Source organism: Pelmatolapia mariae, linkage group LG7 (assembly GCF_036321145.2).
Source record: "Pelmatolapia mariae isolate MD_Pm_ZW linkage group LG7, Pm_UMD_F_2, whole genome shotgun sequence".
In the NCBI taxonomy this organism is placed as follows: Eukaryota; Metazoa; Chordata; class Actinopteri; order Cichliformes; family Cichlidae; genus Pelmatolapia; species Pelmatolapia mariae.
The window spans coordinates 40,264,038-40,322,758 of NC_086233.1; the positions used below are offsets into that span (position 1 = coordinate 40,264,038).

Here is a 58,721-nt window from a genome sequence, read left to right on the forward strand (position 1 = left end):
TTACAGTTTTGAGGCTCTAAAAAAATATTAGTAGAAAGTGAAATTGTTATATTACATTTCAGCAACAATAAGACATCGATAAAATGCCTGGAACACAGCACACATTAGATCTGCTATTGCACAGATTTTTACATGTTAAGAATTTGACTCACTGGCCACTTTATTAGATACATGTGTTCAACTGCTAATGAACCCAAATATCCAATCAATGAATTACACGGCAGTTACTCAGTGTAAACCAGATGACCTGCTTAAGTTCAAGCATCAGGATGAAGAAGAAAGAGGATTTAAGGCACTTTTTTGACATTTAATGGTTTTTGTTGCCAGACAACTGAGCATTTCAGAAACTGCTGTTCTGCTGGGATTTTCCCCACAGTAGGGTTTATAGAGATGGGTCCAAAAAAGAGAAAATATAGTGTATTCATAGATGCAGAACACCTCTGAATACACATCACGTCAAACCTTGTAGGAGCTGAGAACCACACCATGTGCCCCTTCTGTCAGCTAAGAAACTCACACAGGCTCACCAAAACTAGACACAAGAAGAGTAGAAAAAAAAATTGGCTGGTCTAATGAGCCTTGATTTTTTTTTAATCAATTTTAAATCATGCTTTTTATTTGTTTTTGTTTTTTAATATCTCTGTAAAGCACTTTGAATCACCTTGTTGTTGAATTGTACTATATAAATAAACTTGCCTTGCCTTGATTTCTGCTGAATTTGGATGGCAGGTCAGAATTTGGTGTAAACAACATGAAATCATGAAACCATCCTGCCTTGTGTTGGTGTGGTGTGGGGGATATTTTCTTCGCATAATTTGGGCTCTTTAGTACCAACGAAGCATTGTTTAAATAACTACTTGAGTACTGTGTACCACACCATGATTCAAATCATTTTCCAACTGATTTCCACAAATATCAGAAGTCTAGTGGAACATCTGATGCTGATTTGAATTAAAAAATATTTTTATAACATCAGAAAACATTGATTTCACTCTTTTATTTTGAAAAAAAAAAAAAAAGAGCAAACAGAACAAACTAAAGTAATTTTTGTTGTCCCTGCATGAACACAAATAAGAGAAGTAGCATGCCCAGCATCCCAATCAGTCACAGAACAAAGAGCAGACCACCCTGCACCTTAAAAACACAACCCAAAAACAGTAACAGTAATCAGGGACATGATGAATTCTGAAAACACTATAACGGTATGACTTTCAGTGATGTCAAAAAAAAATTGGGTAACAGACTTAAAGGTTCATTTTTTTTCTTATTTCTTAGGTATGTCAAAGTGTTACACTGGCAGCATAGTCATATATATATGAAACCTGTAAGGCCTGAGTAACACAGTAAGTTATTCAGAGCTCTTTTAGCTCAGTTTAAACAAACTGTTTGCTACTTTTTCTCAGAACTATATGACTTCCGGTGATAAGCAGGGCTTCACATTCGCTCCCTCGCTGGCTTTTTAAGGCTGAATGAGACTGACATGTTCAAGCTGCTAACTCTGAGATCAGTCTGAAAGCTTGGCAGCTTATTTCAAAACACAGTGAAGTTTGTTTTGTTTTTTCTGAAATCCAAGTCATCATCAGTCTGGTCTTCTCAGTTACTGCTAAAACACTCGCTGAGCAGGAAGTGAGGTTGGAGGAGGCGCTTAATGGGACCACGTGGGGCCCCAGCCAGGCAGTATGCTTCATCTGCATTCACGCCGAGGGAGCGTAGCGTCCGCAGAGCATCCCCGCAGCTTTCCCTGCCTCCCCGCGATGTCACCAGGGCAATGCTGATGGGGCTGTCAAATGGACCAAACCTCCCCCGCATCTTGCCGATTTGAGCCGAGAAGCTCTGCAGGGCAAGAATATGAATTATCCTTTTAAAATCTCACCAAATACACAACAAAAGGTACAGGGGACGCATGAGTGGTTGCCACTGTTTGTACCTGAGCAGCTTGTTTGCTTGCCAGTGCTGGTCCAGCTTCCGACTGGACCACGGCGTCCCCGCAGAATAAAACTCTGAGCTGCTCTGTTGGACAGGAAGCTGTGTGCTCATCCAGCAGCACAGAGAGAACACCTGGACCAATCACAGCACACACATACTCCTTATCTACTGTCTGATAAATCAGAAAAATATGAGCTTGGAACAGAACAACGGTGTCCTAAAAACATAAAGTTGGCAAAATTGCAAGAAAAAGCTGAAGGTAAAGGCTGGAAAAATTTCAAGATGAAATTGAAATATTTCTTCATTGCTTCTGGCAGGCTGAATAGATATGCATAAAACAGCAAAATAACAGTTCAAAGAGACTCAAAGAGACTCACTTGTGGAAGTAGAGTGTATTATTAGCATGCAGCCGTGGAGCTTAAAGCACTGACTCCAAACCTATTTAGCTGAAAAGGGGTAAGTGAAAAAAAATGTACTGACCTTTCTGTGAACCCTGCAATGCCTCGTTTCTGTTCGTTGTCAGAAAGAGGTGCACGTTATTGTTCAGCAGATTCTCCATAAAATCCTCCTCGTTGGAAAAACAGAACCTGCTGACCTTGAGACCTGCAGGATAATGCCAAGAGAAAGTATGAGCAAAACTCCAGACTCAGACTGAGATCTCTCTCCTGAAGGTTGAAGTGCGTTTACCATGATGTCTGATGCTCTCCGTGATGCGGGAGCTCTGCTGCTGCTGCTGGCTCTCAGTGGTGATCAGAATGACATCAAACAAGAGCGACTCGGCAGGATTTTCCTTCAGCAGACGTTCATTCACTTTCTGTAGTGCCTGTAGCGCCAACATAAGCATAAACTGATCTGAAAGTCAACTTTAAAGTACCACTTTATTCATATTCTATATTTTTATTATTCTATATAAATTACATCTTTTAATACTTTTGAATGGTGAGTCTCAGCTCCAATCACATGAATTTTTACTGAAGACAAAGTACATAAAAGTCCTCATAAGTAAAGTTGTGGTCGGAACTTTACATTCACTCATCACAGGCATGAATGCAATGGGAATTTAGGGGTTTAATGATTTCTTTGAAATGTTCTTTTGCCAGGGTGGAATGATTGCATGGCACACATTTTCATCACTTAAAAATTAAAAACAAAAAAACAAACAAGAATTTGGTGCACAGGTTTGAATTTTGGGGGGATTTTCTGTAATCCACAAAGGATCAAAAGTATTATATAGTTTTCATGTGATAAGGCCAGTTTAAATAACTGTATGTATGTACAAGTCACTTTTCTATGTCATCACTGTGCCAGGGTCTGTGCGAAGGTCCAAATTGTGACTCTTAGAATATAGAAAATTGGTTAGGGTGTTTAGGAACAACCCACAAACCAATAAGGCTCAAGCCTGCCATGGACTGCATTATTGAAACACCACCGTCACTGTCCACAGTAGCTGCATGTATGTGTATAGCTGAACAAAACAGTTCAACAACAATATTAAAAGTTTAAAATTATCTGATACACCAATCAGGCATAAGATTATGAACTCTGACAGATGAAGTAAATAACACTGATTATCCATTCATCATGGCATTTGTTACTCTTGGGATAAATTAGGGCTCACTACTAGTGCAGTCATCTTTGTAGTTTTTGATCTAAGAATGTTGACACACTTAAAATACATGACATCAAATAAATGGATCTAGTTCTTAAAATGTATAATCAATTTGCACCTATTCCTATAATAATTTGTAATTCCTATAATAACTAATTAGAAAAAAAAACATAAATGAATGTGGGTTGCTGGATTCCGACCTGCAGCAGAGGAAAAGCTATGCCCCCAACGTACAAGCCATCGGGGTCCTGAGCTCCTCCTGATTCAAACACTGCATGGGACGTCACTGCAACAACCACTGGGCAGTCAGCCTCTTTCTGCAGAGGAGAGACAGAATGTTTACCTTTATCTTTTTTTATTCACATTTAAATAAGCTAGGGTGGCTTGTGTTTTTCACACTGGAAGTAAAACTCATGAATTATGAGGTAACGGATAGTGTAAATTCCATGGAAACAAAAGCACCTCGAAACTGTTTCACTATATTGCTTTTCAACAACTAAATAAACATAGAACTAACTGATAAAAAGCAACATGAAGTTACCAGAAGATAGACACAAGAATGTGAGACAATATGATTATGACTTTTTCCATTAAAAAAAAAAAATATATATATATATCAATATTTATATGCAGATAAATGTATGTAGGGAAGCACCATGCTAACGTTTCCTCACTGTCACTGCAGAATTAGTTTCTTTTTTCTTTTTGTTTTTATATGGTTATTAATTTGATCTGTGATTTAAGCCTTCTTAACCTTTATTACAAGACGTACAAATTTTGAACATTAAGTAAAATAAATAATAACAACAACAATAATGACAGAGTGCATATGTTCCATTTTTATAAGGTGGTCCGGCATTCGTTTATTCATTCACTCACAAACTACAAAAAATAAATAACAATGAAAAAAATGATTTGAATCTCAAGTTTCAAATTCGACTCTAACGAAGTACATTTATGTGGTGCATTTATGTGTAACGTAAGGCTTCGTTATGTGGTTCTGAATCTCTCTGAACTATTAGAAACAGCAAGATGCAGGCGGACAACTTTCTTAGCAACACCTTTACAACAACACCAACACTTCCCGTGCACAGCCCCATTGACACTTCACCAGCCACTCAGAAGCCAGGAAATCCTAGAACACCTTTGTATATCAAATGACATATACATTTACCTCAACACTTTATTGCAAAGGTCAGAGATTGCACTAAAATACGTGTTCATTTGACCGGACTCTGGTGGAAAACGCTTTTAGAAGAAACAGATATAATACAGTACAATGAGATATTTCTAGTGTTGCAGTTGGGTGGGAGGTGAATTTGTGGCATTACATGTCTGGACATGCAAATGTTAAATATACTTCCTCGAGTGAGTCTTACCTCTTTCACGTCGGTCTTCTGATCTGTGGAGACCATCTCGGTTGTTTTGTGTTTTTTAAGTTGAGTACCCCAACCTGCTCGCCGTCACTACAGCAAAAACTCAAATTAATATAGTTTAAATTCCCCCAGAAACGAAGAACAGAGTTTTGGTTCCGCCTCGACGTAGGTTTAACGAGGACAGCGTGATGGCGTCACTTCCTTCTTAGGGTGCCGCTTGCTCACCCCGCCCACAGAAGTGATTATTGTGTCCGATGGAGCAACGCGGTTCGGTTAAACACCCTCACAGGCCCCCACATCTGGATTAATTGTGAGGACGGAGGAGAGAGACAGGCGTAGAGCGTGTCTCAGTGGATTCTGGTCCGATTTACATCGGCTCAGGAGCGGGTTTGACCCGGTTTCCAGTGGGCTTGGATCGCCGGGAAAAACAGAAAGAAGGGAAAGTTTGCTTCATCTTTGCTCTCATGGTGAGACACTTCTTCGCCCTTTGCTTCTTTTCTTCGCACTTCACTGTTAGGATTCTCTTTATATCTTCTCTGGAGTGTCCAGGTGTGCCCAACCTGTGCTCCGCGGACCGACCGGTGCGCTTTCTGTAGACTGCAGCTAATTGGCTGTCACACATTAAGGTGGGAGGGTAATGGGAAGTCTTAAAAAACTCTTAATTAGACAGCGAGTTAGTAATTTAATCTACTACATGGGTACTAAACTACCGGGCAGCTATCTTTTCTTGTTAAATTATTGTTGTAGTCATTTGCACAAAGCACTTGTTTTCAACTTTCAAATGTGCAAATCTGTCATATTCCTTTGTTATACAGATAGTAAAATGAATATTTGGTTTTGGTTTTGGACTGCACCTGTTTGGGGCTGTTTGTTTTTTTTAATCCTTGTATATGATGTAAAAAATCATTAACAGAGAAAATAATCAACAGTCCAATTAATAATTACATGATTGTTATTTAGACCCTCCAATGTAGTAAAGGAGTTATTTAATTTTCCTTGAAACTTGTCTTAAATGGTATAAAAATGTCATTTTAAGACTGGAATGAAACTTGATGATGATATAAAAATACTTTATTAGATAGAAGTAATTTGTAGCTTTTTAACCCTTGAACTTATTCTTTGCGACAGTAATAAAGAAACTCCCTTTTAACAGGAAGAAATTTCCATCAGAACTAGGCTCAGGGAGGAGTAGCCAACTGCTGCGACTAGCTGTGGCATGAATAGAAGGAGAAGAGAGATAAAACACACTATGGTAGACAGAAGATGCAATTTAATGACTCGGAGCAGTGGTATATAAACACCAGGGGAGTGAAAAAAGTTAGTGGAAAAGAAATGGAGCTCTATCAGCAAGCTCAGCCTTTAGAAGGAGAACTAAAGAATGGTTGAGGGTGACCTGATCCAGTTCTAACTATAAGCTCTATCAAAAAAAGAAGTTTTAAGACTAATTTTAAAAGTGGAGAGTGTGTCTGGCTCCTGACCCCAAACTGGGAAACTCCACGTGAGAGTTTCCTTTCATCGCTTCAAAGATCTCTTTTAGCGTTGGGATGGGAATGTTGTTAAGGTTGACTTCAGTCAGGCTGAAAGGACCACACAATTTTAGAAGAGGAGAAGACTCTGTTAATGGGCACTTACAGTACTTGCCAGATCAAACTGCTGCAGACTGAGGAGGAGCACATTTTATTCTTCTACAAAAATAAAACAATTTACATGTTAGGTATTGTGTAGTTTGTTGTACCCTTTGTTTTTTAATGGGCTCTAAAATATATTTACCTTCATGATCAGTTATTAAATTAATCAAATGCTCTAAATAATTTGAAAAATGAATGAAATCTCTAAACTTGATGTTAAATACTTATTTTCTTAAATCTAATTTTTAATTAGGAAAATTAGTTGAAAATGATCAAGTTAACTTTTCGAGATATGACTTCATCACCATTACTACTGTTTGAAAGATGGAGTCAAAATCTTCCTCATGGTTTTGAAAATCTATAGATTATTTTAGAAATCGAGTGTTCTATCGATTATTCCATCAGTTGATTGAATAATCGGATAAGAAATAATTTTGTCTTATTAGTGAGCAATAATGAATAGCAAATGAATTTGCAATTGTATTATCATGACAACTTAAAGTGTCATCACTTTGCCAAGTTCTGGGAGGACAGCCAATCTGTTACTCTCAGAATGCAGGAAATTGGTTTGGATGTTCAGGGACCAGCCCGGAAATACCAGGCCTCATGCCTGCCATGTACTGGAAACTGCTGGAACACCAGTGTCACTGTCCACAGTGAAGTGAGTTTAATGGAGGGCCAAAAAATTCAAAAGCTTGACAAAACAAAACACCACCCATCCAAGCAATCTCGACAACCAGACAATATCGTGCGCTGTCCAGTTCATTAGCACACGATGGCCAACTCGGTTGCCTATGAAGCATAGAATGAACTGAGGACTAGATTACACCGTGTCACGACGCCTCCGTTTAGATTTCATGATTCATACCCTTTAACTTTAATCTCAGGCCACAAGTGAGTGCATATAATGTAGGATAATGGAAAAATAAATACCCGATTTGTTTTCATCATCAAAACATTTCTATACATTTTCGATATATGTGTAAAATATTATTAACAAGATAATATGTAATCTATTTGCATGGTAATGGGGAAATCCTTTTCCAACAGGAGCTTAAAAAAAGTTTGCATTGTTATTGCTGAACATAAGACTTGGTGCTGATAAGCACATTAAAGAAATCAATTCGCATTAGGGGAAGCTGGACGTAGATTTCTTTTACAGAGTTGGATGGTGGTTATTAACAAACAGTACTTACACTGTAAGTGCTGCATGAGATGAATTTAACAGGAAGATTTGGAAGGAAATCATTTTCTCTGGATTTGATTATATCTCTGTTGGCAGAATTCAAAAATGAGTATTTTACTTGTAATGAATTCATTTTACATTACTGTTACATTTCAACAAAATAATCTAATTTATAAGATAATGAAATAACATCCATTTGCTTCTGCTTATCCTTGCCCGGGTCACGGGGCAATAAGATGATAAAAATAACACATAAAGAGGGCTCATTGTATTTTCTGTTGACTTCCAAAAGAGTAGCTGTCTACTTGAGCCTTCATGCATACTTTTGATCCTGTGTAGATTACAGAAACTCAAAAATAAATGTAAATTTGTGTCATTAAAGATGAATGCTGCATTATCATTCCATTACGCAAAAAGGACATTTCAGAGAAATCATCAAAAGCCACGAATTACATGACTTTCATGCCTGTTATGAGCGCATGAAATCTTCTGGTCACAACTTTACTTTTTCCTGTGAAAATCTATAAAAAAGGTGCAGAGTACATAGTTAGCAAAATGTCCCCTAGAGACAAAATAACCACATCCATGGGAAACACTAGGTTGCAGTGAATAGGAATTATGGGTTGATCCATTAATTTTTCTACTGCTTATCCAGGTCAGGTCACATTGATTAGAAGTACTGAAAAATGTGATGTCATAATAAATAAATCTAGGCTTTATCACTCCAAACAGATTTCCTTTATAATCTCATCTTTTGGATAGTATTAAAGGTGTTAAATTTATCTCTGTGTTACCTGCAAAAGGTCAGAAAAAGTCTGTTTCTGCTCCTGCTTTCTGTTAGGTGCTAATCTGTGCGGTAATAATTAGAGGCTCCCAGACAGCAGTCAGTGCCTTTGTCTGTCAGTCATTGTGCAGTCAGTACTGTCTGTTCAGACAGTAACCAACAGAAGCAGGCAGACCAGTCGGACTGCTCGGTGATCTTCAGGCTGAACACACCTTCAGCCATTGCTGTAGTTTAGAGCAGGGCTCTAACGTCTGCTGAGGACGTTCATGTGTTGTGATCACACACAGGAGATTCTGGTTTCAGTTTAGATTTCTGTGAGGGTAGTGATTCACATCATGGGCTGAGCTTTGACATTATTGCAGGTGATTTAGAATATTATTATATTATATTTTAATATTACATGTAGAATAATATACTTTAAAATTTTTGTTATTAAGTTTAAAACTTTTTATTAGATGTTTGCATTTTAAAAGAGAAAGAATCCGCTGAAGCAAAGCTATGTGGGATTTAACTGTGTTATTCCTTGGTGGCAGAGTGGTGTGGTGGTTACCACTGTTGCCTCACAGTAAAGCCTAGATTATTCTTCTGTTGCTGATACAGACACGTACAGCTGGAGACCAACAGCTGAGTAGCTCATTCCTGTTATACTTCTTTGATGTCTGCTTGAGTTCCTCACACAGTCCAAAGAAATGCAAGTTAGGTTAACTGGAGATTCTGATTGGAACATTCTGAATGTGGATGGCTGATATTTTGTTGGCCCATTAGTGACTTGTCCAGGGTGTAACCTGCCTCTGATCCTATGACAGCAATGATAGACTCCAGCTGCTCTGGGACGCTGAAATGGAAAAGAGGCTGATGTGTGTTTGTACCTTACCACTTCAAAAACGGAGTCAATTTTAGTTTGATTTTGGCTACATTGAGATTTTCAAGTAGTGATTTACAACCAGTCAGACTTAGGACCACATTTTCTTATGTCTTTGATTCACTGGATTATTTAATAGTTTTTACCAATCACACCACTCAGTGGAAAATAGCAAAGAATAGCCCTTTATTGTCGTCTATATGTGCAGTGAAATTGTGGGTGCTCCACACCAGCTGGCCAGGAATAATATATGAATAGTAAGACAGCAGGAATAAATAACAAACATGAAAAATGTAGTGCATTGTCTACCAACTGGAAAGTTGGTGGTTCACTTCCTGGCTCTTCCAGTCTGCATGTTGAATCCTTGGCAAGATACTGAACCCCGAGTTACCCCCAGTGCATCCTTGTGTGATAATGTTAGTCAGAGTGCTTAGATATCGATAAAAGTGCTTATATGAATATGTGTGTGAAGAGAGTGCAGTTAGTGCTCAGAGTAGGAAAACTCTGAAGGATTACCTCTGCTACTTTCTGTTTGGAGCTTGCATGTTTTTCTGTGGTAGGGTGGGTTCTCTCTGCCTTCCTCCCACTCTCCAAAGACATGCACGTGAAGTGAAATGGTGAGTCTAAATTGTGAATGTCAGTGTGCAGATGTCTGTCTCTGTGTGGTTGCCCTGGAACAGCTGGAATAAGCTCCGGTCTTCTCTTTTTATACTCTGAATTAAAAAGTGGAAGAGGTTGGATGGATGGATGTTCTTGGGCTTCCTTCTTATAGAAACAACAAAGTCCCAGTTAATTGTGTTTTCTTCTTGCATAGCAGACATATTTTGATGGACACATAATTTTCACTACAGGTAAATATCAAATTTGATTTCTCTTTAAAAGCATATCGACAATCTTCTTTGGCTTCAAAAGTAACAAATGGACCCAGATCATAATTAGCGGCTTAAAAGATTAGTTAAACATTTACAGAAACATGTCTATGGCTTAGATAAGACAGTCAGTGTTGAGCCAGGCAAAATGATTAGTCAGTTTATCGATTAGTAGGTAGTAAACTTGAAATCTTCATGTTTAAATGATGTTGATGATGTTTTATGACATGTAATAGGTATAGAAGTTAAATGATTAATCAAGAAAATGATGGGCTGATTAAAAGCTGAGTTCTGGATCAGTACGGTTCTTACACTGTCCAGACACAACGTTAGAATACTGAGTTGGTTGGTCATAATGTTGGTGTACATTTGTATAATTAATATGAGTCACATGGAATTAAATCCCAATTTTTAATCTGAGTGAGCTGGTGAGCTGGCATAAACCAAGAGTCCAAGTTTTACAAGAGATGGCACAAAACCTGCAGCCAGTTCTGTTTTTAAAGAGCAGATGATGAAACAGTTCTTCCTCCTCCCAAAACAAACATTTAACTTTGTGACTTCATGTCGGTAGCATGAAGTGGACTCTCCCTTTATAAACATGCAGGAGACTGTGATGACTTAAGCGCTGTAGGAGCTTCACACACAGGTCAGTTATCAGAGTTAATAGTAGAGCGGAAGCGAACATGTTCAATTTATTTTAAATTTGCATCTTTATGTTTTCCTTGTACTTGGTTTAATTTAATTTGCAGCCCTGATGTGCTCTCCGTCCTCATTGCTAAAAAACCCAGAGTTTAGAGTTGCATGGGTTTTCCATGCCAGGCATGACTAAAGAGTTCTTTGCTGTTTAGATTTAAAAAATAAATACAAATGTGATTGTTTTTATTATTTATTATTTTTAAATTAAACAATCCACTTTGATTTTGTTTGATTCAACAAGTGTGAGCATGCTGAAACAGATATGTTGAATATTGTAAACCTCCTAGATACCAAAAACTGCTGTTCCTAATTATAAATAGGCTGCAACTAATGATTACTTTAGTAGTCGTCTAATCTGCTAATTTTCTTCGATTAGTCTATTAGTCAACGACTAGCCCTTATCTCTGCTTGTTCTAAGCTGCAGTACCTCGCTCGTTGTCATGACTTCAGCAGTTTGAGAGGTGCACAAGCCTCTTTTCAGGACAAACTCATCTATACACCTTTGCTTAATGCTAGTAAAAAAAGAACAAAACAGAATTAGAAAAAACTGTTATTAATCACAGATAGGCTAACATAAACATTACTGTACAAACATGACCCATTCAGAGTCGACATCACAGCTGGTTTTAAATGGCATTTTAAATGCTCGTGCACTGCAGTACTGCTGTCATGGAGGGAAGGCTCTGCTTTGCTAAATCACTGATTATGGTGACAAATGGTGATAAACAGCTGTCTCCATCCATCCATCTATTGATGTCACTTCCGGACCACCGTCTTTCAAACCACTCTCCGTGTATCTTGGCGACTTGTAATGTTTTTTCTCGATTTACTAAATCTTAAGTGGTTTTTGAAATTTGTAATTCCTGCTTGACACCCTTTTCAACTCTAATGGTACAACCGCTGCTAACCAACACGCCCTGAAGCCTCCTGACTTGGTTCGTCTGCTACCAAACCTAGCCTGGGTAGCCTGGTTTTTAGCCTGTCTGTCAGCTGTTTGCTGCCCTCAAGCCATGGCTGTCTGTCATTGCCTACCGGCATGCTCACAGTTACAAGAGGATATCCAGCGACTGAAATAGGATCTTAGGTAGAGGGAGGAGCTTATCATGGAGTTTTCAAGGAAAGCACCTGGTTTCCCAACACGTCTTCTGCAGTGGGAAATTGGCAGCTACTCTGCAGTGCTCGGTCCCAGCAGCTCACTGTGTTGACACACACACCTGGTCCAGTTCGGCCAACCCTGGAGAGGAGCCAGCCATCTCAGCAGATCTCCTGGCTCTGGCTGATGAGATGTGGCTTATCCTCAGGACGACGCCAAAATCCCAAGTTTGCTCTATGTCCTGCAACTCAGAGCCATGGGTTTTAGTAAAGGGTAACAAGGGTATCTGGTGACACCCAATGGGTATCTAGACACCCATTCCATCTATACCCAGAGGCTATTCAACTGGTGAACAAATTTTACACACTGGAAAATGTGGATGCACCATGCTTCCAAGTGCAGGACGGCCTGAGTGGCCATATGGTCCAGAGTGGGATAATGCTTCTGCCTCCCAGCTACCGGAGATGTCCCTCAGACCGGCGACACTGGGGACTGTTTGGACTCAGAAGATGGGATTGCTGCCCGATGGGGATGCTGCTCTTTCACTGACTGGCTGTCACAGGTGTGTCCCCACCTGGGCTTCCTCGCCACCACTCCTCCTGGCTGCCTGGCTCGAGCACAGACCCTAAGTCATCTCCTTCGTCCAGAAGCCGGGCATCTGCGTTTAACTCTGCCAGTTACTGCTGCTGCTACTACTGCCCCCAAAGCTGCCCATGTCTCCTGGATTTGTGAAGCACCTCACAAACCCACAGACATCGGCTATCTGAATAGGAATCCTATTCAGATATCCACACCATATCAACCTGTTCCTTTTGATGTGGAAAAGTAGTGGCTCTACTCTGAGCCCTGAATGATCAAACTCCTCACCTTATATCTAACGGGGAGCCCAGACATCCTGGGAAGGAAGCTTATTTTCCAATTGTGACCATAGGTGAGGGTGGGGATGTAGATTGACTGGTAGCTTCACTTTCATAGTCAGTTCTCTCTTTTGCCACTGTGGACCAGTAAAAAATACACAGATAAGTGGTGCAGCATTTGCAAATTGGTTCTTTTTTGTTCTAGTCTTTGCAGCTGGGGGGCTAGTCATGTTCAGGTAGACACTCAGCTCTGTGGTGCCCACCATGTTGAAGCGTTTGGACAGGATCCGGTTCAGGGGACGGCGGGATGAGTTCCTGGATCTGGCTGAGTCGCCCAACACATCCGACACAGAATGCAGTGAGGAGGTTGTGATTAAACCTCGCGCCTCTGTCAGAGAGACAGAGGAGGTGAGGGAGGCAGAGGTGGAGCCGCAGGGTGATGCTCAGGTGCAGAACCACACAGAGAAAATCAGTATTTTTACTTTTTTTTTATGTTATGGTATGTTGCTTATTATGTTTTCTTCTGCTCTCTCTAAGGCTGGTCCAGGATCTTTTTCTGCAGCTCTGGATGACAGGACAGATTTAAATGAGGTTAAAGGTCACTTAGAAATTGCCTTGTTGGAGAAGCACTATTTGCGTGAGTATTCTGTGAATTTTATCTTCATATGTCAAGTTTTATTTTGAAAAAATAACCAATGAACTTTAGCTCAGCAAGGTCAGATTTACGTAGACAAAGCAGACCAGGTGCCAGGATTTTTGTCAGGTCTCTTTCCTCTCGCTCAAATCAGTTAAAAAAAGTTTGTCAGAATCGCATTCAAACAAGTGTAGTTCAAGTCTTCCATCCATCAGCTTTGTAGAAACTGATGAGTCGACATCACAGCTCTTCAGTTGTCAGTTCATTGTAAGCGTCAAACATCCCCCAGTACAGTCCCGATAGCGCTCTGTAATCAGTCAATATTTGGCCTTTTATGTAACACACACACAGCTATTAATAACCCTGCTGACCTCATTTGACACGCATGCAGAGAGATTTTGGTGAATAAGCCATTTGTGCCCGCATCCTCAAAAAAATACTAATCGTATTAATAGGAATAAAATAAAGTTTCTGTCACCTACGTTGTCATGCTTCAGTTTCACTATTATAAGTTTAGCACTTTTAACTTCCAGTGTTTGTCTGTTTCAGAGGAGGAGCTGAGAAAACTTAAAGAGGAGTCCAATGTGGATTCGCTGAAACAGGAGTTAGAAAAGGAGCGCTGCAGACGCATCGAGCTGGAACAGAAAATCAATGATGCCCTGAGATCCAGGCTAGTTGTATATATATATATTTTCCTATTTTCATATATTAAAGGGAGCCCGTTATATGCACTTTGAGTCCACTAAAGGTGATTTTAGTGTTTCATAATCAGTTTTTTCTTGTACTGCGTCCCTCACGTCGTCTTCTGTCTAAAACAAGCCATTATAATATTTCCCATTTAAAACCATCTAACTTTTAAGACATTTTCCCCTGATTGGATGTCAGTGTTTAAACAGCACTTGGGTGGGGCTACTGTCCTCACAGCCAGAGCTGTGATGAACATGTCAGATAGGTCTGGTCTTTTTGGTACAATACAAACCCACATGTAGAAGAAGAAAACGGTCTGAACCCTGAGCTTTCGGCTCATGTACCAAAAATCATTATTTGAAACTTTGACCATATTTCTATTTATAAAGTATGTAAAATTTGAGACTAATTAAATTTGCTGAGCTGGACTCAAAGCGGCTTGCTCCTCTGCTTTATGCTGGACTGACACGACACAGTTTCTACCTCTTGCAGACTTGAAGACTCACCATCTCAGACACCTAAAGCTCCGTCTGCTCCTTCAGCTGCTGGCAGTGGTATGGCTGATCTATGCTCTTTCACTTTTTGTAGATGTTCCATCTTTTCACCTTTGTTTGATGTGAAAAGAAACAGAATTAATTGAATGGTCCTTTATTATTATCACAATTGCCTTGTTTCTCCCCTCAGACAAACAGAAGGAGACTCTGGTTGACACCTTATTGAAATGGCTTTATGATCGATTTGGTGTTTATATCGAAGACTTCCGCTTCCAACCAGAGGAGATGACAGTGGAGACAGAGGAACCACTGAGTGCCAAAAGGTCAGAAAACATTCTGAAACTGTCTGTGACAGACTTCTGGATGTTAGCAGAACTGTAATGGTAGAAAACTGAAAACTGACATTATTTGAACTGACATTTTTATTATCATATTAACTTTAAAAATTACATCTTTAAACACTCACACAGACACACACACACACTGCAGTGCTGAGCTTCTCAAGAACTTATCACCTAATCCACACAGTTTTTCCAGCCATGCAAACACATCTGAAACCTTTTATATTTGTAATTGTAAAACTGCAACCGTAACAATAAAGTTACTGAAAAGTATGAAAATCGGATCATGTCTGCTGTGGAGTTATTATAGCCACATAGGTTTTCATTGTGTTCTTTATCATGTTATCTTTTTTATAATCCACAGGTTGACTGAAAACATGAGACGGCTCAGTAAGTTTGCTTGTTTGTTTTTTTTACCAAATGTAATATGCAACATTGTCTGAAGACAGTGAGCTGCACTACTGGGTATAGTGTGCAATAGTACTACAGTAACAGGTCATGTATTTCCTATAAACAGAAGCAAGAGCAAGTGAAACAATGGAGGGCCAAGAATAGATCTTTGTGGGATACGGTAAAATAGTTAATTAGACCATATGCAATAAGTAGACAATATTGTACGTCCCACAGAACATCATTACGTTAAATATAAAAATGTAACTGAATAGATTAGATTCAAGGGGTTAAAACTATTGCATTAACTGATTAGGCAGCAGTGTAGTCATTGTTAGAGTCATTTAATTTTCAGTAGCTCAAGGATAATGGAACATTTGCATAGATATACCCTGTTGTTATTTCATAACTATGTAAGAAGTTAAAACATTTAAATTCAAGGGAATTCTCAATATGTGCTCCACAGAGCAAATAAGGAAACAGAAGGGGACATTTAGTATGTGATAGTCATTAATGAGTTTGGGTTTGAGACAGACTGCATCTCCTTGTTAGCCACGCATCCCATTCACATCTCCAGGACATCAGATATACTAAACCCAAGCCAAATGCATAAACATTCAAATAAGTTTATGCATTTATAGAGCTGATGTTTTCTTTGTCATGATTAAGTCAGCTGATGTCAGTTTGTCTACGCTCGTATTTCCAGAACGAGGATTTAGACCCGTTACCAATTTCATGAGGAACCTTTCTGCCTTATCCAGCTGGTACTCCATTTATACATCAGCCATTGCCTTCATTGTGAGTTCATACACACACACACACACACACACAGTTCAGGTGGTCAACAGTCAATTCTTTTAAACATGGATTGGATCCACCAGTCACAACAGATATAACAGAAGTAGACAGGCTGATTCAAAACTAAATGTGTTTACACCTATGTGATCTCCACAGGTCTACATGTATGTGGCGTGGAATGGATGGGTCATCCCCATGTTCCTGTTCCTCGCCATTCTCCGCCTGTCCTTGAATTACCTCATTGCCAAGTTAGTGTAACCTTTGCTCTCTCTAAGTTAGTCACACAGCTTTTATCAGAACCAGACAAAAGGCAACAGTTTTAAACCAGGTCAAGGTTCAGTACCAAGTCAGTATAGGTAAGGTTTATCAGGAATACTTGTTCCCTTGTCTGTGATGTTTTGTTTTTTTTAACTTGTTGGACAAATATGTTCTTTACTTTTAGAGTTATTAGGAAAATAGCTTCAGTAGATTCTTCAATTTAAGACGCATGTAGTCGTGCCATGGCAAATCTAGTGCAAATTCAGTAGTTAGCATCTTTTTTACATACTTTTTTTTCTTATCTTATCAGTGTATTCATATGTCAGGGTCATGAATTATGTGTTAAGTGAACAGTTGGCCCTTAAGTCAACATACTGACCATTGTAAGAATCTGAAATCGTTAAAGTGCCAGTCGCTTGATGATCAGATGACTGGATCAGAGCTGTTCAATATGAGCAAAAGTTTATTGCAGAATTTTTTTGAATATCTGATTACAGTGGTCTGATGAGAACATCGATTGGTCAGAACAGCATACAAGGCAATGAAGTTCATTATATTTATTATACAGCTCATATTTTCCCATGATTCTCTGCTCTTAGAGGCTGGAGGATCCAGTGGAGCATTGTACCTGAAGTTTCAGAGCCAGTGGTGAGAAATCTCTCTTTATTCTGGCCTCCTCATAATCATTACTAAACATTTTATTATGAAATGACTCGCATAAAACTGTCCTGATGTCCCAAATGGAAACTGTTAAGTTCTTTAATAACAGATATTTGGGATTCTCATTTTGTTTTTTCAGGAGCCTCCTAAGGAAGACCTGACTGTGTCTGAGAAGTTCCAGCTGGTCCTGGATGTCGCTCAGAAAGCTCAGGTGAAATGTGATGGACAGTGAGCGGTCTAAGGTCACAAGTGGTTCTTTTTGACACATTTAATTATTATTGTTATGTCCTTACAGAATCTGTTTGGAAGGATGGCCAACATCCTGGAGAAAATAAAGAAGTAAGCTCTTCTACACACAGTTTCATGTTTCAGCTCAGAAAGAACTGGTGATCCATTTACAGTGCTTCTTTATACTGTGTGTGTGCGTGTGTGTGTGTGTGTGTGTGTGTGTGCAGTCTGTTCATGTGGGTTCAGCCGGAGCTGACTCAGAAGCTGTACGTTGGCCTGTGGTTGGCCTTCATCTCCTCATGCCTGCTCCCGTACAAACTGCTGGGATTCATCATAGGTAAAAAAATAAATAAATAAAAAGTTGATCACCTTCTGTGCTCTCGTTTTCCCCCCTTATTGAGATTTAAATCACTTGTTCTCAGTAAATATCAGAATGAAAGAATATATCTCATCCACTAAAGGAATGGATGAGAAAAGATATTCTGTCTATGCACATGTCTAAAAACACGACAGCTGTGTGAGCACTGAACATTAATGTTATGTGATTAATGTTCAGTCATACCTTCATAAATTCACTGAATATAGGGCTGCAGCTAATATTAAGCTTTTTTTGATTACTTTTTGATGAGCTCCTTGGGGACAAGGTGACATTATTTGAAAGTTCAAAACTTTCATAATCTAATGATATATAATTACAACAGCAAATAGTCCCCTTCAAAGATGATGACACAATTGGAAACACTGAGTGTGGTTAGGAGAGGGAGCTGCATGGATAGAGTGTGCAGTAGGCAACACATATGGTGCCCACTCACTAGCAGAGAATACACTGAAATATTAGCTGTGCTATTCACACATCAGCACAATCCAACATCACACAAAGGGTGTAAGGGTGCATCAGATATCTGTGTTCACATGTGCACTATAAAAGGTGAGGAATCCAGTACACTTGTGAAAACAGCTATATATAACAGGCCAGATGTTCCTGTGATTCTTCTTGATTACTGATTACTGCCTGTTAAAAAGGCATGCAGACCTGCATCTGTGATAAAGATTTCAGACAAGTGTCTATTAAGTCCGACAATGTAGATGAATGCTCATTTTGAAGGAACCTTATAGTTTTGATGGAAATGAACGTTTCTGCTGGGGATGGGTGGGATGGCTGTGGTGAGTCCCTTTAGGGGTCATCACAGCAGATTGTGTGCCTCTGTCCTCTCCTGTCTCTAGCATCCTTTTTAGCCACAGCACCATTCTGCATTTCCTCCTTCAATACATCCATGAATCTTCTTCTTCTTCCTCTTTGCATCTTGCTTAGCAGCTTCTTATTCAACTTTGTTTGTCCAATATATGCACTATAAAAGATTTTTACTCTTTAATTCTCAGGTGTATACGCAGGTATCAAGTTCTTCATCATTGACTTCATCTTTAAGAGTTGTCCCAAGCTGAGGCAGCGCTATGACACCCCCTACATCATCTGGACAAATTTACCCACCGACCTGCAGCTGAAAGAGCGCAGCAACATTATGCTGGGCCGACGAGTGAGTCCAAACTCCCGCATACATCTACACACAGAGCTCAGAGATCTCAGCACCGGGCTGATGTTAGTCTGTGTCAGTTACATGACACAAAGGAACAAACCCTGCAGTAGTGAGATCATAGGCTGGAAAAACCAGCACAGACTGGATCAGCTTGTTACTGGTTCTTACTGGTCTGGTTGTATTTTTCTCTCCCAGCTGTCTGAATGTGAACAGGTAGGATTGTGCGCGCGCGCGCGCGCGCGCGCGCGCGCGTGTGTGTGTGTGTGTGTGTGTGCGTGTGCGTGTGTGTGTGTGTATGTGTTATATTTACAATCACAGTGTAGAGGCCCATAGTGTGTGCTGTGGTGAGAGTTGTGATCAGATATTTTGACTGACATCACTGGCTGTAACCAATCAGCTGCTGAAGTGTTGGTCTGTCTATCTGGTTAAAATCCTCTTAGAGTTGGACGTCCCAACTCGTAATATTACACCTGGTGTACTAGTCAGATTTTCCCACTTTATCTTCAGATGACCCTGTGACCTTTCCTTTAGCTTCACCCTTTTAACAAATGTAGATTTGGCACAAATGTTGTGATTTACCTCCAAGTAAGATCTAATGCCAAAGTTCAGGTAAGAATGCATAAAGTTTTGTTGTCTTCTTTTTCTAAGTGTAAAATAGTTGGAGGTTAAAATGTGCTGTTCAGCTGAGTTGTGACCAACCCATGGGCGCTCTGCTTACGCTGCTGACACGACCAAATCCTCTGGCAGCATCTCAGTGCCAAACACACCTTAGAAGTGTTTTTGCTCCAACTTATCACAGCTGTTTTTATTGAACTAGATCCTAAAAATGTTAGACAGGCGTTTTTAATGTTGCTGACGGATGTATCCTACCCAGTGTTAACAGACACAGTTAATGTTTGTTCCCAACTAATGTCTTGAGCTGCACATACACTGAATTTCAGCCTACCTTCCAGCATACCTGAGTACATCTTTGGGGGGAGTATGGGTGATGCAGCAGCTTAAAACATTTAAAAGCTCTGGTCCTGTGTGACGATTACTGTAAGGGTCAGTGGAAGGTTTCCTGCAGTAAAGAACAGCAGATTAGATATTTATGCTTGCATGTCAAAGATACTGATACCTCTGCTAGAAGCTAATATCTAACTGGACAATTTATGGTTAAGTTCTTTGATTTGGCAGAATTTTCATTCAGATTCAATTCAGAGCCTTCAATTTTCTGTTTTTGAGTGGAAACGTGCTCGTTTTACCTCCAGGCTGAACTGAAATATCCTTATAAAAAATTTTGTAGCAGTATTGGAGGACCGCAACAGGTGAGCTGTTGACTCATCTCTGAATTCAGGTATATGGCTACAGTTTTTCAGATGTCTATAGACACTCATTGTTGTAACCCGTTCCTGACCACCTCTGATTGTGTTGATAACAATTTGAAACAAAAAATTGATTCCTTGTTTTGTGACAGGCTTCTCGTAACAAAATGCCTAAAGGTCACATATTCGATTGGGTCTTTGCTAAGTTGTCTGTTATGTGTAGACGCAACGGTGGTTCATCCTTTGAATATGGTGCTATTTTTATCCTTCAAGGATTCCTACAATAGTGTTAGGTGGCTTAAAAACCAGAAACACATTCCAGTGAAAAAGATCATGTACCAGGACTGCTCTGAGCAGGCAGTGTCCAAAGAAAAATCTGAAAAGAACTGTTGCTCAAGACCAATTTAAAAGCTACAAGAAAGTCCGTCTTACTAGAAGAAAATGTAAAGTAAGGGGTGATTTTGCACTGGACTATACATCTGACTGCGGGGATGCTTCAGACACTGCTACTTGTAGTGATTAGCAAATTGTGTACCTGCTTCTGTCTACCTGCTCAGGTGATAGCTGCTGGGGGCCGAGGCAGCCTCACCGCAGCAGCTCCTGTGGGTGTCAATCGGGATGAGGATGGAGGGCGATACTACAGCACCAAGAGAGGAGCTTTTCATGAGGTGTTTAACCTGCCAGAGAGTGAGCGCCCTCTGACAGGTGAGAATGGAACTACAGGAGAAAATGAATTAATAGATGAATCCTTCTAACTCAGTCTGAAGTGTTGACCCATCATTCTTTGAGGGTCTTATAATGTGCAGTAGATTCAGAAAGGATTCAGACCCTTCACTTTTTGCACATATTATTATTTTATTGTAAATTTAAACAGATAAATTTGACGTTTATGTACACTCTACTAGAGCAGGGCGATATGACCAAAAATATTTATCACGATATACATTTGAAAATTTGCGATAACGATATAACTGACGATATAATTGACGCTAGACAAAATACTTTACAACTCCACAACTTTATTAGTGCAAAAAAAACATCAATGTATTTTCACTTAAACAAGCAGCTGTTTTTTATGTGCATTAAAGTTATATAAAAAATTAACAGTGCAAATGCAAATTCCTTGCTGACAGTTTAACCAAAAGGCATTTCCAGTGGAAATTGGCCGACATATCCTCAGCATAACCATGTATAATATCCACAAAACTTAAAAAGAGGTTATACACACACAATACGGTAATATTATGTTGAAGCACAGTACGTATCACTCCGCGAGGCTCCTGCCTACGATAGCAGCAATACTCCGAAAATCCATCAAGCGGTGCGGCTTCGTAGGCAGGAGCCTCGCAGAGTGATACGTACTGTGCTTCAACATAATATTACCGTATTGTGTGTTTGACAGATTTTCGAGCACCGTGTACCACATAAAATCGTTTCGAGGTCAGTAAACACAACCACAATTCATACATAAGGCACACAGGATTATAAGGGGCACTGTCGATTTTCAGAAAAATCAAAGGATTGATTTTAAGTGTGCCGTATTTTCCAAACAACACGGTAATAACGACGGCCCGCTAGCATGCTCTAGCAAAAATAGTGCTTTGTTGTGTATCTGACGGACGAAAGCTAAACCAGTTCCACACCACTGAAGTTGCAGCATTTTTACAAACCAATTCTGGTTCATCCGTTTCATTTAACGATCCGCTTTCGCCCTTCTTATTCTCCGTCGCCGCCATGCTTTTTCCGCCATGTGCGTATGAAAACAAAGACACTGCGCATGCGCGTTTTACCCATATTCTATCGCAATATTTCATTTTCTCATCGTTGCCCAACCTTATACCGGTATTACCGTGAACAGTATGATATGGCCCAGCCCTACACTCTACTTATACAGGACAAAAAATTGTAACAAGTTTTACAGATGCATAAAAGAATCTAAAACTTAATTATCTATTTGCTAATGCAGTTTAATAGAAAGGACTTTAGATGTCGACTGTTTTCTTACCAGTAATATTTTAATTGTAATGATTGTTTCAGTGTGTGAGACTGGTTGGCGCTGCTGCCTCATCAACAGAGACAGGAAGACACCGACAGACTACATCCGCAATGGAGTGCTTTATGTCACCGAGAAGTAAGTCATCTGGCAGAATGAATAGAGAGACACTGTGTCACATCTCTGTTTATTCACACAGAATGTTTCCTCCTAGAAGTTTGGCACCTGTAAGTAATAAGCAGAGCGAGCGATAACATGTTGAGTACGTCATTTATTTGCCCCGTGTTTGTTTTCTGACGTTGCGCAGCCTCTGCAGCATTTTTGGTTCTGTCTTTGTATGAACATTCAAACAGTAAACTTGCGTTTACTAAAGTATTTCATATGACACTTTTACATTTAAACATAAAGTTTGAATAGCCTAAAGTTGCTTTACCTGAAAAGTTAAAGGTTAAAAAGGTTATTGGCCAAAGGTTTCGGTAAATAGGTGACAAATAAACTTCTGTTTGAAAATGATCTCAGAGGAAAGGGCTTCAGAGTGTAGGAGTACCAACACTGAAGGGTCTCTCCCCAAACAACTAGGGTCTGGTGTGAGGGATGCAGAATAATAAAGACCATAAATAATGAACAGTAGTTACTTCAGACTTCTGGGAAGAAAATAAACTGCCAGGGTGTCTGATGAAAGAGCTGGGCTATTCTTATGTTTGGCTTGTCAGGTAGCAGTATGCAAGTTTCCATTAGGGTGTGTTGCTGATCCTCGGTGGATGGGTGCCATAAATGTTCTGAGTGCTTATAATCTCTTATAATCACCATTGCAGAGCGTTGTAGGAGTGGAAGATAACAGAGTCTCTGCTGTCTTTACAGTTACCTGTGTTTCGAGAGCTCCAGCTCCAGGTCCGGATCCTCAAAGAGGAACAAAGTCATCAAACTGCTCGACATTACTGACATCCAGAAGGTAAGTGTTCACTTTAGAAATATTGTTGATGCTTCCCAGGTTTATAATATTCAATTAGATTACTTTGTGATGTCATTTCCTGATTAGCTTGTGTTTTTGAAGCCACTGTAACTAGCCTGTGTAAACCTTTGAGTGTCTTTGATTAGATTAAATTATTAATTAATTAATTTAAAAAAAAAAAAGAAAGAAAGAAAGCAAACATGTCATTTCACTAGACTGCAATGTTAGTTCTTAGAAAAGTCTTATTGGAGTAAAAACCTGAAACAAAAAGTGCTGCAGGTACTGAAGCTGCTTTTGTTTTCATTTTTTCAGGAAACAGTCTTTTACTTTCTAACATCAGATATTTAAAACTTTTCTAACGTTCGCTCGTGTCTGCTCTTATTGCATATGTGTTTGCCTTGCATTGGTCTGAATTTGCTCTGATCTGCTCTGTTGTTTCTCACAGTACAAAGTTTTGTCAGTGCTGCCTGGATCTGGGATGGGGATCTCCATTGCGACACCATCCACCCAAAAAGTAAGAGCTCAGTTCAGAATAGCAAAGAAACTAAAATTGTTTTTACTCATTTAGAAGAAGCATTTCACAGATGTAAGAATACACTCTGACAAGTAAAAGTACCACTAATAAGTATGAGAAGTGATGTACTCCAAATACTTTAACAGATTTCTATACAGTATGCATTTGTTACAATGATGTGTAACAAGTGTGGCTCTGTTTTCTTTTTGTGTGGAGCCTGGTTCTGATGTTCCTCTGTTCTCTTGCAGCCTATGGTCTTCGGCGCAATGATGCACAGAGATGAGGCATTTGAAGCCATCTACACTCAGTACATAAAGATCGTTACTAAGGCTACAGCTATCAACCCTGAGACATAGTAAGACCTTTGCGATGGCTGCCTTAAACACAAACACCTGAAGGTTCTTAGATGGCTGCTGACTTCAGTTTGAGCTGCTGGTCTTCCCCCATCAGTCACCCATGAAAATAATTCAGTGATAGTATTTTAGTGATTGATATTAAATCAGCTGATTCCAACTAATCACTGATTTTTTTTATTTATTTTTTTGTCAGAATCAGACAGTCTGTTACCAATCACTGTTTCTGATAACAAATTAACAATACCATCCACAAATGAGAGCACTTTACATCCTCTCTAAGGGTTAGTTTACTGAAAAAAACATTTACAAGAATTGCGTCTCTGTTTTTTCATCTCTGATAAACATCTCAGCATTTCACGTGAGCAGACTTGATATTAAATTAAAAGCCTCTTGATAGCTCAAAGGGTTCAATCCCTCCCATAGTTTTTAGGCTTTTATTGTGAAAAGTCTACTGGACGTTTTTGGTTCACACAGTAAAAGCCTGTAGAAGAAGAAGTTTTAAAAAAGCTTACTTTTACTCCCACAGCTACATTTAGCTGCGGTTTATTGGTTCAGGTTTGTCACATGACCGGTTGCAGGCTTCAGTTTACTTTAGTAGCAGCAAATTAAACTGGAAACTTAACTACATTATGTTTTTGTGCTAAAAAAAATGGAATAATAATTTAATTCGCTAGTCTATTAATAAGAACAGTTATTCTCTGCCTGCAGCTTTCCCAATATATTAATTTCTTGCTTTTCTGTGTCTTTATCGATGTAATCTGAACATTTTCAGGCTTTGAACTGTTAATCAGACAAAACACAATGTTTAAAAAAATGACACTGTGCACTCTTGAGAAACCAGAATGGATGTATTTTACTGTTTTCTAATGACTATACAATTAATCTTAGTGGTAGACTTAATTTGGCCTTTACTTACAACCAAACATATTAATCTGACTTATAAACACTGACTGATGGAAGTCGGTCTGCAGGCAAATTATGAAGGGAGGAAACAGAAAATATAAAAAGTAGTTTTTAATCTTGTTCTGATTCTGACTCAATATTTTCTAATTGTATAAAAGAACATAGCAAAAGGTCCATCAAGTCTCTTGCTGACAGTTCAAATCTTCAAATGTTAAGAGAAACTGATACTATTGTTAAATAGTGTCTTTATAGCTTGCGATGCAAACTTAGGTGGAGGGTTTCATGACTGTGTATTAAACCGCTGGCAAACAAATGTGTTTAAACCTCATTATTATACATTGGTGTCTTCAGGGATTTGTAAACAGTATCATCATATGACTCTGTATTGTACTATTGCAACTAAGCCTTACAGTTAATATGTTGGTGTAAAGTGTTTGTATTCTGTATCAATGTTCAGCAGTTATGTGAGCAGTCTTTGACACGTGGAATTTAGTGTAAACCACAGAGTTAGTCTTTTTCTTAAGCTTTGTTTGACTTAGCCAGAAGCTAAGTGGCTAAAGCTAATGCCAGTTTAGCAGTTTATGCTTTCTGTTTTACAATTAATGAGCCACGAAACAAAATCCCACAGGGAACTACAAATGCTACATTTTTGTATTTGTTTGTCATTCGGTTTTCATCAAGCTTAAAGAAGAATCAACTAAAGCACTAAAAAAAGCACTTTTTTCTTTCATTTCTATTATCGGATAACTTTATTTTGGGGTTTTTTTTGAGAATGTCTGTTTTTTGTAATCTGTTGTAAGTGACTTAAAACTTCAGACTAACATTTTTTTTGGAGTATTTTTGTTTTATTTTGGGTTGAATGTTTTGTTTTTTATTTTTTTGTTTTTTATTTTACATGTTCAATTAAAAGCTGTCAAATTAAAAGTTTGAATCCCAAATTGATGTCCATTTTATTTAATATTCAGATTTATGACTTTTGATTGTGGTGTTTTTTGTTTCGTTTTGTTTATGTCTTATTAAAAAAAACTTTAATCTGAAATAATTCATTGACAAAAAATAAACTCTCCAAAATAAGATGTTCTTTTAAATATAAATTCTGACAAATTTAAAAAAAATAAAATTGCACATGAAGTAGACAGCTTCACTTACTTTAGTTTTATCTCACTTTAATTTCCAAATATTTTTACTTTTATGGGTTTTTTTTTTGTTGTTTTTTTTTTATGCCACTTGCTAATACCATCATGCCTCAGCCAAGTACTCTTTAAAAATAGTTTCCTGACTTTCTTTCAGTGTGTCCTGTTTTTGCTCGGGTTTGATTTTTGCCTTGTTGACGTTGTCACTGTGAACATTTTTCTCTCCTCCTTTTGTGTCTTTTGGATTTGAGGTTTTTATAAAATGGTTTCTTGTATGGATAGGTGTAATGTTTTTTAAATTGTGTAATTTCTATTGTTGAAATGTGATGTACATGTGTTTAAGTAAAATCAAATATGGTACCTTAACAGTGTGCGGCTTTTTAGTGCAGTACCTGCATCATGCTTTAGGTGGCATCACATTTGTGCCTAATATATCGGCTTCACAATGCAGGAACTCCAGCAACACTTAAGGGAAGATGAACAACTTTATTGACTGACCAACGTGTTTCGGCTTGTGGCCTTCATCAGGGCCATGAGGGTCAACCCTTAAGTGTTTCTGGAGTTCCTTCATTGTGAATTCTTTCATCCTCTCCCTCCACCTTGGAAGTAGGTGAAGTTGTGCCAGAAATTTTTGCTCTAATATATTGGCTTACAACAGATATCTTTTTTTAAAAGGCCACAAGTGTACATAATAGTCCGATACCAGTCACTTTTAATTTAATTTAACTTTAAAGTATATTGATCAAATGCATAAGTAATTGTAGACTTTCACTGTAAAAGAAAAGATGGCCTAAAAATAAAACAATTTTACAGAGATAATAGTTCTGTATGGTTTTATACTCTGTATAATTTTCATGTACGTATATTTCCAGTGTATTCTGTTTTCAAAGTCATCGTGGACACTAACGGTAATACATTTAGCTACAGCACAACTTGCTCTTTAAACAGTGACCGAAATGTGTTTTCAGATATGCTCTTATGTCTAAGAACTTCAGCTTATTGCAGCTGTTCAATATAAACTTACCACAAACAGTTATATTATTTCTTTGTTGCTTCTTGTTTATTCTTGTTATTCTTATACGGGAAAGCCTGTTTATTTCCCCTTACATGGTGCTACATTTGTCAGGAAAATGTGGGCTTCAGTAGGGGAGACCGGGGATAGTTGTAACATTTTTGACATTTCTGTCTGTAGCTTGGAGCTCTTTTAAGGTAGTGGATTCAAAATGTAATGCAAAGTATTTACATGTCTCTGCTATTAAATAGTGCAGCTATTTTCTCTGCAGCACAATTACCCATTGCATGGTATGGTCTCAAACACAAAGAGTGAAATGTTACAATTAACCCCATAGTCTGGGTTAGCTGTAACATGTCCTGGGGTGAAATGTAACACAATGAAATAAGGGTACTAACAAAACATTAACATGTAATCTTTGTTTATTCAACACATGAATGCACTTAGAGCCATTTATGTAGCTATATGTGTGTGTGACAGAATGCAGAAATCTAGCTTTTGAACATATTCCAACCACCCAAAAAAAGACAAATTATGGAATTTTCTGCAACTGAATATTTCATTAATTTTGGTTGGTCTTCCTTGAGTTTGGCCTCATTGGCTCAGTGGGCATTATAACCTACAACTTGCACCAACTTTTGAACATAACAATGAAGCTGAAAAAATGTAGTTGTGCACCAGCATCACAATTCCGTTACTTTTTATCATGGCTTACCTTGGTGTGGTTTGCAAAGTGCTTCAGAAAGATGAGGAAATCTGTTTCTTGCACCCATCCTGATTTATTTCCACTACCAATACTTCCTACTGGTCCGTCTCTGACACAGTGGTCTGCATAATGTATGTGTGGGAACACAAACAGTGGAGGAATTGTGTTGCCAATGGCATTAACCACATATACAAAGGCGACCAGTGAACCTCTCTCTGCTGATGTCGTTGCCCCAACTTGTTTAATATAAGTTAAAGTAATAGTGTGGTAAGTTGTAACATCTGCATTATTGTTACAACTGACCCAGACTGTTGCTGTTACAACTGACCCAGACTCCTATAGCCATGAACTAGCTAACATTACAGCCAACGGCTAAAACATTAGCACTAAAGACCTACACAGAATATATCCCCATAGACATACAAATGACATAATTTAAGTTTGATGAGTTTAACTGCAAAGCAGATAATGCTATTAGAAATTGAAATAAAGTAGAAAAACTTACTTTTTGGCATACAAATGACTTTTTTTCGTGTTAAATTGTCTGTGTTTGACAAAACGTGCTGATTTTTCACATGTGATAGAAGAACTGAATTGGGCATGCACAGGATAAATCACATCATTTGAAACTTAGCCCTGATTGGAGAAATTGGAAGTGTTACAACTGACCCACGTTACAACTATCCCCGGTCTCCCCTATGTCAGCACCAAAACTCAGGTAGGCTGTTCAAATTCAAATTTTATTTGTCACACACACACAACCATACACAGTATGAGATGTGGGGAAATGCTTATTGCTGTGCAATGCCCGACCAGTAAATGACAGTAAGAACTGACAGTAAGATTTACAGATTACTTCAAAATTTACAGATTTTAACTTACAATAAATTCTTAGTAATTTACAGTAAAAATGTGCAAATAACAGTTTACCAAAGAAATTATGAATAAAAATAAATTATAAATTATAAGAAGTGTGCAAAAAAAACAGAGTGCGTGTGATGATGTGATGTGTGTGAGCCCAAAGTGTGCCAGGAAAAATTTCCCTCACACCATTACACGACCAACAAGAATCATTTATACAAGCCAGGATGAATCCATGCTTTCATGTTGTGGTTCTTACACTAGCACCTTCTGTCACCACAGAAATAGACACTCACCAGACCAGGCAACCTTTTTCCACTCTTCAATTATCCAATTTTGGCAAGCCCATGTGTATGAGCCTCACTTTCCTGTTCTAAGTGACAGGAGCAGTCCCTATGGTGCTTTGGTGCTGTAGCCCATCTGCTTCAAGTTTCTGTGTGTGTTGTGTTCAGAGATGTTCTTTTGGACACCTTGGTTGTAAGCAGTGGTTATTTGAATCACTGTGGTCTATATGTGAGTGGTTCTAGCAGGCAGACCAAATTTAGAAGAGAGAGTCTTCATCCACAGATTTTATTATTGTAGTCTATTATTCTATTTAAAAAGTAGTAGAGTACCATTACATGTTATGTAGCAGTCCAATGAATACCGTATAACTTGTAATGAAAGAACTGTAAAAGAATTGCATTTTTAATCTACATTTTATTCAATGCATGCACATCTTTAATTTAAAAATATACAAAGATAAACGAATTTAATTGCTAAGAGTTTTTTACTTTTATTACATTTGTATTACTTTCATATGAGTTGTTTTGTTGGAATGCAAATTTTTAAAATAGAATTTAAATCAAACAAGATCATAGATGGTAAATGGAAATTGTTCAGACACAAGGTTTAGCTAGCTTTTGACTACAATCCCCAGGACGCCACCGAAGACTCCGTCATAGTCTTTAAACCAATAGTGGCGTATCTATGAGTCACGTGACATGCAGCGCAGCAGATTTGAATTATTTGTGAAATTCTCTGCTTCCACGTCGCTGTTTGAATGCGAAGCAAAAAAGATTTGTGAGGTTTCGGAGGAAATAGAGGTTTGTATTTTAACTCGAATAAAACATTTTCTCCATGGAAGTTGTTGGACCATAAAATCATCCAAAATGAATCTTTAAATTGTGAGTTTTACGCTCGTGTCCGTTATTGTTTGACATAGGTGGAGTGCTAGAGAGCTAACGTTAAAGTTAGCATGATAGTCAAAATGGTCGTTTCTAAATTCGCTGGTTTCACTGTTTGTCAGTGTTGGTGTAAAGTTGAATGTTTTTAGACTATTGTGATAGTAAACCTGCACGTCTGATCTGTTTTCAGAGACGAACAAGCTTACGGATGGACTGTCGAGCTAACAGCGGTGAGTAAGCATTCAATGACAGTTAGACATCAGTCGTTTATACCGTGTGTTTTTAAGCGTTTTATCACTAATCACTTTGATTGTGTCTCAGTAGATGTGTTCTTTCTGCCTGACGAGAAGTTTGACTTTGATGTTTCTCTGTCGCCTGCCAGGTAAAAATCACACGAGAGTTCCTATCGAGGTACTGCCAGGAGTTCAGTCACGCACTTTTCTTTTATTTCCGCATTTAAATTCCCACAATATCCTCTGATTGTCCGGCTGCCAACATCCAGAAGACGTGTTTGACATATGACCTTGCACTAATAAGGTTTACATGCAGGATTTGATCTGCAGCACACCTCTGTGCTACAGTAAAGGTTTTTATAGTTGACTAAAACTAGGTTTTGGGGGAAAAACATTTCTGCTGACTGAAATTAACAAGAAAAGTCTTTGTCTGTGATTCGGTGACTTAGTGTAAAAGTTTATCAAGATAAGGATGTCTACGTGACATAAAAAGTTTGTATTGTAAATCATATTCAGATCTCTATAAATATTGCCTCTGACCAACTCCGCCCCATATATTAATAATAAAAGTAAGTATAATAACGGACAATATGTAAGCTAATGAAAACTAAACTGAAATGAGCAAACCCACACAAAAAGTCAAATTGACAAAGTAATAAACTATTAACAAAAATATAAAACAACCATTAAAACTATCGAACAGTATAAAATTAGTAAAACAACATGTGTCCCAATAGTTCTGTTTTCTTCAAGTGTAAATAAGTTTAAGTGAATGTCAACAACTTTTGCAAAACTCTGAACATCCTGAGGTATCTTAAAAGTCAGTTTTAACTGAGTAAAAGCTGTCAAGGAACTCCGCATTTTAACCCTCAACTGTAAAATGCGGATGGGTATTGTCATCACCCTGCTGGCCGGGCAGGATGGCAGTTGACGTGGACACGCAAGTTTCTCTAAGGATACCCTCAATACCATCATTCATTTTAGATTTAAGCTCTGTAATGTATCATATTAGACCTTGAGTTATTGGTTTTAATAGAAAAAAAAAATCCCTCTAAAGTTTGTTTGGGCGTGTGATTTCTAATTCAAACTACTTAAGTGCATAATATATCTTAATAATTTCAAGCAAAATAAGTTTTCTTACTTTGGTTTTGCCTTTATAGCTTCAAATTTAATTTTAGTAATAACTTGAACTCTTTTTCTCTTTTGTTACGTCGGCATGAAACTGTTTCTCCACATCACTCTTGCTTTATTTTAAGAAATGCTTTATTTTTAAAACTGTGTGTCGTTAGCTCCTTGATGTTTCAAGTTTAATTGCTGTGAACTGTTTGTTCCTCTTGCTGTGACTTATGCACTAATGTCCTTGTGCTCTGCAGCTCTAGAGGTGATGAAGATGAAGATGAGGTGTTTGTTGGTCCAGTCAGTCATAAGGAGAAGTGTGTTTCCGTTAATGTGGCGTCTCCCCTCGAGAACCATAGCATAACCTGGAGCCCGCTGACGGGAGAACAGCTGGAGGCTGTGTGCCAGGAAGCACACAGACTAGCAAGTCAGCTGCAGAGCACTGTGTCACACGATGAGAACAGAGACACCACCAGTGTGACCATGGACACCATGACTGAGCAAGAGGAGTTTGTCGAGGATGCTGAGACCAGACTTGGTCTCCTTGCTCAGACCACCAGTGGAGTCAGCCCAAACAAACGACAGACCTTCTGTGTGCAGGACAGTCCACTGAAGCAGCTGCCGCCCATCATCCAGCGCCAACTGCAGAGAGGCAGCGGATCCAGCATCACTTCATCTATCCGCCCCACTATCACCCTGGCTTCATCTACCCGCCCTACTTCAAAAAGCAGACTCAGCACCTGCAGCCCTGTGATCCAAGCCAAAGCTCAGCCCAGAACTGCACTTCGAGGGAAATCTGCACTAGGTGTTGCTGTTGTGCTGCCGAGCAAACCAACCATTCCAGTGACTTCCTGTTCAACCAACAAGAGCACAGTGGAAAAGACCAAACTGCAACCACCCAACAGAGTAAGATTTGAGTTTTTAATTCACCCAGTATCGGTCTATAAAAATAGCCACAGGCTTAGCGCTGTTTTCTGGAAGCAGCATTTGACAGATACCTAATAGGCTTTCTCTGAATCGGTCTTCTCCGAACCCGCCTCTCCTCACACACTTCCACTACATTTTCATGGCGGTGTGGAAGCGTGTCACATTAAAGGCTTCTCTGTATACCTTTGGCTCTGAGAAGAGAGCGCCGTTTCTGGATCATGTCTTCATATGTATTCCTCCTTGCATAATGTAACTTTGGATTTGGGACAGAAAATGGTTCCATTTCTGGAAGTGTTCTTGAGCCCGTGCAGTTTCCATGACAGAATTGTGGGTATTTGGGTTATTTTTAATGCCCGAAGAATACAAGCAGTATTTATTTTCTACTTTATTCCTTGCATGGAAAATGTTTATGATTGATATCTTTGTTGAACATGCTTTTAAAAAGCAACATTTAAAAAACAAAAGATTGTAAACATTTCCAATGAATTTCATTAAAATGGATAAGGTGCATTTTCGAATAAGTACTTGACACCTTAATACTTTAAGATACAACCTGAACACTCCTGTTCCTGTTTTAAAAAGCTTGTTGCTATATTTATACATTACCTTTGTTTTAAAGAAACCATTCAATAGATGCAAGTGTGATGTTAGTTACATAACAGATTAATACATTTGTATTAAACCAGTTCATAAAGTGATCCTTCCTAGAAAAACTTACAATCTTCTTAAGACTTATTAAAGTAGCAAAAATAAATAGATGAAACAGATTCCTAACCAGGAAGCAAATGTAATAAAATAAACAAAAACAGAAACACAACCAGAACTGACTTTATATGAACTTTTCTCCTTTTATTAAAATTTTTATTTTGTGTGTAGATAGTTTGGTAAGAAGTTGTTGGCTTAAAAGCGCCCTGTCAACAGATTACTGATGATCTGTTACCTATTACCTGTTTCAGGCAGTGGGCAGTTGGAGGCGAAGCCCTTCTTCTTGTCCCCCTAAAAGGGCGGAGTCCTCTGAGGATTTGCTCTCCGATTCAGCGAGCGTGGCCTCTGACATCAGTGATAGCTCCCTCAACTCCAGTCTGTTGGGAAAACGCACACTGCCTCGGCCAACCAAGGTAAAGGAAACTGTCTGCATGTTCAAATAGTTCAGTGCAGTGTTTTCTGATTGGGGAAAAAACATTTAGTTTACTTTGAGTGATATTTACCTGCTGACTTTATTTCTCACTTTGTAAATGAGGTTAACAAAAAACAATAATTATGGAGCTGAAGCGCTTTGATGGGAGTTATGTAGAAGCATCTGAGTCTACAGTAAATTAGAACTCAAGCTTTTTATATTTCCCCCATTTTTTTATAGCATAGCCTTTTTAACTATGAATCATTAAAAGAATAATGTGTGAAATCTCATCACTAGATGTCAGTAGATTGCATTCAAATGAATTTTGTTTTCTTACCCCTACCAATTCAAATGCATAATCCTAGCTATGGTGGCCTCTGTATGACAAACAACTCTCATTGCCATTCAGCTGTAGTGAGTAGGCTATCAGCTTACCTCTGCTGTCAATGTTTCCATGTCTGTTTACTCTGGAGGAGGCCATAAATAGTATAGCAATACTGCAACACCTCAGCAATACTGAGGTGAGTTTTTGAGGATATTTTGAACTTAGAGGAGAGCTTTGACTTCAGTTTAGGAAAAGAGGATGAGGTGGAAATGAGGGAGGAGAAGAGAGCAGGGGAGGAGGAGAAAGTGATTATCCACATGTACAAATGTTAAATTGTCAGATATCGTGAAAGAGCCATTCAGGATTTTTAAATTAAAAGTAACTTATAAGGGGTGTGGCCAGTCTGTAGCCACATACATAAAACACGATTAGGAGGAACAGCGATGTCCACCTCGCCCACTGTAGTCATGATGGCATGACAACATAGTAGCTTCCACAAACCAGTGCCCACTCCTCTATATTTTTAATGCATTTTACTATGAACTCATCAATTTTTTGAAAACTTAATTAAAATAACATTGCTGTATTATTAACTAGAGATGGACCGATCCGATATTACGTATCGGTATCGGTCCGATACTGACCTAAATTACTGGATCGGATATCGGAGAGAAATAAAAAAAAAAAAAAAAAAAAAAAAATATGTAATCCGATCCGAAGTATCACAAAATCACCTCACAAAACGCGCTACTTGGCGTAACCCAGCTCAGCGCATTGGAGCAGTATGTGTCACGTGATAGAGCGGCTGTTGTCTGCGAGACCTGTCGGTGTTCTGGTGGAGCATTTGGAGCCTCGCTACGTGCTTCCAAACCGCAGCATTTCATCTCAGAGAAAACTATCCCAGAGAAGTAAAGTCTGTAAGTGCATCTCTGAATGTTTGCATAGTATTTCCACGTTAAACTTAACAACTGATATATGGAGCCACAGCTGGACTGGCCATCGGAGTTCCATATTGAGGCGAAAAGGAAGCGATTTGTCCCATACTTCAGCTAGAATGGAAAAAAAGGCACAAAAAAAAGGCAGGAGTTATTCTGTCTTTGCTGCACAGCTGCCTCTTCTTCTCTCATTCTCTCCCCCTCCCTCCCCTGTTGCTACTTCAATCATGAAACTGATCAATGATCAGCTGATCGGCTTTTCTGTCGCAAGTCCCGTCTTACTTGTTTATCACCCACTTTGCACCAGAAAGAGGAGACCAGCGGATAAACAACAGCTGCACATTTAAGCTTGATAAGCTGTTGTTAGACTTGATTTAATATTACTTTCTAGTATCAGCTGATTTTTGCTGGAGCCACAGCTGTAAAAGCTGCTGGTCATGATATCCGTTTGGATATGTGGTGAGAGGGAAACATGTATATGAAACCAGGAGATGTCCTTACTGAATCATCAGAGCTGAACAGTGATGGACAAACAGGTTTACCTTTTAGGTGACATGAATGAGTTGAAGGGAAGTTATGAACTGTTTCTGAGAGACAAATAACACCAGGATCCTTTTCTATGTAGCTGACAGCTGGTAACTGTGCAGGGGCGGGTCTAGCAAAGTTTTGCCAGGGGGCCAGGTAGGGCATTAACAGGGAAAGGGAGGCACAAAAAATACTTTTCTTTGTTATTTCATTTAAAATGACTAACTTTTAATAAATAATTATCTGAATCTTACAACCAAAGTGGTCATCTGATTAAATGTATAGAAATCCATTATTGTATATAGTAACTATTAAGTCTAATATACATCCTAGTAAGCTATAGTACTTTTTCCTTTGGGAAGGTACCATCTGTGCAGTCTGCAATTCTGTTGAAGAAAGATGTTGAATCTATATAAATATTGTAGAAATATAATTGATTTCTGTGCATTTGTTTTACACGTGCATTAAATTAAAGTTGATTAAGCATTGTGAGGTGGAGGGTGGGGGGTGGTTCCCTAATATTTTTGCTGGGAGTTGGAAACCCTATTAGTTAGGTTGTTTAATATTTCTGCTAAGTACTCTTTAAGATACCAGAATAGGGAGGATGGTGCAGCTTTAAGTTTATTAGATTGATCAGTTTTGCTGAACTATAAAATATTTTGGGTGCAGTGTATTTTTTGCATACAAGTATAACAGAATAGCTTTAGTGTTTTATTTTTTAAAACTTGAGTATGAACTTATACAAAATGCAGCAACATATTTATAAAAAACAGTTTTATTGATTAAAAAATACACTATATCGGATTCATATCGGTGTCGGCAGATATCCAAAATTATGATATAAAAAAGTGGTATCATGCCATCTCTATTATTAACAGGACTTTTTTATGGTTGAGAATTATCGTAGGTCACTTTTAACAATTCAAAGGAAAGACCTTTAAAATACAAACCCACTGCAATGTCTGTAGAAGGTAAACAAAGGTTAGGTCTGACCCATGGACTACATATAAAAGATAAACATAGATAAATATGTAAAATCACTCATTTGTTTTGGTCATGATTGTGTTTCCTTCCAGCAGAGTGGAGTGAGGAACCTGTCAGGTGGGAAAGCACAGCCTCTTCAGACCAGGAGAAAGAACACGTCCTCATCATCCTCATCTGTATCCAGCTTCAACTCCAGCATCTCTCTTTCCCCGGCTAAAGGTATGCTCACTGCACAATGGTGACAGGAGCTACATGCTAGTATGTTTTAAAAAAAATGGAATACTGTGAGAGCTCATTTTTCCTCTAGTTTAATTCAAAAGGCTAAGCTTTAAAATTTATGTTTTAGTATTATTATTATTATTATTAGCTCATGGAAATCAGAAATCGTCTAAAATTATTAGACGTTTATTATTATTATTATTAATAATAAACTTAATTGGGGAAAAAAAGATTTTGAATCAGTCTGCGATTTGGAGGCTTTGGTGAAGCCCAGGTTTTTTATTGTAGCAGCTTTAAGCTTGTCTGAAGTTTTGGGCTGACTGTTTCTCATCCTCTTGAAAATATCTCATAGACAGTCTGAGGTATTGTCGCAAGGAAGTTCAGGCTCCATCTGTTGGTAGTTTTAGCACTGTATGTAGGTCCTGCTGCAAAGAATATCTCCGTAAAGCTTTTTATCAGATGGAAGCATGAGTTACTCTAAAATCCCCTGAATTGATATTGTAGTCACTAGAACACAGTGCAGCAACACTAAAACAGAGAGACTGCAAAAGGTTAACATTTGATTTCAGACAACTTGCACTCTGAGTTTACATGTGGTGGGTACATCTGAATGCAGCGTTTGAAGTAGGATGAGTGTTATAAATAGGCTTGTGGAGGGAGGTCCTCTAGGTCAGAGTAAATTGGAATGTAAACACATAAGGTGTTCTCTCCAACTAGCTTAGATTGGTTCTGGTTGGTAGCATGAAAATTATTTGATCTCTGGCCTGGATGAGTACGTGCAAAGGTTTTATTTGGATGATAGTTTAAAGATTTACTGTACAGCTAAATGGTTAAATATCTACCCTGGTTTCACCATCTGTTGCTGCTCTCAGGCAAGGTGAAGTCTACTCTGAACGGGAGTCTGAGCAGCTCCACTGGCCCAGCACCCCGCAACGTGAACAGCCTCAGCAGGCCACGCAGGTCCACTATCTACAGTGCTGCAGAGTCGGTGTCCTCCACGGCCGCTGGCCGCCGCTCAATATCGACACAGGCCAAGAAGCTGTCTGAGGCAGAGAGTGGCAATGATGTCAAATCCACTCCTCACAAGAGAGCTGGAGCCACGCCCCCCAAAAGACCTGCCTCCAACCTCACCTCCTCCACAAGTCGGCTGCAGAGTGGACCGAAGGCCAAATCTAAACCTGAGGCAGTGGTCCTACCTACACCAAGCACAGGAGGCAAAGGTGTTCGCCATGCAAATGGTGAGAAAGTGATGATTAACTCTGAGATGTTTGGACATGTTCACACTGTTTAAAAATGACAAATAAAGGACTAACATCTAACTCAGATTTCAGTGCTCATAAATTGAGTGAAACTGACCTTCTGTCTCGCGGTTAAAAAAAAATCCAGTTTTTGTTTTGTTTAGGGGTTTTTTTCCTTCCCTTTTTGGCGGCTTTTACTCAGTTACCATTGTTAATGTGGGCTTTTTTGTCTTCACTGGTGACACCGATGGATCAGCGTGCTCTCAGTGGCAGTATAAATAGTTACATGGCTTTGGTGATGTTAGTTAGCTTTTGCAACAACCAGTGTAGTGACTATAAACCAGGCTTTGAAAGGGCTTCTTCCTTTCCAAGTGCTACTTGTAGGGGATTTACTGATTGATGGAGTTTTCTCTTTAATTTTGTCAGGTGTTTGCCTTGCAGTAATAACATGCATTGAGAAAACTGTTAATTTGATTTGAGTTCAAAGCAAGATTTTCAGCTTCAGTTTTTCACACTCTGACATGTCTGTCTCACTGTCTTTGTTTTGTGTTTAGATGTCTCAAAGGTGTTGAAGCCAAAGAGGCTGATGTCACTTAACGGCACGGACAGGTAGATGGCAGTACACATATAATTCCTGACACTGTTAAATCTCTGCTGGGTTCCTTCAGTGTTTGATCGAGATGTTGGAGCTGAATGTTACCTGACAGATCAGTGATACTGTAAACTCCTTCTCTTTTAGTCTTCCTCAAAAGCCATCTGCTGGTCCGCTAACACCTTCTGCTATCGCATGCAAGTCACTGCAGATGAAGCCACGACGCCCCTCTGCCCTCCCCACTCCAGTTAGACGCAAGGCTTCACTCATTCCCTCTCCAACGCCCAAACCTCCAGCCCTCTCTGACTCTGTCCCCACCTCATATACCAAGCAGCACAGCTGTAGGTAAGATGCTAGAGGCTGCCTTCTAACTGGTCCTTTGCAGATCACCTGGTTGCTCCTTTGACTTCACATGCAGGTGTGTCATTCTTTATTTGTGTGTGCACAGCCCCACCCTCACCAGTGCACAGGAGGAGGAGGAGCTTGTTGATGCACCTGAAATTCAGCCCTTCTGTCTAGAGGATGATCCCCCTACCACCACACCCTCAAACAGCCAACAGACTGACCAATCAGAGCCCATGGATCCTGGAGCACAGATTCTGGATGAATCAGTGCCCAATGAAAACCTGATTGAACTGGAGCTGAAAGAGGACAGCAACAGCAAGACACAGGAGGTCAGAGGTCACACAGTATACACCATCATAATACAACAGTTACAGTCAGGGAAAAAAAATTTTGAACCCCAGCTGTTTTTGTGAGTTTCCTCACTAACAAAGAAATGATCCTTCTATAATTTCAATGGTAGGTTTATTTGAACAGTGAGAGAAAGAACAATAACAAAAAATCCAGAAAAGTGCATTTCCAAAAAAATAATTGGCATTTTCATGAAGGACATAAGTATTTGATTTTTGCAAAACACACATTAGTACTTGATGGCAGAACCTTTGTTGTCAATCACATGGGTCAGACCTGTTTTGTAGTTGGCCACAAGTTTTGCACACATCTCGGGGAGGATTTTGTCCCACTCCTCTTTGCAGATCCTCTCAAAGTCATTTTAGTTTTTGTGGCTGATGTTTGGCAACTGGAACCTTCAGCTCCCTCCATAGATTTTCTATGGGAGTAAGGTCTGGAGACTGACTAGGCCACTCCAAGACCTTAACATGCTTCTTCTTTAGCCAAAGTTTCCTCCACATGTTCAGGTTCCAGTGCATAACAGGAACAAGCACTGGTACTCTGGTTATATCATCGTATGAGATCAAAGGGTTAAACTACACAAGTCTCCTTTTTTACTTTAATACCAGGTTATCTTCTAGTATCAACTCCTTTGGGGTTAAAATGATTTGGAGCCTGATAGATGACCAGATGATTCAGATGCTCTGTAGCTGTATAACTTGCTTCATAATGGTTTAGAAAACATCTTAATTATAATGAATTGTTGCCACAGACTCAAAGTTCATTTGCTGTCCAGAGTCAAACTCTTGCATCATCACTTGTTCAGTCTGATCTGCTGGAGCTGCAGAGCAACTTCAGAGATGATCATCTCACACTCAGTTTTTTCCCTCAGGTTCTCCTTTTGGATCTTCCACCACCCACCCTGCCTCCTCAAGAGAAGCTGCTCATTGACTTGACCAACACCCCTGACCTGATCCGGACCAATAATAAGACTTGCAATGCAACTCAGGTAACTTTCACCTCATCTGGGGATAACCTCCAAGTTCTTTTTAGAATCTATCAGTCTATTTAAATTTGTTCATATACCCATTAAGAATTATTGGGATATTTTAATTGGAATTTTAAGAGAATAGTTAATGGTGCTTTCAGTTATTGTTTGAATGCTCATTTTTCCCACTGACTATTAATTTTATAACCTGTGATCACTGATATGCCACACACCTGTAAACTGAAATACAGAATCATTTGTTCTCACCAAATTTTCTCACCTTAACTGAAGAACAAATTTATGACCTGCACCACACAGCAGACTCAATTATTTTTGAGAGAATTCCTGTAATGGCTACTTTCACCTGCCCTTAACTTCACCTGTCAAGTGATACTGTTAACCACTACACCACTGGATGTCTCAGCAATAATGCTCCAAAACACAAAGATAAATTAAGAGAGGCCCAGTTGAGTGACTACAGCTGGCGAAGGTGAAGAAATGTAATGGCTACAGCTACCTTTTAAGACCATTTATCGATCAAAGCAGCCATGCCTTCAGTCCAATATCCAGGAAAGACAAACTCCACTAGATTTTTAGTTTTTGAATATGTAGTATTTCAGCGGATTTGTGTTTCACTGGGAAGCTGTGAGGCAGTTTGTTCCTTTGGTGCTTCAGATTTCAGTAACCTTGTAACCAAAGCAGCTCTGTAACTGTGCATTTGTTGTTTTCAGCTGATTGATTTGAGCTCTCCGCTTATCAAGTGGAGTCCTGAGGACAAGACTGAGAACAATGCTCCCCTCATCAACCTGTCCTTCTGATCGTCATCCTCCTTAAGTACTGGATCTGTGCACATTACTGAACCACCACCTCTCTGTCTTCAGAAACTCTAATAATCCAACTGATTCTGAGTTTTTAATCAGTAGAGTCTTTCCTACAGTGGAGTACGCAAACATAAATGTTTTACATAAAATATTCTGAAATTGCTCAAGTGTCTCTACAACTAATTGTACTTTTATTTCTCTTGATTTTGCTGCTTATTGTTTGAATAAATCTTGTTAATGATGTTGTAAACACTCAAGTGATCCTGGCTTCCTGAAGTTCACTTGAAGAAGAAATATTTATATAATATGCGTAGATAATAATATAGATCAACTTTACTATGTGTTCAAAGTCAAAGTTGCACTGCAGAATAAGGACTTGTCAGCTGACTGGCAGAACATGGTTTTAGATATAAAAACAGGACAGTTTCATTATCAGTGAGGAGGAATTCTTTGAAGTGACAAAGGTGTCACTCGACTGAGACCTATGAAAGGGAGGTATATAAACATATCATTCTGCAATGCAGGGAATAATTTTAAAGTCCCTTCAATATTCATACACTATCAAAAGTCACTAGAGTTACCTGGTGTTTTATGTAAAAATCAGACAACATTTGATTTAGGTTAAAAGGTGTTTGTGTAAGAGAAACAAATTAATCTCACTCATCTTTGCAGTGATCAAATGCAGACTTCTGAAGAGTTTTTGCAACAATTACAAGGCAGTAATTGTAGTTTATGGAGAACTGCGACTGTATCAAGATTCAGGGTATGGGTGCAGTTGTGAAAATCTAAGAGGTGATGAATAATTTCACAACAAGAAAAAAGAAGAACAGGAAGTTCCAATGAAAACACATCTATTGGAAAGTCAAAAGTTGAGTTATCTAAGAAATGATGTAAACTGCAGCGTGTCTCAGGAGGTGCCACGATGCAGTTTAACATATAAGCCCAATTTTACACGAATCACAGCACTTGCAGGTAGAAGTGAGCAGAGCAAAGGACTACAACATCAAGATGGACAGAGAAATTGCACTTGAAGCTTTGGGTGCAATTTGCAATGCCCAAATCACTTCTGTTCAAAAACAAAGAGCAGGAGGTCACGATGGAGCTTTCCAAAGAGCAAGCTTTTCCTGCTCCGCTGCACCAACGCTGTCTGTAAAAACTCTCATTCGTGCAGTCGCAGATGGAAATCAAAGCTGGTAAATATTGTAATATTATAAACTCTTGTTAAGACTTGTGCTGATGTCATTCCTCCAAAAAGGTAACGTGAGTTTTTCAATTTTTTTTGTAGCAGTATATTATATTTGAATATAAGACTACAGAGTCACAGTCAGGATGTAGTTTCTAAAGCTCAAACAATTTTGACAATGTTGCAGTTTGGTTTGCAGAGAGCGAGAAAAAATCCAGTGAAAGAGCAGCATTTCATTTCTTCTTTTGTTGATGGTCAGAAGGTTTATTCTGACCCTAATCTCAGCTGTCTTTCTCAACTTGCAGCCCAATGTCAAGAAACAACTTTGACAGAATTCAACATGTTCTGCAAGATGGTGAAGTCAAACAGAAACGTAACGACTACATCTTCCTTTCAAGACCCTCAAAAATATTTTAGATGAGGGTTTTTTGAATATGTAGTATTTCAACAGATTTGTGTTTCACTGGAATGCAGTTTGTTCCTTTGATGCTTCAGATTTCAGTGACCTTGTACCCAAAGCAGCTCTGTAACTGCATTTTGTTTTGTTTTCAGCTGATTGATTTGAGCTCTCTGCTTATCAAGTGGAGTCCTGAGGACAAGACTGAGAACAATGCTCCCCTCATCAGCCTGTCCTTCTGATCATCATCCTCCTTAAGTACTGGATCTGTGCACATTACTGAACCACCACCTCTCTGTCTTCAGAAACTCTAATAATCCAACTGATTCTGAGTTTTTAATCAGTGGAATGCACAAACATAAATGTTTTACATAAAATATTCTGAAGTTGCTCAAGTGTCTCTACAACTAATTATACTTTTATTTCTCTTGATTTTGCTGCTTATTGTTTAAATAAATCCCTTCAAAGTCCCTTCAATATTCATACACTATCGAAATTCACTGGTGTTACCTGGTATTTTATGTAAAAGTCAGTTAATTTCACTCATCTTTACTGACTCCAAGTCAGTTTTTAGTATCTGAACATTTGGATTTGAGCTAAAATCAGAATCAGAAAGACTTTATCCACACGGGGCAATAAACAATTAAAAGTGGACATTTGAAACAAAAAGTGACTTCCTGCCTTTATTCAAAATAGCTGTATACAGTTTTTGTAAACTCACACAAAAAGGTCATTTAAAGTGGTTTTCTTTTATGTGGACTAGAATTGTTACTTTTGTTTTAGTACATTAAAAGTACTGTGCATGTAGAAATACAGATGATGTATTTATTAAAGTGGCATTAAAATATTCTTTTTAATGCCACTTTTTAACTAATACTCTTGGTTAACTAAGTTCAAATTCTCACATTTACCAGCCAGGTAACAGTTGATACTATGGCAGAGAATGGGAAGAGCTACTGAGATGTTAAAAAAAAAAACATTTTGTGCATTTAACAAAAGAAAAATGGACTGGAATATCGACACTGCTACAAGCTTTAATCATGATAAAGCGTGGTTATGTGGATCAGCATTGGTTATGCTTGCCCTATTATGATTAAATTGCAGTTAAAGAGTGTGTTAAGTTTTTTATTTTTATTATTTTTGCATATTGAAGGTGCTTCTGGCTGTTATATATAGTGTGTATGTAGATATTCCAAGATTTAAAATCCCTTTTTGCTCATTAAGAGTTTGCAGCTCCTAGCTACATTCACACAAAATCATCTTAGACATTACCCACCCAGTTACCTGAGTATCACATGCAAGCAGACCTTTTCATAGTCACAAAGACCAAATGTGACATTAATATAATAAAAATAGAAAACAAATCATATTGTGCACTCCGCAAAGCACCAGTTTATTAATGAATGACAATTAAATCATTCACAATTTTAATATGTCACAACCTGACTGATAGTTTACATTAAGATTTTTGACTAATTGTGTAATGGCTTGGCTATAAACATAAAACATAAACACTGGTATTTGCACTGGTATAGTCTTAAAAAACATATTAAATTCATTCATATAGTGGCAAATCACAACAACAATCACCTCACGGTGCTTTAACAAGCAGTTGATGACAGTGGGAAGAAAAAACTCCCTTGCAAGAAACCTCCAGCTCAACCAGGCTCAGGGAGGGCCAGCATCTAATGTGACCAACTGTGGGTGAGTGAGGAAGACAGGACTAAAGAGACGATGTAGAAAAGAGCCAGAAAATCAATAGTAACTAATTATAACTACTTATTGTAATTCACAGCTACTTAAATGTACCTAGCAGGATTACTGTAAATTCTTTCTTACTGTACATGTACAGTTTGGACACACCTCATTTATTGGTTTTTCTTTATTTTCATGACTAATTACATTGTAGATTCTCGCCGAATGCATCAAAACTATGAATGAACACATATGGAATTATTTAGTAAACAAAAATGTGAAATAACTCAAAACACGTTTCATATTTTCAATTCTTCAGATAGCCACCCTTTACTTTGATTACTGCTTTGCACACTCTTGGTGTTCTCTCGATGAGCTTCATGGGGTAGTCACCTGAAAAGGTTTTCCAACAGACTTGAAGGAGTTCCCAGAGATGTTGAGCACTTGCTGGCCATTTTGCCTTCACTCTGTGGTCCATCTCATCTCAAACCATATCCATTGGATTCAGGTGAGGTGACTGTGGAGGCCAGGCCATCTAGCGCAGCACTCCATCCCTCACACAGCCTGGAGGTGTGTTTGGGATCATTGTCCTGTTGAAAAATAAATGATGGTCCAACTAAACAAAACCAGATGGGATGACATGTCGCTGCAGGATCTATTTGTCCATAAATGCCTGATTCACACAGTCTCCTCTGAACAGTTGATGTAGAGATGAGTCTGCTACTGGAACTCTGTGTGGCATTTATCTGGGCTCTAATCTGAGGTGCTGTTAACTTGTGATTTCTGAGGCTCACATGAATTTATCCTCAGCACCAGAGGTCGTCCTTTCCCAGGGCGGTCCTCATGTGAGCCAGTTTCATCATAGCGCTTGAGGGTTTTTGCAGCTGAACTTGGGGACAGATGACCTTCAGTTCTTAAAATAATGATGCACTGTTGTTTGTCTTTACTTAGCTGATTGGTTCTTGCCATTATATGAATTCTAACAGTTGTCATACATCATGAAGCTTATTGAGAGAAGGCCAACTGTTTGCAGCGCTGTCAACAAAGCAAAGGGTGGCTACTTTCAGGAATCTGAGACAAAAAACATAAAACATATTTAGAGTTATTTAACCATTTATTTATTTATTTAGTTAGTTAGTTAGTTAACCATTTTTTTCTTTGCTCCATAATTCCATATATCTTGTTTTGTACATTTAATGTCTGCAGTTTGTATCTACAATGTAGAAAGTAAAATAAAGAAAAAACATTAAATGAGAATGTGTACATGAGAGGACACCCTACCATGTACGGTAATTCATCTTGTGATGTGGGGCCACAGATGTTGACATAGGGGAGTGAGACACACATGAACAAAGAATTCCACCTGTTCTGGGTACACACTTACAAATGTGACATCTTTCTTCTACTGTTTCTATTGGTAACTATATTTTGGGAACTCAAAGCACTGTAATTTAAGTAAAATACCATGGAAAGTACTCCAGAAGTTGCAGGCTGTAATTGATGCCACTGAATTTCTGTTGAACATAAAACTGCAATTGCAAGAAGTAGTGTCGAAAGACCACTGGAAGGTGAACAGTTTGGCCACAGGGTGAGAAAAATATGTACATCCTTTTTCACTTTAATTCAGTTTGTACAGAGCAAAAAAATTTTTGGAGAAGTGCAACTGTCATTTTCTTTTTGTGAAGGTCAAAAAGTCAAGAAAAGTCAGAGCACGAGAAGTAGGCAAAAGCCAAGGGACGCTTGGACCTTTATTTTACCCCCCTGCCCACTCTTGTCATTTATCATCCACTCCAAAAAAACATTGCATTCAAAGTTTCCTCCTTTTTTTAAAAAAAAAACAAGAGCTAATTCTTGCAGGCTTGCTGAATCCAGCTTCTGCAAATGAAACCTAGGTTACTGAATAATTGTAATAATTGTATTTTGTTTTTAAAATGGTAAACTGTGACTGTATCAAGATTCAGGGTGTGGATGCAGTTGTGAAAGTCTAAGAGATGATGAATAATTTTGCAACTGGAAAAAAGAGAAGAACAGAAAGTTCCAATGAAAACACACCTACTGGAAGGTCAAAAAGTCAAAAGTTGATTTATCTAAGAAATTATGCAAACTGGGTTTACATCATAAACAGTTTAACATATAAGCCCAATTCTACACGAGCCACAACACTTGAAGGTAGAAGTGAGCAGAGCAAAGGACTACAACTTCAAGAAAACATCAAGATGGACAGACAAGTTGCACTTGAAGCTTTGGGTGCAATTTGCAATGCCCAAATCACTTCTGTTCAAAAACAAAGAGCAGGAGGTCACGATGGAGTTTTCCAAAGAGCAGGCTTTCCCGGCTCAGCAGCACCAACACTGTCTGTAAACAGTCTCATTTGTGCAATCGCAGATGGAGATCAAACCTGGTAAATATTGTAATATTATAAACTATTCTTAAGACTTGCACTGATGTCATTCCTCAAAAAGGGAACATGAGTTCTCAAAAAAATTTTGTAGCAGTATATTATATTGGAGTAATGGTGCAACATGGTGGCACAGTGGTTAGCACTGTTGCCTCACAGCAAGAAGGTCAATTCCACCATCTGGGGTCTTTCTGTGTAGAGTTTGCATGTTCCCCCCATGTTCTACTTTGGCTTCCTCCCACTATCCAAAGACATGCAGTTAGTGGGCATAGGTTAACTGGAAACTCTAAATTGCCCAAAGGTGTGAATGTGAGTGCGAATGGTTGTCTGTGTGTATGTGTTATCCCTGCGACAGACTGGCGACCTGTCCAGGGTGTACCCCGCCTCTCGCCCTAAGGCAGCTGGGATAGGCTCCAGCACCCCCCTCCACACAACCCTGAAAAGGATAAGAGGATGGATGGGATATTATATTGAGAGTCACAGTCAGGATGTAGTTTCTAAAGCTCAAAGAATTTTGACAACAATGTTGCAGTTTGGTTTGCAGAGAGCGAGAAAAAATCCAGTGAAAGAGCAGCATTTCTTTTCTTTTGTTGATGGTCAAAAGGTTTATTCTGACCCTAATCTCAGCTGTCTTTCTCAACTTGCAGCCCAGTGTCAAGAAACAACTTTGCCAGAATTCAACGTGTTCTGCAAGATGGAGGGCAATGTTCAGGCTCTGACACCTGTTTTCGAACTGCACCACAAGAAAGGTCTTTCATCATCGATGAGGGCGAATTCTTTGATCCGACATTTGACTACGATTTCTCTGGTCTCCAAGACACAGAGACCTATTACAGAGGCGGAGAGGTGTATGAACGACCAAGTGGTTGGTACCGTTTTGCCATCAAGGTAAATTTGCCTTTGAATTGAGATCAGCATCAACCATCTTATTCATGCTCATTACTTAGAGTCTAAGCTGCTTTAATTGATCTTAAAGCCGGGCTGTAGAGCACAAATTCAATGACATCCCAGTAAAATACTTTTTGGGCTTCAGATATTTGCAATCATTAGAAAGTTGAAATTCTGGTTCCCTGAATTTCCTTCCAGCTCATTTTTGAAACTAAACTAGAAGTTCATTAGTGTTCTCAACAATATTCTTCTTCTTCAGTTTCTTGGAAATCAATAACTGCATTTAGTCCTCTCTTTTATGTCAAATACTAGGCCTTTTTTTTAAACTACAGAAATAGAATTATAAGAAAACAATATAACAAATCATCTGTAAAGAATTTTCTGCAAAGAAATTTCTTAAGTGACACAAATAAGATCGTATTTGGTCTCAACTCACACCTTAAAAAACTAATTTGATCTGATTTAATTAACTGATTTAATTAACTGTATTCAGTCTGTTACTTCCATTGAGTGCTTTCCAGGTAGTGCACTGGAAATTAATTGACCTCAAAATAAAAATGTAGAGAGGTGAACAGTGTCAATGGAACTAGAACTGGGTTTGAAAAAGAATAGTTAAACAGTTATTTAGCATATTACATATCATATGTGTGTTATAAGCATAACTGGTACATCATGATGCTCTTAAGTAGTAGAAAATAAAAGACAGCCAAATATCTGACTCTCCGCATTCAAAGTAAGATCAATAGAATAGTTTGTACCAAAGGTAAAGCACTTAATTCTAAAATGCTATATGTACAACGTGCAGAAGCTCAGACTTTAATGAAGATACAGTTTGCAGAGATGAACTATGGACTGTCTGAAACAAATATAGGTCCAGATACACCTGCATCACCTATCCTCATATTTTGTCACAGGTCCTGAATAAGTATAATGGAAATACATGGCTGGGAACTCAGTACCGAAGCACTGCGTCAGTGCCAGGGGAGTGGCCTGTGTCCTACCATGGGACATCTAAGGAAGGAGCTGGGGGCATCATCGAAGGATTCTACAAGGTTTGATTATGTTATTATCTCAACCCATTATTTTACCCAGTACAATTGCTTTACAGTAATATTTTATATGACGTATAATTGTGATATTTAATATGCCTGAAATGCATATTTAATATTTTGAAATTGCATGGAATGTCACCAGCTGTCCCACTTTATGTATATCCCTGGTCTCTTATTCCACATGCTGAGACTGTGTCCCATGCAGCACTTCAGTTTTCTAAAGTCTGGATTTAATCCCGGGGTTGAGAAAAGAAAAAGTTAAATGGTTTCGTCACATGTCAAGTCACAAGCTACAAAAATCTCAGCACAACACAAAGAAAAGGAAATGCAGTAAATAGCAGTTATGTGACTGTGAGAGGACGGCTGCATGTCTAGGACCTCAGGAGCAAACTGTAGCTTTATTTACACTTGTTGAGCATTGTTGAGCAAAAGTGTTGAGAAAGCTTTTTCCTATGAATAATGTCAAAAACCTGTAAGCTGCAGGTTTTTGTATATTTATTTACTTATTGTTATTTATCTCTGTCAGAATATTTTTCCATAGCATGTCCATTGTTATGGCACATAAACGTATTTATGCCACATCTAGTTAAGAGCTGCTCACCCTTTAAGCCACTTCAGTGCTCTTTCTGTCCTATTTCCATATTAGGCCTGCATTTAACGTATCAGTATTTAATAATATAATATATATATATCTTACTTTTATTTAACAGCCAGGTCCACGTCAGGCCTACGGCAGAGGGATTTATTCTACCCCTTACGTCAATGAAGCTGTCTCTTATGCCAAAACCTTCACTTCTCAAAAGAATGGCAAGCGCTACCAAGTGATTCTGCAAAATCGGATCAACCCACAGTACAGGCAGAAACACAACAACGATAGGTACTGGCTGGTTCCCATCCCATCTGTGTTCTCAGCTCAAGAAGAGCAGAAGATAGTAGAACAGGCCATCCGCCCTTATGGTCTTCTGTTGAAGGAGGTCTAAAAGAGCAAGAAAAGTCGCAAAAAACCCACAAATTTGACCTGAAGCACATCAACTAGAAGCACAAGCTGTTGTTGTCAGATTAAATGTGAAGATGAATGTGGGAAAATGATATCACTGCTGTTTGCATGTGTATGAAAAGATTAAACAAACTGCTTCAAACATCTGCGTCTGTGAACTTCTTGAACTGAAAACTATTTTTCTTGTTCATTTTTCAGTGTTCAATGTTGCATTCAATTATGACTAAACATGCTATGTTTTCATTACTTTTAAGACTATGGTTGAAAAAAGCATTCAGACCTTTCAGAATGCATACTGTAGGGTGATAGGTTATTTCTTTTCCTCTGCTGAAAAGGTTTCCACTTAATAGGTTTTCTTTAGAGGTTTCTTCCTGTTAAAGGGGAATTTTTCTTTCTTCGCCAGGTGCTTGCTTATAGGGCAGGGGTGGGCAACTCCAGGCTTTGAGTGTCGGTGTCCTGCAGGTTTTAGCTGTGTTCTTGATCCAACACAGCTGATTCAAATTGCTAAATGACCTCCTCAACATGTCTTGAGTTCTCCAGAAGCCTGGTAATGAACTCATCATTTGATTCAGGTGTGTTGAACCAGGGCGAGATCAAAAACCTGCAGGACACCGGCACTCGAGGCCTGGAGTTGGACCCCCCCTGTTATAGGGAAATCAATTATCTTTAGGAGCTTTCTCTGTGTTATTATAGGGGTTTACAATACAACAAAAACCTTACAAGAAAAAGGGCATTGAGGTGACCTTTGACATCAACAAGCTTTTGAAATGATTCTGGCTAGATATTCTATTGCTGTTCTTAGCAGAATTGGAATAGTTCATTTACATTGGTTGGGTTCCTGGAGGGGACCCAGCTTTCCAGCATGGCCCACAATATTCAATAGGGCAATAGGGTTAGGTTTGAGGTCAGGGCTTTGGGGAACTATTCCAGGAGGCTAATGTTAGCATTTTTTATCCATTCCAAAAAACAGTTTTAATGTGTTTTTTTGGATCTTTGTCGAGTTGGAAAGCCCAACTGTGCTCAAGTTTCACTTGCCACCTTTTTTGATACAGAGTTGAAGAATTTGGAGGTAGTCCTCTTTCTTCATTATTCCACCCACTTTGTGCAATATACTGGTACCACTAGTAGCAAAACAAGCCAGAGTATGACAGTCCCACCACCTTGCTTGAAACGTCACCTTTACTTCTCCAAACATACCTCTTGTCATTTTTCATTGTGTCTCCTGAAGAAATTTGGCTTGTTCATGTCAATAATTGAAAGTTTCAGTTGAGCTTGATGGTGTGGAATCTGGAGCAGGGGTTTTCTTACTTTGTCAGCACCCTCTCAATCCATGGTGATGTAAAACTTGTGTCTTTGTGGACACTGACACTAATGTTCTGGCATTTTTCCAGTTCATGGCAGGCTCTAACTTGGGCGTTAACTGAACATCCTGACCATCATTTTTCTTTTCTTTTTTTTCTTTTTTTATTAATGTCATAGCAAAGTGGTGATACATCTAAATAACTCATAATTTCATACAACTGTTTGAACTAATCTTGAAATCTGCAGTAGTTTAGAAATTGCTCTAAGGGACCTGCTCAACCTGTGTGATTCTGTAATTCTTCTTTTTAGATCTTCACTCAGTTCCTTAGATTTTCCCTCTGTTCCAGGTATTGGTCAGTCCACTGAGTGCTGTCAAACAAATCCTTTTTATCCTGAGAAACTACCAGATGCAGTCAGTCATGATCACCAATGAGATGTTATTAGACCTTGGCCTTGTCAAGTTAAAATACTTTGTATAACATTCAGTACTACTTATCAAAAGAGAAAGTCAGAAAGCCAGATAGTGAAACAGAGTCTACCTTTCAAGTCAAGCTCAAAAATATGTAAAAGCTTTAAAAACTGCTTACTGCACACACACATATATACACATACTGCTTAGTTTTACACACACACACACACACACACACACACGTATGTCTCTCTCTCTCTCTCTCTCTCTATATATATATAGATAGATAGATAGATAGATAGATAGATAGATAGATAGATAGATAGATAGATAGATAGATAGATAGATAGATAGATAGAATTGTAATTGTAATCTAGGCCCTATCTTTCTATGGCTGTTGAATATCCCAACCTGTTTCCCTAGAGAGGACAGATTTACTGTTTTAAGATTAAAAGAGTGAAACACCACAGGACACTGCAGGCAATTTGTCCTTATGGCATCTGTTGAAAGAGGTCAAGAAGATCATGTAAGGTCACACGAAATGTAAAACTTTGACAAAATGTCCATTTGTAATCTGTGCAAAATATTTGATGCTGTAATGTCCATCTATCAGAAAATCACCCAGAGGTAGAATTTAAGATAGACTACATTTAAGCCACATGCTGAATTAACACAGAGGATGTCACTCTCCTGTATTCATTTTGTCTTTCATGTATTTAAGACAATTTGTTGAAAAAGGTGCAAATTCGCCCGATTTGGCTTTGAATTGTCTCCAAGACATAATCTGTCGGGCAGGCCAAGCTCCAACTGTAGTAAAGTTTTCATCCAAATCTGCCCATAATTTCTTTATGTATGTATGACATACATAAACAAACATACCTGCTCTCATAAACAAACAGACAAACCAAACCACTTACAGCTGATAAATACAAAATATTCAAACTCCCCAAAAACATTGATCAGGTGTTCTGGGGCAGCATTCTCACACAGCATTATGGGTATAGTTTTGCTGCTGTAGGCAAATATATGTATAGATATATATTAGTTTGTTTAAGGTGGGAAAGGACAGGATGTTTTCAAGGCAACTTCCTCCTTATCTCCAAGTAAAGCAACGTCAATGTGTTTTTTTGTTTGTTTGTTTTTTTGGTTTTTCCACAAGTCAGCAGATATACTGGAGGGTATAAACAGGAGCTGCAGCAGGAACCAGGTGTGAACACTGTGTAACATGGCTTTCATGAAATGCACACTCAGTTTATTGATCCTCCTCGGAGCCTCTGTCCTCTGCTGGGCTGATGAGAAGGTGAGGATATCCTAAATATCGAACTTACAAATCCCACTTAATGCTACATTTACTCCATTTCATTAAGAGAATATTGCTCTCTTAATTCACTACATTTATCTGACAGCTTTGTTTAAATTCCAGATTCAAATTTTTCCAAGACATGATTGTGTTAGGTTAATTTATGCAACATTTTTTTTGCGCTTTGACTCATGTGATGAGTCATGTGATTAATAGTGGGTCAATGAGAATAACCCCAACTAGGGTTTAAATATCTGGGACTCTCCATTGTTTGGTTGTAGAACTGAAGAAGCTTCTCAGATGAGAGATGAAACATCTTCAAGAAACTTAAAAAAGTCCAGTCACTTTTGTTTCCAAGCTCTTAAGACCTTCTTAAGTCTCGGAGCCAGAAGAGATGGTGGATTATCAGGCCTTCTAGATTGCTGGTTTTCAAGCTGCAGTCATAGACTATACAGACACAAACACCTGCTAATTGATACTAAATAACAGACTAACAAAACACTCGAAAGTCACTCACCAAAGCAGGAAAACCTCATGTTGGGTAGCCGTGAATGAGTGAATGATCCAAGAAAAATACTGACAAGCAATGAATACAATGAATTTGCTGAACTGACATCTGCCAAGAATCATTCCCCAGATAACCACATTCACACATGAGTTTGTAAAACACGTAAAGACTTTATTCCATCTTTCTGGAAACAAATTTCAATTGAAAACTGAAGATTTTCCATGTAAATCCTCACTAATGAATGATGCCATCTGATTGAGCTAGGATCTGTCTGTCGCTGAGCTCCTGTGGAGGGCCAACAAGGATGTAGGTAAGATATTTATACTTCATTTACACCAACTTCCGGCCTGTTATTTTATTTAGTTCAGACTCACTTTATGGTTCAAGATTTATTTTGCTCCACTCTTCGTTCTGAGATTGAACTGTGCTTGTAAGAATCCTGTATTTCTATTGTGAAATATCTCAGGAAAATCCAGACTCAAGGTTCTTCCAGATTTTTTGAGATGAATGATATATCAATAATAATATTTTATGAAACCACTGAGCTTAAGATGACAAAACTGCTGACCTTCAATTTTACGTAAATTTGGAGCATACATTTTGTAAAAGAAATAAGATCCTGTTATAGTCCACTCACTGAGATTAAAATGAAGCAAGATTATCATTAGATACATTGATCATTTTCCATATGGCGGTGCAGTGGTTAGTACCTCAGAGCAAGAAAGTATTTTGCTCATTTGCACAACAGTACTTTGATATACTTTACCATACACTGATATATCATCAAATCACTCACATTTGATTCACAGTGCATACAGCAGATGAGCCCTTTATCATTGATGACATTGCTTATGAAAATGAGAATCAAAGAAATGCTGATCCTTGCACCTCCTCTGGCTGCATGTGGGGAAAATCCAGCGATGGAAACGTCTATGTCCCCTACGTGATCGCCTCTCATTACTGTAAGTAACTCAAGAATTATTAAGGCAGTTTTTAAATTGAAATAAAGCAGCTGATCAAATGATCTAATGGACTGTAAAATTAAAGTGAAACAAGCTCATAAAACAAAAAAATATCACAAAACAACAAAAGCTCAGAAAACAAATCTGAATGAAATAAAGTGAATAGCTTAATAAATCAACTGTGATTTTTCTGTGTCAGGTCTTGTTTCACAAGTTAAACTTTGTGTTGTAGTTATACTCCGTTGGAGACTGAAAAAGGAATAAACCTGCAATTTGTACATCTTTATTTAATGCTTTGCCACAAGTTTTGGCTTAACACTTAAAAAAAAAAAACAGCAACAGCTACTTTAAATTCCACATAAAAACTAAGGACTTTATTTTGCAATAACTACAAACTGAAAATGGAGCTCAAAGTTTAAACGACAAAAATGCTAAAAAACATTTGATTTTGATGAATCCTTATTGCATTTTCCATGTTAATTAGTGCAGATTTCAAAGTATTTCTGTAATTACAGATACTGAGCAGATGACAGTAGGTGGAAATGTATGCTTCCCTCTGCTTCTCAGCTTCTCGTGAGCGCTCCATCATTGAGCGAGGTTTGCTGTCATTCCAAGACGTCTCCTGCATTCACTTCATCCCAAGAACCAACCAGAGAGACTACCTGAACATCCAGTCCATCAATGGGTGATAATCTGTGTTCTTGTTGTTCTGTGTCTGTGTGTGTGTGTGTGTGTGTGTGTGTGTGTGTGTGTGTGTGTGTGTGTGTGTGTGTGTGTGTGTGAACTGTACAGTCTTTGGAGGTTTTTATACTGTTTATGATTTGTTTATGCATTTTTAAAATCATACTGTGATGGCCCACCCTCTGTGCTTCCTGCTTTTCGCCATTTGCTTTAAGCTTTCAGTAGTTTGGATGGGTATATATTTAGGTATTTCTGCACATGTAGCCCAATTATATAAAGTGTTATCTCAAATCAAACGTCTCCAACCTTTTCAAAATGAAGTATTTCAATTTCCCATTCAAGGGTTGGACAAAGTAATAAATCTACCACATCCTTGTATGACTGCACAATGATGTCAAAAATGGTAACATTGTACATGTATTTAGTCATTTGTTTTATTCTACACAGTTATCCCAATATCAGAGTTAATTTCAGTTTCCAATTTCAGCAAGAATTTAAAATCTTCTTTGGGATGACTTTTAATCATAATTAGAGTCATAATTACATTAATTAATAAATAATAATTTACTTGACAGACATAGCCATTATATTTTATCATTTTAAATGCTTGTGATAGTCTTTTATTAGTTAAAATAAAACATTTTGTTTGTAGAACCTTATTATAGTTTCGTTTAGTTTTGTTAAATTAGTTCTTTTTGTGGAGTCTTGCTTTGTAAGGGATGATAATAATACATTTTTCTTTTTTTTTCTTTTTTTTCTTATTGTGTGAATGCAGGTGTTACTCCTATGTCGGTCGCCTTGGTTATGGCCAGGCAGTGTCTCTGGACCGTCAGGGTTGTCTCTACCATAACACCGTCCAGCACGAGCTGCTCCACGCCCTCGGTTTCAACCATGAGCAGTGTCGCTCCGACAGGGACCAGCACATCCGAATCCTGTGGGAGAACATCGCATCCGGTCAGAACCTGATCCATACACCTGTAACCCTGATTTCTGCTTGTGGTGGCACTTCAGTCTCTTTGGGCTGTTGGTGTGTTTTGGGTTACAGTTTATCTTTAAAATGATCTTCCATAATGAACAGCAACACAACAGGACAGGATGCATTCAACTAGGGATCAAAGTGATTTTACAAAATTCTATAAGAAATAACTTAAATGTCATACTTTAAATTATAAAGTGAGGTAAGTGACAATAAAGTCATTGAATATATTATAAACTCAAATGTGTAAAATTATAAAACTAACCTTTTGACTATAAAGCGAACAGGTTTGAGGCTCTAAATGCAAACATTAACTCTCATCAGCCTTTTCTGATGCATATTACACTTTTTCTCTCTCAGGTTGGGCGTATGCCTTTGACAAGATCAACACATTGAACCAGAACACCCCCTATGACTACAACTCAGTCATGCAGTACCACAGGTCTGAATCACTTTCATCAGACATCTGTTCATTCAGATAAAGTTTTAAGATTTAGTTCAGGTTTTTTTTTTTTATTATTATTATTATTATTCTGATAACTTTCTTTTTTGTTGTTTATGCAAAATTAATAAAGGGTTTTTCTGCACGCTGAAAAAAATGTAAGCACCTCTTACCAGCACGTAGTGATTCTGAATATAGAAAATATGAAAACATCATCCTCTTAATGAGAGCCAACTGACAAACCTTTACTTGCTCTTTTCTTTTTGTTTTTCCAATGAGAGGCAAAGAGACCATTTCAATTCTAAAGCAAAAATTTCTCATTTTTCTTGAACACAAACAAACCAGCTGTGCATTATTCCAGGTATGCCTTCTCTGGCAACAACAAGCCCACCATGGAGCCCATTCCCAATCCCAATGTCGAATTTGGCACGGGCACTGAGATGAGCCAGAATGACATCACCAGACTGAACAGGCTGTACAAGTGTTAAACAGTAAGAAATGTAACATAAGTTTTGAATGTGCAACATGTTATAATTTAATTTAAATAAATGAATAACTGAGACTTTTATTGTACTTTGAGGTAGAGGAGCTTCATCACTATGGTTACAGTAATATAAACCGCATTTAGGTGATGAATAAAAATAATGGGGGGAAAAGTTGCAACAGCCATTTTTACTTCAACTACTGACTTTTTAACTCTTTAACTATGCTACCTGACTAGCACCAGAAGGCAGTGTGCTCTGAACATGAAGGAAGGAAACTATCGTAAGCTTTTTATTCAACTGGTTCTGATGATGATATCACTGTTGCAAAATGGTGACATTTAAATAAATTGCAATTTATTCACACACATTCACATTATAAAGCATTGCAAAGGTGTCATAAAAAGGTGTTTTTAAATGGGCGTACAGGCTAATGCTGCTAAATATAACTTGTGTGTTGGGCAACCCAAAGTAAACCTTAGTTTCACACTTTCTTTCTTTTGTCTTCATAGGTGCTAATAGCAGTCCTGGAAATGTGGTGCCGTTCAGACATCAGAGCAGTTATTTCCAAGACTGTTTTGTCACTCTTTTGTATAATTTTACACATTGCATTAAAAATAAATCTTCATTGCCCCGTTCACAGAATCTTTACTTTTTGTGCACTATGCCAAAAGTTCATGAACTAAGAATTGCTTGCTGAAATCTGCTGATGAAAAATAAAGTTGTAAAATGGCAGAAGTTGTATAAATGACATAAAATGACAACTTACAGTGTAAAGAGAGTCCTGCAGTGAATTTTCACCCATGAGCTGGGTGAAATGGAAGAGAGCTTTTGAGCAGATTTACATAAATCATCACCCTCTCCCAGAAGCAGTTAACTTTTTTGACCCAACAAGCACAAAATATACAATCAGCTGAAGAAACTTTTAAAAAAAAAGAAAGAAAGAAAGAAAAAATAATCTTGTAGAAGCAAGTTTTACTTTTTAAACCCCAAATCTGAGGCTACTTGCGCGCCAAACAAGCAAACTCCACACAGAACAGCCACAGGTGGGATATGAACCATAGCTGGCCCGGTGGGCCGATGGTGAATTTTCATTTTTATGGGCCGATGATTTTTTATTTTTTTTGGTAACGGTATAAACATGAAAGGTGGTGGATTGGCCAGATGCTGGTCGGTGTGTAAAAATAACTCAGTTGTTTGGTGGTGGCTATCGCGGAGCTTCCACAGATTCAGTAACATTAGCAGGTGGTGGAGGCCAGCAGGTGGATGAGAGAAAGGGGAGGCAGGAGAAGGAGAGACCCGAGGCGGCCGCCGGTCCGAGTGTCAGGTGAACTGAACTTCAGGTTAGAAGTTATGACCTGCAGTCTATCTGGGTCAGATATAAACCAAGTTTAGGCGTAGTTTATTTTCGTTGTGCTGACTTTTTACAGTCAGTTACAATAACTCGTACTGTGTACTAGCTAGCATGACGGAGTTTCTATACAGCTGGGTGGGTGCTATGATGTTACTGATAGCGAACTTTATTTTATTCATAAGGTTAGTTAGTGGAGTTGCCAACCGTCCAGTAAAAAGACGGAATCGTCCCGCATTCAGAGAAAATATTACGCATTTCGTATTGAGCTGAAAAGGAGCACAGTTTGTCCCGTACTTCAGCTAGAATGAAAAAAGACACAAAGGTGGATTTATTCTGTGTGTTTACGCTGCACAGCTGCCTCTTCTTCTCTCATTCTCCCCCCTCCCTCTCCTGTTTCTACTTCAATCATGAAACTGATCAATGATCAGCTGATCAGCTTTTCTCTCTTGTTTGTTTATCGCCCACTTTGCACCAGAAAGAGGAAACCAGCAGATGGCGCGTTAAACAGCTGCACGTTTAAGCTTGATCAGCTGTTGTTAGAATTTATTTAATATTAATTTCAAGTATCAGCTGATGTTTGCTGGAGCCACAGCTGTTAAGCTGCTGGTCATGATATCGGTTTGGATATGTGGTGAGAGGGAAACATGAAGATGAAACCAGGAGATGTCCTTACTGAATCATCAGAGCTGAACAGGTGATGGAGAAACAGGTTTACCTTTTAGGTGACATGAATGAGTTGAAGGGAAGTTATGAGCTGTTTCTGAGAGACAAATAACACCAGTGTGGCGGACCACCAGATGGCTCCACTCACACCCAAGTTGAAGGGAAGAGCTGGGTGGAGATTTTGACGCTTACTGTATCTTAAGTTCTGAGAGACAGTGTGTGGATAAACAGTTGGAGTGAGACACAGGAACCTCTCGTGTCGTTATTACCATACCTCCACATTGGTGACCCCGGTAGCGAACATGCTAAGGCTCGACGACGAAGCCAGCTCCGGCCTGGAAGCATCGGCTGCCGCCGGATTTGCACCTCCGCCGATGGCTGCGTTTGCTGTGGCGCTTAAATTGCCGGATTTTTGGCTTCACGATCCCCCTTCATGGTTCGTGCACGTAGAAGCTCAGTTTGCTCTTCGTGGAGTTTCAGCCGACGATACTAAATACCACCATGTGGTGGCCTCTCTTGACCCGCTGTC

At 38.6% G+C, this 58,721-nt stretch overlaps 4 protein-coding genes and 1 long non-coding RNA gene across 6 annotated transcripts; 4 read left to right on the forward strand and 1 right to left on the reverse strand.

The window, feature by feature from the left end:
- Window positions 1-982: 982 nt before the first annotated feature.
- Window positions 983-5,069, reverse strand: LOC134632264 (cytosolic 5'-nucleotidase 1B). The gene is made up of 6 exons (XM_063480926.1): window positions 4,915-5,069; window positions 3,736-3,852; window positions 2,614-2,749; window positions 2,407-2,529; window positions 1,928-2,058; window positions 983-1,833 (listed from the first exon to the last, which is right to left on the reverse strand). The coding sequence occupies exons 1-6, from the start codon at window positions 4,948-4,950 to the stop codon at window positions 1,594-1,596; spliced, it is 783 nt and encodes a 260-aa protein (XP_063336996.1). The 5' UTR covers window positions 4,951-5,069; the 3' UTR covers window positions 983-1,593.
- An 88-nt stretch (window positions 5,070-5,157) lies between these two features.
- On the forward strand, window positions 5,158-26,677 carry LOC134631106 (GRAM domain-containing protein 4-like). Of its 2 annotated transcripts, XM_063479093.1 has the most exons (20): window positions 5,158-5,378; window positions 13,092-13,333; window positions 13,424-13,523; window positions 14,070-14,190; window positions 14,700-14,761; window positions 14,892-15,024; window positions 15,407-15,432; window positions 16,139-16,230; window positions 16,387-16,478; window positions 17,088-17,136; window positions 17,288-17,359; window positions 17,444-17,487; window positions 17,604-17,713; window positions 18,757-18,911; window positions 19,107-19,124; window positions 20,773-20,920; window positions 22,253-22,346; window positions 23,070-23,160; window positions 23,606-23,674; window positions 23,923-26,677. In XM_063479093.1, the coding sequence occupies exons 2-20, from the start codon at window positions 13,151-13,153 to the stop codon at window positions 24,028-24,030; spliced, it is 1,767 nt and encodes a 588-aa protein (XP_063335163.1). In that variant the 5' UTR covers window positions 5,158-5,378; window positions 13,092-13,150; the 3' UTR covers window positions 24,031-26,677. The 2 variants fall into 2 exon arrangements, with proteins under 2 accessions (XP_063335163.1, XP_063335164.1); XM_063479094.1 differs by lacking the exon at window positions 19,107-19,124 and having other exon boundaries at window positions 23,923-26,676.
- Window positions 26,678-29,669: 2,992 nt separating this feature from the next.
- Window positions 29,670-40,707, forward strand: gtse1 (G-2 and S-phase expressed 1). The gene is made up of 12 exons (XM_063480927.1): window positions 29,670-29,730; window positions 30,002-30,041; window positions 30,136-30,193; window positions 31,418-32,066; window positions 33,044-33,205; window positions 36,069-36,192; window positions 37,065-37,430; window positions 37,985-38,039; window positions 38,170-38,367; window positions 38,471-38,696; window positions 39,587-39,703; window positions 40,414-40,707. The coding sequence occupies exons 2-12, from the start codon at window positions 30,020-30,022 to the stop codon at window positions 40,498-40,500; spliced, it is 2,064 nt and encodes a 687-aa protein (XP_063336997.1). The 5' UTR covers window positions 29,670-29,730; window positions 30,002-30,019; the 3' UTR covers window positions 40,501-40,707.
- An 816-nt stretch (window positions 40,708-41,523) lies between these two features.
- Window positions 41,524-42,362, forward strand: LOC134630927 (uncharacterized). Its single transcript, XR_010094319.1, has 3 exons — window positions 41,524-41,696; window positions 41,992-42,059; window positions 42,239-42,362. It is a non-coding gene; the product is annotated as an uncharacterized LOC134630927 (long non-coding RNA).
- Window positions 42,363-52,049: 9,687 nt separating this feature from the next.
- On the forward strand, window positions 52,050-56,181 carry LOC134632266 (high choriolytic enzyme 1-like). The gene is made up of 7 exons (XM_063480928.1): window positions 52,050-52,124; window positions 52,897-52,942; window positions 53,442-53,594; window positions 54,162-54,279; window positions 55,051-55,229; window positions 55,612-55,693; window positions 56,055-56,181. The coding sequence occupies exons 1-7, from the start codon at window positions 52,050-52,052 to the stop codon at window positions 56,179-56,181; spliced, it is 780 nt and encodes a 259-aa protein (XP_063336998.1).
- The last annotated feature ends 2,540 nt before the right edge of the window (window positions 56,182-58,721 follow it).

What these genes read in the sequence shown, in the direction of transcription:
- LOC134631106 (XM_063479093.1), top strand. Translation starts at nt 13,151, where the DNA reads ATGTTGAAGCGTTTGGACAGGATCCGGTTCAGGGGACGGCGGGATGAG. An exon ending in AGCCGCAGGGTGATGCTCAG is followed by an intron (nt 13,334 to 13,423) that starts GTGCAGAACCAC and finishes GCTCTCTCTAAG; the next exon opens with GCTGGTCCAGGATCTTTTTC. An exon ending in ATGTCGCTCAGAAAGCTCAG is followed by an intron (nt 17,360 to 17,443) that starts GTGAAATGTGAT and finishes ATGTCCTTACAG; the next exon opens with AATCTGTTTGGAAGGATGGC.
- LOC134632264 (XM_063480926.1), bottom strand. Translation starts at nt 4,950, where the DNA reads ATGGTCTCCACAGATCAGAAGACCGACGTGAAAGAG. An exon ending in AGAAGACCGACGTGAAAGAG is followed by an intron (nt 3,853 to 4,914) that starts GTAAGACTCACT and finishes TCTCCTCTGCAG; the next exon opens with AAAGAGGCTGACTGCCCAGT. An exon ending in CAAGCAAACAAGCTGCTCAG is followed by an intron (nt 1,834 to 1,927) that starts GTACAAACAGTG and finishes CTTGCCCTGCAG; the next exon opens with AGCTTCTCGGCTCAAATCGG.
- gtse1 (XM_063480927.1), top strand. Translation starts at nt 30,020, where the DNA reads ATGGACTGTCGAGCTAACAGCG. An exon ending in CACTGCCTCGGCCAACCAAG is followed by an intron (nt 33,206 to 36,068) that starts GTAAAGGAAACT and finishes TCCTTCCAGCAG; the next exon opens with AGTGGAGTGAGGAACCTGTC. An exon ending in TCACTTAACGGCACGGACAG is followed by an intron (nt 38,040 to 38,169) that starts GTAGATGGCAGT and finishes CTTCTCTTTTAG; the next exon opens with TCTTCCTCAAAAGCCATCTG.
- LOC134632266 (XM_063480928.1), top strand. Translation starts at nt 52,050, where the DNA reads ATGGCTTTCATGAAATGCACACTCAGTTTATTGATCCTCCTCGGAGCC. An exon ending in TCTGCTGGGCTGATGAGAAG is followed by an intron (nt 52,125 to 52,896) that starts GTGAGGATATCC and finishes TGATTGAGCTAG; the next exon opens with GATCTGTCTGTCGCTGAGCT. An exon ending in GTGGGAGAACATCGCATCCG is followed by an intron (nt 55,230 to 55,611) that starts GTCAGAACCTGA and finishes TTTCTCTCTCAG; the next exon opens with GTTGGGCGTATGCCTTTGAC.